Genomic DNA, 72,089 nt, shown 5'->3' with positions numbered 1-72,089 from the left:
TTTCTCAGTCAAAAGACATAATACGACTACTGTTAACGTTAGTGACCGAGGGGGTCTCTAGTTAGCTTTAGAGAAAGAGAGAGAGAGAGAGTGCGACACAAGCGAAGTATAGTGGTTCGTCTCCCGCCTTAGCGGGAGACTACGTCCACTTGAATGTTGTACTAGTGTGTTGAGCCTTGCGGCCCAAGCGGATTACATGAGTGTAATGGAGTGGTGTTTAAGTGGGAGGAGGCATTCCTTTTATAGGTGAAGGAATGCTTCTCCTTTACATGGTTTTCGATGTGGGACAAGCAAACAACTATTCTAGTATAGAAATGCATATTGTGGATGCAACTTGGCAAGGCCGGAAAGGTGGCTTCCCGGCGACGGATTTGCAACTTCCGGATACCGTAGCATAGCTTGAACATAGGGCTACAAGATGCAAGTAGCGGTTGGGCCTCCCCATGGCTTGTGGGTGTCCTAAAGAGGGTGTTAATTATGCTTGGTGAGATAGCAAACTAGCCTTGCTAGTAGAGGTATCTACAAGTCCCCGAAGTCCCCGAGTAAGAGGAGCTTCTTGGTTGGGGAGTTATAAGCATGAAGTCATCAAGCATAAGTGACTGGGCGGCACGGAGCCCCTACAAGTCCCCGAACTCCGTAAGCAAGAAGGGACTCGTTTAATCCTGCACAATGAGACAAAAAGAAACGCGCATATGTAGAATGCTTGTTGTATTGGTTACCGTCCGTATTAATGGAATGCGAAAAGAATTCGATTTGTAGTGAACAACAAATGGTAGAAGAATTCAATATTCCATTAATGTGTATGAACATGTAAAATATTGATAGTTGTATATGTGGATCTTATTGCCATATAACACGCACAATAGATAGTGGCAAGTGTAATGGGTGTCCAAAGTAATTTTGTGGGAGTAGTCCCGGTGACATAGAATGAAGCGTTTGTGAACTTGGGGCTTAAGTAAAACATGTTGGACATGAAGGAGCAAGTTGGGTTGTTCGAGCAAGTTGGGTGTAGTTGAGCGTGTAGGCGCGGTGCGAGCATGCGGGGCGTGGCCCAGGCGCAAGTCGTGGCCATACTCGATACCCAAGCGAGTCGTAACCCGAGCAAGTCGTTTATCCGAGCATGTTTAATTAAGTCGTAAGTGTCACAAGCTTCTAGATGCATGTCACATGAAAGTGCATTTAAGCATGTATGTGTGTAGCATGTACTTGTAGTAAAGTTGCTAATAACATTTTGTAGGCATGCTTAAGGTCATGGAGACATGTATAGTCATGGCAAAGGCTCTAATTGCAAGAGCGGAAGAGATAAGTCATAGTTACTTATCTTATGCCGATTTGGAGGCTAGCGGAGTTGGCCGAGCGTAACGGTTCATTGCTTGGGGCGGATAAAGTACTCCGATAATGCCCGTTAACTCGTAGTTGCGGTTGAATGCTCAATAGAAATAGTTGAATTTCCTTGAAACAAAATAGATGATTAATATGTAGGTTTGTAAAATCAACATAAATAATCTGCATATGTACTTTGATAAAATTCTAAGCAAAGTGTATAAGCAAGTGTAGTATTTGATGACAAATAACATGCACACACACATATATATATATATATATATATATTTTGTTTAATAGTCATGTGGTTTTGTGTGTAGCACATGTATGACATAGTGACTATGTTTAATAATTAAAAGTCATGCTCTTGACAATTGCTGTATATATGCCTGAAGACCTAGGCAAGCATGCCTATGTCTATGATAGTCATGTATTTAAGAAAAAAGATATATAAGCAACGGACATGGTAATGATGTATATTTCCAACATAAGTACAATTGCATATAATCTGTCATAGGGACAACAATTATTGGTGTACTATCATGATGACTTTATGCCGTATATATACATGCATGCATGTATAGGGATGCTTCATAAACTGATTTTAAACGGCTGGCGTGCGATACATAAATGGTTATGAGTATGTGTTTGCATGAGCATAGTAATTCTGCCACTCACTTAAGACATAGCATGTGTTGTGGTCAGATGGTTGTACCTAGTAATTTCAATAAGTATGGTCGCATGTGCCTAGATTCTCAAATGGTCAGTAGGTAGCATGTGCTACGTCTCTACCTCATATACAAATGGCCAATAACAATATTTAATAATTTAATCAAGCCTTGGCTTGATAAACTTGCTGACTATGTGGTGCAAACCATGGCCACGTGATACTTGAATTAAATAAGGAGTAAAGAGGTCAGACTTAGCTCATGAATTAGCGTATTTGACCGCTGTAGGAGCTCAAAGCCATGGTTGAAGACCAGTGCGAGAATGATCTGCGTTTTGGTGTTTTGACAGAGGCAGCTTGGAGGTTCGATTTGGATCGACTTCTCAACACCCAGAGTGAAGTGAGCTCCTCAACATCTGAGATGGTTGGGTCTGAGTAATGCCTAAGCTGATCATGGGTGTCCAGATCAGATTTGAATTGTGTCCGTCAATCGGGTTTGTCGCAGCTGGGGGTTGGCGGATGGTGTTTGGCGGTGGCGCCTAGCGGATGGCGCTGATCGATGTTGGGGACCGCTGCAATTGCAGATTGCAGGTGATGTGGTTAGTTGATGATCGGGCGATTCGATGATTGTGGATCGTGAGTGTGCCGAGCAGCAAGTGTAAGTTCACGCTAGCAAGTGTAAGTGTGGCGGAGCTCTGCTAGCGGGGGATGCCAGCGGTGATGCTGGTTGGCGGAGCTTTTGCCGGCGGAGGTGGCTAGCGGAAGAGGCTTGGGGTCAGCGGTGGTGGCCGGCGAAGGTTGGTCAGCGGCGCTCTGGCCATTGACATTGGTGCTACAGCCTGGCCATGCAGCAAGCAGAAGGATGTGGCGGAGTGTCCAGAGGATTTGGCGGAGCTGTTTAGTGGAGTAACGAACCGGGAGTTCGAAGCCTGGCGAAGGAAGCTTTTCAGCGGAGAATCCCGGCGGAGGAAGCTTGTCAGCGAAGAAGGCCGGCAGAACTTAGAGCTCAGCGGAGAGTCTGTGGACCTGGAGCTCGGCGGAGCTAGCAAGCGGGGATTGTCCGGCGGAGGTTGTCCAGCGGATGCAGGCTAGCGGGGGTGCTGAGAATTAAGAAGCTTGGCCCTGTCGGAGGCTTCTGGCACTGTTGGCGGATGGACTCGCTAGCGGACTGCCTCGCTGGCGGAAGACTTGGGTCAGCGGAGCCCTGGCAGCGATGGGTTTGGTGGAGAACTGTTGGTGTTGGCTCTTTGGCAGAGCTAAAGTTCAGCGGGGGCCTTAATCTCAGCGGATACTTGGAGTTTAGCGGAGCTTTGAGATCACCTGACAGATTGGCTCTTGATGGACCATCGAAACGCTTGTTGCTTGAGAGAGAGCTGCTGGCAGAGGCGTTGTTTGGCGGTATATTGGTTCGAAGGGTGAGCTGGATTGGCTAGCGGTGGCTCAGCGGAGCTTTTTACCGGCGGAAGGCTGGCGGAGCTTCTGCCGCTGATCATGCTTAACAGAGGAAGCAGTTGCCGCTGACGGTAAAGCTTGGTTTTTGTTGCTGTTGGTTGCCGTTTGGCGGTGGTAGCCTGGCGGAGGTTGCTGACGACAACAGCTAGCGGAGGAGCGGTACACAGTTCTGCGGGGACGCTGATGATGACGGAAATGCCTCCGGGTGTCCAGAGCAATTTTCTGGGTGTCCAGAGAAGATTTGCACCAATTTTTTTTTTTTTTTTGTAGGTCAGCGTTGACCTTTTTGAGTTGGGCGTTGCAGCCTTGACTGGCGTTGACCGAATGTTGATCGGCCCCAATGGGCGTTGACCAAATGTTGATCGGCCCCAATGGGCGTTGACCAAATGTTGATCGGCCCCAATGGGCGTTGACCAAGCATTGACCGGCCCAAATGGGTCAAAGTTCGTGGTAGGTGACGAAGCCTTTGGTGTCGGCTTCCCACAAACGGCGCCAATGTTAACGTTAGTGACCGAGGGGGTCTCTAGTTAGTTTTAGAGAGAGAGAGAGAGAGAGAGCGACACAAGCGAAGTATAGTGGTTCGTCTCCCGCCTTAGCGGGAGACTACGTCCACTTGAATGTTGTACTAGTGTGTTGAGCCTTGCGGCCCAAGCGGATTACATGAGTGTAATGGAGTGGTGTTTAAGTGGGAGGAGGCATTCCTTTTATAGGTGAAGGAATGCTTCTCCTTTACATGGTTTTCGATGTGGGACAAGCAAACAACTATTCTAGTATAGAAATGCATATTGTGGATGCAACTTGGCAAGGCCGGAAAGGTGGCTTCCCGGCGACGGATTTGCAACTTCCGGATATCGTAGCGTAGCTTGAACATAGGGCTACAAGATGCAAGTAGCGGTTGGGCCTCCCCATGGCTTGTGGGTGTCCCAAAGAGGGTGTTAATTATGCTTGGTGAGATAGCAAACTAGCCTTGCTAGTAGAGGTATCTACAACTACTCTCTCCGTTACTGAACCGGATCCTGAATTTTCCAATTACTTGTATCAAATCAGAATGGAAACTGATGTTTTCTGTCTGGAACCATATGTGCTTGACTGGGAAGAACAACTCCGCCCCCTTGGATCAAGTTCTCATCTGCTAATGGTTTTCTTTTTACCTAGTTTGATGTTTCCAAAGAGGTTGAATCAATCAACTGTGGTGGCGGCTAGATTTGAAACCAACAACCCATTCATGGTGCTCCAGAAATGTGGAATTCGTCTAGTCTATGAGCAAGATGACGGATGGTATTATACCAAATTATTTCCTGGGACTAGTACATTTAATCTGAATAAAGATGTGCACGACACCGTACTAGAGTCTGGCTGGCTTATTGAAGTGGATGGATGTTTCAAATGGTACAACAATTAAGTTTTCTGATCCATATGCAACTACTTTTAATGCTGCTTCTTTGCATTAAAACTAATTCATACCATTACTTTCCTGAATCTACTTTGATCAAATTGTTCTTTATGTGTGTGATTGCAGGGAGAAATTCATTTTGCACTTGCAGGGAGAAATTCATTTGTGCTGAGAAATAAGATTGAGTCTGTTCTTCCTAGATACCTTGAGGTCGGTCTGTTTGTCTCTCTAGCTAGTATCTTTGAAATAAAAGAGGTTACTAATTAATTTGCCCATTTTCAATTCCTCCCAGGCATTAAACCATTATTCTGCGACGTATAAATTTAACCTCAGAGGAGGCCCCGCGTGGTTTAAGCATTGGTTTCGTTTCCTTGATACAATGCCAGCTGAGTGCTGGGGTTCTTTGCCAACCGAGATACCTCAGAATCTATACAAGAGCAAGAAGTGGATGGGATTTGCAATATACGCATCAACTGCAGAGAAAGTGCGGCGACATCTACTAGAAGAAAACGAAGAGGTCAACTATCGTGTTTATCTTCAACTCGGAATCGGTAAATCTTTTAAGAGGGTGTCCCGAGAGCTTGAGCACTTCAAGTCATCATCAGAAGAACATCATCAACTTCTGATTTTTTACATACCGCGGGCAGAGATTCCCGAAGAGTTGTTCACTCAGACTTCATCAGCAACTGAAATGGTCATTTCCTTCAGAATCGACTCCCCTTATGTGAAGTTTCAAATAGGTGGGATGCGTGTTGTGTACCAGGAAGATATGCAAGAGTTTGCTCAGACAATTATCAAATGCATGGAAAGGGAAGATTCACTTGAATTTTATGATAAATTGGTGGTGAAAGATTTGATAGCGTTGATGCGATCACAAGGTTATCATTTAGAGCGGATTAGTGATCCAAAAGAACGGGATTCCGGAACCAGACAGGAGAAAAAGTTTGAATTGCTCTCTCAAAAATATAGAAATTGGGTTTTCTTTTTCTTTTTCCGTTTTCTTAACATTTGAACTTCTTTCACAGGACTGGTCTAACCCTCAACCTGTTCGTTGCGACTTTCGGGGAGCTGAAATTTCCAAGTGGAAACGGTTCATATATTTCAAGGAAGGCAACTCTACAGAAATCCAACTGCCTCCTAATTTGTTCGATGATGCTAATTGGTTGGGGATTGTTGTATGTGCTTTTAATTTGTTGTCCCCCGAAGATACAAGCATGAGGCCTAGCACTACTAATGATTCAGAGTATAAGGTGCTTACCTGTCGTCTAGATTCTGGTATTGCTTTGGATAGGTTACATAATCTCATATTTCAAGAACAATTCGAGCTGTTGGAAAATCTGGAATATGCATACAATACGACTTGGTTCTTATATCTACCCCGCGGTGGTAAATGTTATAATGAGTCCTGGATGCAGTACAAAGTGGCCAAGGCAACTTTTTCGTCATCCAGGCCATGCTTAGAAGTGCATAGTTGTGGCCTTCGTCTAGTATATAAGAAGGACGTTGAACTTCTTGTACAGACACTGACCTCCTGCAATCTACCCTGAACGTTCCACCACTGGCCTGCTTCTCATGGAGGGTGTGCTGTTACCTGTGAGTGTCCTTTCATTTTGATTACTTTATCATCAATTCATTTTGTTACTTGCAATAACTTTCTGATAAATACTTCTCATTTAGCTTGGCAGAAGTACAGATATTTGCATTTAAAGGAGGCAAGGTCTGCAAGCAAGAGTTTCCTGCTAATTCCTTCGCTATAAGTTCCTAATTAAATAAGACCAAAGTTGTTGAAGGATGTCGACATAATGTGTGCCTCTACAAACTAGGGTTTAGAGTTGTAATAGGAATGTGTTCTAGGTATTCAATTGTAATCGGATTCTATTACCTTTTTGGTACCTTGTAACTCCCTATTTAAAGGGCTCCTATTATCAATAATAAACAAAATTCCATTCTCCTGCAACACGTTATCAGCACGAGTTCTAACCCTAGCCCAAAAGAAAAAAGGAAAACCAAAAACCCTAGCTTTGAAAAAAAAAACTTATCTCCCTGCCGTCAACTCCACCAGCCTCCAGCCCGTGCAACACATCTGCCAGCCCACCGCAGCAGCACACCGCAACCTCCCTAACTGCACACCGAAACCTTCCTGCGCACCAGCCCGCACACGTCCCCGTACCAGCGCGCACACGTCCCTGCACCAGCCGCGCAGCCTCCTGCAGCTCAGCCTCCAGCCGGCCTCCCTGCAGCCTGCAACCCGCGCACTACTGCTGCCCCTGCAACACCTGCTGCCCCCGTAGCTCCTGCACACCTCTTGCAAGCCCGCCCGCGCCCTGTCTGCCTGCGCACCAGCTCGCCTGCAGCCCTGCGCACCAGCCCGCCTGCACACCTGCGCGCCCCACTGCAGCCCACGCTGCCACCTGCCTGTGCCGCTGCAACCCACTGCAGCCCACGCTGCCCACGAAAGAAAGAAGAAAAAAAAAACAGAAAACGAAAGGAAGAAACGCACAGAAGAAGAAGGGGAAGGCGTGGGCCCAGAAAAAAAAAAGAAAAAAATAGGAAAAAGAAAGGGGGGGGGGGGAAGCAGGCTTGGGCCCGAAAGAAAAAAAAAGAAAAAAAAGAAAAGAAAGAAAAGAAAAGAAGGGAGAAGGGCAGCCCACCAACTACCAATTTCCGACCAGATTCCGGCATCAACACGCGCGTGTTCTCAAGCCCAAAATCATCACGTAAGTTTTTGTAATTAAAGTTGCTACTTTCATGTATTTTAAATTCTTTTATTTTATGCAGAATCACTACGCCAATAATATGATCAGACGACAGTTTTTCACTGTCGTCTGATACCCCTCTTTGCTGTTGACTGAGTGAGAGCCGTCTGATGGAGGTATCAGACAACAGCGAGATTCTGTCGTCTGAAGAAAATTTGGACAACAGCAAGAACTAACAAGGCTGTTGTATGAACACCAGAAAAGACAACAGACCTCCTAAATAGCTGTTGTCCAAAGTGAATAAAGTCATCAGAATGTAAACAAAATGAACTTCTGAGGTCATTTAGGACAACATTTTTCTCATAGTAAAATGTTGTTTGTAGTCGACTCAAACAACATCTTTCTAGATTTTGCAGTTATTGAAGTTTATTTTCAACCATGGTTTTGCTACTATGATGTACTGCTTATTGAAGTGAGACAATGTTTAATTTGTACTCTCTGTTGTTTTGCTTTTGGTCAAACAACAGCATATTTTTAGTTTGGGCACTATGATGTAGTGGTTAATGAAGTGAGACAACAGAATATGTACCTTTAACATTGTGTTTTACAATGTTGGGCAATAGAACCAATGTAAAAGATGTTGTTGTTATGTTGTACAGACAACAGTTTTTTCAGTTGAATTTTTTGTGCTCAATTGTCAGACAATGGTTTTCTGGTGAAATTGAATTGTCTGAGATTGGATAAGAAGACATACATTCTGGATATTGCATCTAACAAAAACCTATCAATCAACGCATTTACGAACACATCCAATATTGATACCAAAAACTTTCCATTGATTCCAACAAGATCTACAATATTCCATTAGTTCGATTCATCCCAACATCGATCAACATAGTAATCGATCAACACCCTGATGCCTACACATATACATTAAAACCAAAAACATGTGCTTGTATAAATCTGTCCAATGCACATTCACCATAATATGCCTATACGTAAAGGCCAAAAATGGCAACTAGCTAGGGTGATCAAAATACCAAAAACATTATCCCATGCATTTACCAGCTATGTGTGATACTTCATGACAAACTTAGCCCACTCTGTCCTCACAGCATCAAGATCCTTTTGGGTGTAAACCAGTTCCTTGGATGATCGCCGCTGCCACTGAAACAAATATAGTACTATCTCAACATCACAAATCACATGCAACAAGAAAATGAAGTTACAAAGCAGTTTAGGCCTAAATTTGAGGCTTTACCTTTGATGCAAATTCCAGATTCCTATCCTCAACTATTTCTTTCATGAACCGCATGATAAATATGGCACAATCCTTGTCAGTTTGCTGCACCGGAATACCCTAAAAACAGTACATTACAAGAGCTCAGCAGTGCACTAACCATCATATGTACCAACCAAAGTAGAAAGTGTAAACCTACAAATGAATACTAGCTAGACATACCGCCATGTTTTGCCACAATATTGATTTGCGGCTAGATCTATTCCTGTGAGCATTGTAAATTTTGATACCACTAACAAATAAACATAAGAAAGCAATAAGTTAAAATCGATCCCTTCAACAAAGAAACAAACACAGAAATCATCAGTCCATCATTTAATCAAAATGAAAGACGCTCCAAACTTACTTCTCCACAACCGTCTCCCATTCGTCACCTATTAGTCGACGCCTCAAAGGATCCATGAAGTAGATTGTTTCTTCATCCGGATTGACAACAGTCAACATCCAGTGCTTGCTTATAATTTGAAACCAAAAATTATGTCAACTCCAGTTTTTGTATTATACATATACACATACATATTACTTACTAAATGACTACTTCAAGCAATTAGATAAACTTAAAAATATGTTACTCACCCTGCATTATATGGCAACATAAAAATCTGCCCTTTCTTTGCATTTTGGAACCTATTTGCTAGATGGCGTGATCTTTCTGTTGGATTTCCACATCCAACTGTGCCAAGCTGTGAAGGGTCCACAAAGCCAACCATCTCTGACATCTTTGCTCTCTTCAAGACTTCATGCAAGTAGCTGCAAAATAGGTAGATCATTAATATATTTGCAATCTAGGAGAGTATAATTATTGAAACACAATTATATGGCATTAATAATACATTATGAATGACTTATTGGAGCAACTTACAGCATGTACATGCAGATCACTCCACCTGACAATTCACCCATGGTACACAAGGCATGAATATCTGCCTTAAACACATATTGCTTTTTGTTGATGCCAAAAACTTTGTCTTCCATCTGAAAGGAGATTGTCTTCCCATTTGCCAAATTGTCTTTCGCCCACAACCACAAGCACTTGCACGCTGCAGGGTAATCTTTCGGCAGCTTCTTGAAGTCGATAAATAACTCCTCTTCATCAACGGCTACTACCCTTTTCCTCTTCTTCAAACCCTTACCAGCCTTCACAGGTTGTTTCTACATGAAAACAGTTTTGAGTGCTTAATTAACAAATACATAACATGTAACATATATAATCTCATTAAATTCCAATTCTTGTTACTTTACCTTCTTAACATCGGGAGGGGATTGAACTATAAGATCCCTCGGCCAAGCAACAAAAGACCCCACAGCATCTTTGACAGTAACCATCTCATCTCCGACTGGGAATGGAAGCTTAGCTTTAGGGTCAAGTGGACGCAAAATCGACACTCGCACATTCTCTTCTCCCAAATGTACACCATGAATTGTCTGGTTGGCGGAGTCAGCGTCGACTTCAACAAGCCTCGCAATGGCAACAATATTGCCAATGTCACCTAAAGCCAATTTGCACTCTGCCTCCTTGAGTTCCTGTTTTATGAAGAACCACATATTCCCATACAAATAACTATATCAATGACTGATCAACTATTTATATATATATATATATATATATATATATATATATATATATATATATATATATATATATATTCCTGATCCCATATGCATGAAAATAGACAAAGTAATGTACATCTACATTGATCATATAGGGTTTAGGGAATATATACCTGTTGTGTGACTTCAACCAACTCAATAGCCCTCTCCTGAACCTCTACGGCAGCTGGTTCCTCCACCGGCAGCTCTATAACCCTTTCTTTTTCTAGTTCCTTCACAATGTCATCCACCAAATCCAATCGCTTCTTTGCAGCAGCAACAACCTCATCAGCCTTCTGCTTTACACACTTCTCCCTCAAATTGGAGCAGCTACCTTGTCCAGAACCAACATCCTTGCTAATGTGCCCTCCAAGAGGCGACTCAATGGGAGTGGATCTCACTTCCTGTAATTTAGCTTCCAACCTCATTATCCTTTCGGAAAAATGAGCTCTCTCTCGTGCCACAATCTTCTCTGTCTCCTCTTCTATAAATTTCTTACAGCCTTCTTGAATCCTCTCTTCAACACTCTTTCTGTGGTGCCTAGGTAGGTTGAAATAAGTAGCAGGCTTGACATGACCTCCCACACCACGGACTCTACCATGGTGCTCTGGGTTACCTAGAGCCAATGTCAACACATCATCGGTACCACAGGTTGTCACCGATCCTTCACTCACTTCCTTCCTCACCTTGTCCTAAAACAAAAAATGGCACTCTCATAAATCAGTTTAGGATTTACAAATGCCAATATCATAATACATATGGTTGTAAAAATGGCTTCAATTAATTGGAAAGACTATACTGGTTTACTTACTATTTCTGCGACCTTCTGCTCTACCTCATCATCTTTGAAGTTACCATGTTTATCTTGCCGTGCCTTGATCCACATTGTTGCACGGTCGAGTTCTGACTCAGGGATAGATTCCGACTACAACATGCATGACAAAAATATAAGGAATCATTTAACCTTAAAACAACAATGTATGAAAGAATTTGAGGATCAGTCTATATACGCTCACCAGTTCAGCCTCCAGATTTGCATATCCCTTGCGCGACATGCGATGAGGGTATTTGTTCTTAGCCCTCTTTCCCTTTTGCACCTTCTGAAGTGCCTATAAACAGTACAAGTAAAAACATGGTTGAATTCAAAAGTATGGACATGATTACAGTAAACTAACTATCAAAATCATCAAAACATTAAAATACTCATAAACTGTACCAAAAAGTCCTCAGATAACCGATCAGCTACAAATATGTCCCAATGAGACTTCTCGATGAAGCTGTAATCAGCTGGGGGATACTCTAGCAGTTCTGGTTCATCCTTAAAAGGTATGATGTAGTGTGTAGTCAACTTGCTCTTGAATTCTCTCCACTTTTGACAAGCTGAAGATAGGACCAGTTTCCTTGCCTCCGGTGGTACCTCAAATGCCATCTAAACAGATGATAATTGTTCAAATTAAAACCAAGTCTATGAAGGTAAAGTACTTGTTGTTTACATTAATGAAATAAACAAAGGGGTCATTTGCATACCTCAACACATTGCCATATCTTATTTTTACGATCTCTTGGCACCTGCTTCCAAGTAGGTCTCCAAATAGGTGCCTTGGTACGTGCAAGTACCCCAATGTATGACTGCATTTCCTTCGCTGCAGCACCATAAGGCGAACCCTTCGTGTTAAACAAGACTTTAAGCTTTACACCAAGGATTTTTTGACGCACAATCCTATGCATAGTTACACAGCCTCGCTTCAACAATTGTAAGCCATGTTTTTCGGGGCTGGTTGCCTTTGATGACTTGCCCTTCTTCTTCTTGGTCAATGACTTTTTGACATTCAGCGATATGATTGCTTTCTTTGGGGAAGGCATATTTTCAGAAGCATTCGAGTGAGCCAGTTTTGCTGGTTCTGGTGCAGACTTCGCTCTTGTCACTGTCAATGCCTTCAGAATATTTGCCCTTGCTCTAGAGGCAGCCCGACTCTTTGTTGGAGCCATAACCTAAACCAATAACACATAGATTAGTTTAACATATAATCAGGTAGGAAAGCAAAATAAAACAAAGATTCACAATGAACATTTGATTACAGTAAATGGATCTTACACAAAACGATAACAGATTAAAGCAATCAAAGAATGCAAAAGTGTACTTAAAAGGCAACGATTCACATCATGGTAGAATCAAATATATATATATATATATATAGACCAACCATTCAGTAAGCAAAGATTCATACAAAGGTTCAATTACAATGATCAAATTAACAACATCAACCCTAAACCATGATAACACACAATTCATCATTCCACCCATATGCCTTCGTCACCATCCCGCATATAATTGCTGGTTTGGTCACTAGTGCCTTCAGTACTATCTATGGGTGGCATGGTTGCAACAAATGGCTCCTGCTCTAATTCAATGACGTCAACCTCCTCCTCATCCCCAACATGGTAATCCCTATCCGGACATCGTAAAACCACTGACCAATTAGCATTAAGAGGGTCATCTATGTAGCAGACTTGCTTCACATGTCTACCTAACACAAAAGGATCATTGAAATGTCCTAACTTGTTCAAATTTACTAAAGTGTATCCTAGGTCATCCATCTTAATGCCCTTATCAATATCAACCCAATCACAATAGAATATAGGTATCCTAAAACTATGATAGTCTAACTCCCAGATATCCCTAATGACTCCATAGAAAGTGGTATCATCATTCACAGGATTTTTATCCTTCGCACTAGACACTAGCATTGCATTGGCGAATAACGAAACACCACTGCATTGAACTTGTCGGACATCATCACGATCCTTGGTGCTGAAGTTAACCCCATTGATCATGTAACCACAGAATGAGGGTACTTCTGGATTAGGACCATCAGCGATCCATCGTAACTTTTCTGATACATTGTTACCGTCATCAAGAAGTTCAGCTGCAACCTACATTTCCACATAAAACACTATTATAATCTAAACATGTCGAAATAAATAAGAGGTTGAAATAAGCAGATCACTACCTTGTCTTGTATCCATTTAACAAATGTTTTATTCTGCTTCTCCTTTAGCCATTTCTCATTTTTTTCAAAGTTTGGAAAAACACGCTTCAAGATTTCCAAGTGTTCACTGCAAAAAAGAATAGAAATGATAACATTTAGTAAACTAACTTCCAAGATACTTGTACATCAACAAAATAGAAGTGGAAAAACAGTTGGGCTCACTTACTCAAAATAGGGCCTTGCTTCATCTGTATTCTGCAATACACATAGATGCGCTAGTTGGAACTGCTTCTTATCGGGCTTCATGATTGTGGCACCTGATAAAGGTCTACATGTATTGCCATCTGAAAAGGTGGCACTTTCTCCAACAACAGCTTCATCTAGATCACGATCCGCCAAAAACTCCACTGCTTCTTCAGCGATGTATGACTCAGCAATGCAACCTTCTGGAAATGTACGGTTTCTAACATAGCCCTTTAAAGTCTTCATGTATCTTTCAAATGGATACATCCATCTAAAGAAAATGGGGCCGCAGAGCTCAACTTCTCTAACAAGATGGACTGAAAGATGAATCATGACATCGAAGAAGGAAGGTGGGAAGAATTTCTCAAGCTCACAAATGGTTACGACAAGGTCAGCTTGCATTTTTTTCAGCAACCCCACATCTATGACTTTACTGCAGATCCCCTTGAAGAAAAGACAGAATCGAATGATGGCATACCTAACAGGTTTATCTAAAACAGAACGAATTGCAATGGGAAGCAAGTCATGGAGCACTATATGGCAATCATGTGATTTCATGCCAACAAGCCGAAGATCTTCCATTGACACTAAACTCCTCACATTAGAACAGAAATGATCAGCTAACTTCATACCGAAAAAAGAAGTGCAAACTGTTCTCTTCTCTTCTAACATCAAATTCCAGCTTGCCAACGGTAACTTCTGCTTTTTTCCCGAAGTATCGGGCTTCAGACCAGTCCTTATACCCATAGCCACCATATCAAATCGAGCAGCTACCCCATCTTTTGTTTTCCCAGGAATGTTCAGCAATGTTCCAATGAGTGCATCACACACATTCTTCTCGATGTGCATGACATCCAGATTGTGGCGAACCGGTAAAAACTTCCAGTACTCCAATTCGAAGAAAACTGATTTCTTCTTCCAACACGGTCTGTTCACATCTTCAACACTCTTATATGAAGGATGACGGTGCTTTTTACCAAAACGCATGTTCAACCCTTCCACTCTTTCCAACACTTCCTGTCCACTTAATGGAACAGGAGCAAGGTCAGCTTCTTCAGTATTATCAAAAGCTGCTGCCTGTCTTCGATAAGGATGGTGACGTGGTAAGAATCTTCGATGCCGCTGATACGACATCTTTTGACCATGACTGAGCCTAAGAGGTTTGGTGTTCTCTAGACAAATAGGACACGCATTGTATCCTTTCACAATGCTGCCTGATAAGTTCCCATATGCAGGGAAGTCGTTGATTGTCCAAAAGAGGACTGCTTTTAATGTGAAGTACTGATTCCTATAAGCATCATAGACCCCTTCAACCCCATCCCACAAAATCTTCAAATCATCTATCAACGGTTGGAGGTAGACATCAATGTCATTTCCAGGTTGTTTAGGTCCCGAGATTAACAAAGTGAGCATCATGTACTTCCTCTTCATGCATAGCCATGGAGGAAGATTGTAGCTCACTAATATGACAGGCCAACAAGAATATCTACTAGATAGGGAACTGTGGGGATTGAACCCGTCGGAGGAAAGCGCAAGCCTTAGATTCCTAGGGTCTGAACTAAAAGCAGGCCACTTATCGTCCACTAACTTCCAAGTAGGGGAATCAGCCGGATGCCTCAATTTGTCATCCTTGACTCGCTCATCAGCATGCCAAGTCAAGGTTTTAGCTGTATGCTTTGATTGAAACATTTTTTGGAACCTAGGTATAGGTGGAAAATACCACAAAACTTTACCTGGAACCCCTTCTTTCTCTACATTATTCTTTCCCAACTTCCACCTAGATATGCCACAAGTAGGGCAGCTAGTGGCATCAACATGATTGTCCCTATATAAGATACAATCATTAGGGCATGCATGTATTTTTTTGTAGCCCATTCCTAATGCACACAACGTCTTTTTAGCCTCGTAGAAAGATGCAGGTATCTCATTACCTTTTGGAAGCAATATTCCGATCAGTATTAACATATCAGAATAGCATGCATCACTTAACCCATGCTTTGCTTTCAGATTATACGTTTTAACAAGTCCACCCAACTTTGTAAAACGGGTACAACCAGGGTAAAGAGGTTTATCACCATCATCAACAAACCTCAAAAACTCATCAGAGTCTTCTGAAAACTCCTCATCATCGTGCCCCCCTATACCTATGTGATTAGGTTCCATCTCTACAGTTTCTGAATACCCTTCAGTCTCTGAATTTTCCCCATGGTTATTCCATTTTGTGTATGTTCTATCTATGCCAAACTCGACTAAATGATCTTTGACAACCCTAGCCTTATGATAGTTAACGTGCGCACAATTCAAACAAGGGCAACATATTCTATTAACATCACAACCATTCTCTAGTGCAAACTGAATCATCTCTTCAACCCCTAACCGAAAATTCCGCGATCTTCTATCAGCATGCATCCATGATTTATCCATCTTACAATGGAAAAAAAAACACACAACTTAGAAAGCATTCCCACAAGTAACATCATACTCATCAAACATTTTTATCGCAACCACGGCAAATTGTATACAATATGCATGTCATCACAACTAGGCAGTTCAACAAACACATACTTTAAAACTATAAACCTATATATATGCTTCACTAGCTAGTACAGATCGAATAAGAGAATATTTGCAAAGACATACTCACTTCAGTTTATAGTACTCCTCCACCAGCAATAAGCTTATATATATATATACTCCTCCAACAGCAATAAGATCAAAGCTCAGTTCACCTGCCCATATTGCAAACCAAAAGTTACATTTTCACAACCATGCATGCATGCATTGTCATATAAATCAACAGCAAACAACTTCAAAGTCACACAAACCAATAAGCTCAATTCATCTACCCATATTGCAAACCAAAAGTTACATTTTGACCACCATGCATTGTCATTGAAATCACAGCAAACAAGTTCAAAATCATACAAAGCAATATGCTAGTATGTAGTCTAGTACTCCATGCTTCAGTATATATGATTCTGCTTTTTATGGAGATGATCAGTTGAGTACAGCAGATACATAACACAAACAATAGACACCGTACCAGAAAACCAGATAATTGAGACCCACAAAATCGTGATTCCAATTGTTCAAAGAAAATATTGTATGAGGTACTTCAATCCAAAGGTACGAATACTAGCTATAGATCTTACAAAATCAGGAGATTCTGAAAAAAGGGGAAAGAATGGTTACTCGAAACAGATTGTTGTAAGAACCTGTTACCACTCCAACTACAACACTTAATTTTATCAAAGATAAAACACTTTTCATACAAATCACACAGCTTATTATGTGGCCACGAAAGAAACACAGGTCATTCTACCTATACCAATCATAAATTTAAAAAGAAACAAGAAAATTGAAACCCAGAAGCTATTAAAAGCAAAACCCAGTACAACGAAATTTCACAGAAAACAAAATTTCACAACCCCAAAATTGAAATTAACAAAAAAAAAACCCAAATTTAAGAGGCAGTTTCCCCAAATTTGACAACCCCCAAATCGAAATTAACAACAAACCATAAACCCAATTCGAGTTCTACCCCAATCCCCAAATCCATGTTATCCAGAAAATCCTCAACTCAAAAATCAATTTGAATTCGAAACCCTACTCCCAAATTCAAATCCAAATCAACCCCGAAACCCTAACAAACTTGTAAAGTACAGTTCGTACCTAGCTCGAAAGAGGGAGCAGTCTACAATCAAGAACCTCCAAAGCTGACTTCGATTGAGGGAGACGACTACAAAGCTTCGATTGAGAGAGACAGTGAGAGCTAAGGGATGAGTGAGAGAGATGGCTGAGAATGTGATGGCTGAGGGTTCAGTGAGAGAGAGGTGAGGGCTTCGGAGAGGTCGAGCTGAGGGTTGAGACAGAGAGAGGTGAGATCGTAGGGGAAAGCGATTTTGGGAGAGAGATCGAGGTCGAGCTGAGGGCCGGCTCGAATGTTTTGGCATGGGAGCGCAAAAGTAGAGGGAAGTTTTAATTTTTAATTTTGTCTAAGTGTTGAGAGGCGCGCATGTATAGTCAGCGAGCTAGGGCAGAATAAATTTTAACCCTAAAAACAGACAACATAAATTAAGGACTAATTGTATGTAACAATGTCACACAACAGACAACAAAAGATGTTGTCTGAACTGAAAATATCAGACAACATAAAAATATGGTGATTGTCTGATTATTATTTGCACAATAGCAATGTAAAAAGAGTTGTCTGATTGAATTTATTCAGACGACAGACAATATTCAATCATTGTCTGAATAACTATGACACAAGATCATCATTTATTATGTTGTCTGAAACTAGATATTTGGACAACAGCAATCTAAAAATCTGTTGTCTCTTAAAGAAATGCGGACAACATCACACCTATTCTACAATAACTGTTGTATGATTGAATCATACACAATAGAATAATTCTTGCTGTAGTCTGATTTTTTCAGACGACAGAAAAAATGTGCGCAGTTGTCTGATGCGTGTTGTCTGATTCAAATATTGGCGTAGTGAATATTGGAATATATGTCGCCAAATGATTTTGAGTATTTAACAAAGCGGAATTGTGGGGATTCGCGCTTAACGAACTAAGAGTGTTCGTATGAACTAAAAGTGTTCATAATTAAACAAACTAAGAGCGTTCGTATGAACTAAGAGTGTTCATAATGCTTGGACTAAGAGCGTCCATAAAGCATCAAATTGTGACCATATTAAAAACATCATTGTTTGGTCTAATCCAAAAGAGATTCTTGGAAATCGATTTCTTGGTAGCATAGCTCGGAAATCTTATTATTGTTAGTTTTTGTGGAAGTTTAGCTCCGAAACTAATTCGTTCTTGTTTCACCCCTTTTTCAGGATGTCAAAAACTCGAACATACTCGATTTTGTTCCATTGGATTATGCAGGCAAAAGATACCTAACGTGGGCTCATGATGTTGAGCTCCACCTTATTGCCCGTGACTTATTGCATACAATCCAAGAGCTTTGTCCTATAGAAACAGCTCCAGACCCTCAAACTGAGAAAGATATTTCCAGGGCACTTGCCTTCATGAAACGTCACATGGATAGTGACCTCCAGTTTGAGTTCATAAATGAGGATAGCGCTATAAATCTTTGGCAAGCGCTTCGCGAACGATATGGCAATGTTCGTGACTCCATCCTTCCGAATACAGAAGCAGAATGGAAAGATCTTCGCTTCTCTGAATTTGACACAGTCATGCAATTTTATTCGGAAGCCCTCTGCATGAGAGCAATGATGCACTTCTGTGGCAAGACGATCACAGAAGAACAATTGATTGAGAAAACCCTCAATACCTTCCCTGTCTATGCTATGAGGTCCTGTGATTTATTTTGGACTCATATAAATGCAAGACGGATCACAAGCTTTCAAAAGCTTATTGAAGCTATGGAAATTGCTGAAAGGCAAGACAACGAGCTTGTGAGAAGAGAAATTGATAGGCTTCGAGATAGCTATCCAGAGCATAGTCCCATGGCTAGAGAAATTCGCCATAGACGTCATGATCCATATGATCGAAATGCTCATGAAGGTAGTCGCCAAAGGAGACAATCACGCCACCGTAGGAGCAGTGATTTTGAGGGACTAAGGGTTGGAAACCATAGAGACAACGTTGGCCATGGTCATAATCTTCCAACGCCTCAGGTCCTAGGGACCATGCACATTGCGCCAATGCGCCTCAATCAAGGGAGAATCCTCTTCATGGTATCTATTTCTGATATGGAACGTCTGATCAATGGGCCTGAGTTTGCAATGTACCTAAGAAGGTAGCTGCCTCACAGTGATCAAGACATCGAGTTCAAGAAGACTTTAAATCTGGCGATGAAGACAAAATGCCGCATATTTTTAGAGTAGTCTTTTATTTCCAAGAATTTTGTAATGGCAATATGCCTTAGTCAATAAATGACAATTGTATTAACTCTTTCTCATGTGGCGCACCCAATGAAATATGATGTCTAGAAAAGTCATTGAGATTAGTGGTACTTAAGAGAGCCTCGCTCCACCAACATCTCTCTCTACTTTCCTGGTCATATTTGATTGGAGTTACCAAACGGATAGAGTGACTACAATGTGTCTTACTTTAATTTTATTTTGGATTAGATTTTGGAAACTTTGATGTAATCATTGGCTATTAATAAAGTGTCAATTCTTTTACTTAATGTCTTGGACATACCTTAATTCGAACTTTATTATATAAGAGACAATGGTTTTCATGTGGAAACACATTATGAGAATGGACAGAGTTCCTTTGCATCACCTCTAATGACTACGGACATAAACGAGTATTAGAGAAACTTATGTGTCACTCTAGTGGGTTGTATGCAACCACTATTTGAGTTATTGAATCCAACCATGTCATGAGAGACGACTTATGGGATTTTGACACATATAGGCTTTGACATGATGATCCGTGTATTAAAGACTTTACACGGACATCCATTTTCAGAACGAAGAAAAGTAAGAACCAAGAATTGGTTCGAGGAGCTGCACATGCGCCTCATGGCGCCATGATTGTGCAAAGACTGGCCATACATGGCCGGCGCCGCCTACCCCCTGCAGAAAATACATGGCATTGATGCCATAAACTCCTCTCTCTACTTCTCAAGTCTATTGTGACATTATGGCTTAACCAAAAGCCTCATTGGTTGATTTTAAAGCCCATGTTTCGTTCTGTAAAGCCTGTTATTTAGGATTGAAACCATCCTATGCAAAGGAGATTGAGGAAATAATTCCATTCTTACAAAGAATCTAAGGGAATTCTATGGATTTGATCAACCAACTTGCGGACCGTATAGATGTTTTATGGTGTTGGTTGATACGCAAACACACTGGTCACGTGTTGTGCCATTATCCACTCGTAATGCTGCTTATACTACACTCCTAGCACATAACATATGGTTACGGGCTCACTACCCAATCATCCCATTCAGTCAATTTGACTTGATAATGCTAGAGAGTTTACATCGACAATTTTCGATGACTATTGCATATCATTGGGTATTGATATCAAGTATCATATTCCTATGTACACACCCAATTGGTCTCGCGGAAAAACCACCATTAAACGACTACGATGGTAGCCCGAACATTGGTAATGTGCACCAATATTTCTGCTTGGGTTATGCAATATAGCATGCAGCTATGCTAATTCGTCTACGACTCATAGCAGCCACTCAACTTTTATTTGCGTTACAGCTAGTGACTGGGTTCGAGTCTAATATCTCGTATTTATGCATATTTGAGTGTGCGGTTCATATGCCAATTGCGCCGCCACAGCGCATCAACATAAGTCATCGCAACGAATGCATATATATATCTATATATATATATATATATATATATATATATATATATATATATATATATATATATATATATATATATTTGTGTTGGACATAGGCCTCCAACTATAAGTCCGCTACGTAGAACCCTTGACAGGCGATTTCTATTTCGCTGGACTTGCGAATTGTCACTTTGATGAGACAGTCTTCCCATCGTTAGGGGGAGATTAGAACGTCAATGTTCAACAGGAACGACAGGAATTGTCGTGGTCTGTCCCCACTATGTCTCATCTTGATCCCCTAAAAGTGACGAGATCACATATACCTGCTGCAAACATGCCTGGAAGAATTGATGTCCCCATAAGAGGACATGGTGCCCCCCAGAGAAGATGGGTATGGCACCACCACCATGGATGGTGAGATGGTGACGCCACAAGGTGGCATAATGGCGTCATAGGCCATGGGTTCCGCTAGAGAGCGTAGGAGACCCATAGGTTCGATGGATTCTCGCCCTAAGAAGAGAGCGAGTTTGGCACAACTTGATCCATTGATCATTGATACTCAAAATCCGTCTCATGAGAATATTTTGGATTGTGGTTATGTCCAAGAGACATCGTTGGGGGACGCCTCAATGTTAGAACCAATTCCTGAGAATATAGAGATCTCTACGAACTACACTAGTGGACATGAGGACGTGGAATTATTGAGACCAATGACATCGAACCTTACTCCGTTGAAGAATGCCAACGTAGAGAAAATTAGCCTAAATGGAAAGATGTGATCCAGGTTGAATTGGATTCACTAACGAAGAGGAAGGATTTCGGGCCTGAGATGCCAACACCTCCTAACATAAAACCTATTGACATTAATAGGTCTTCGTTAGATAGCGTGATGAGAAAAAAAGAGATGGTAATCTCGCCTTATGGCGCAAGGTTCTCACAACGCCCTGGAATCGACTACGAGAAGACATATTCTCTCGTAATGGATGTCATTGCACTCCACTACCTTGTTAGTTTGGTAGTTTCCAAATAACTGAACATGCAGCTTACGAATGTGGTCGCTAAGTATCTCTATGGGGATCTAGATACGGAATATAATGAAGGTTCTTATGGACTTCATTTACCCAAGTCAAGTGGCTCTAGACCACGAAGCGTATTTGCAACAAGGTTGAAATGCTCACTAAAATGACTACTTGATTGGGAAGGGATATGATGAACTATGCCCACGCGTTTCCATGACAAGTTCCGGATTTGTAATTGTCGCGGTTTATATTGATAAACATAATTGGAACCCTTGAGAGTTAAGGGAAACCGTTGAACACCTGAAATCCGAGTTTGAGAGGAAGGACCTTGGGAGAACACGGTTTTGTCTAGATTCAGAACTTGTGTACCATGTCAATAGATGCTTAGGCATTTTGATAATGTCAAAAATGTACTCCCATGGTCGTCTGTAGTCTTGGCCCTAAAAGGGATCCGTTTCGTCCCAGGGATGATGACGAAGACGTGTTAATAGCAGAAGTGCTTACTTATGTACAATAGGCGCATTATTGTACTTAGCACAATACAAGACCGTACACCTCAATTATTATGAACTTGTTGGCTAGATATAGCCCCGCGCCAACGCAACGCCATTAGATTGGTATAAAGACAATCTTTCGATATTGAGAGGTACGATTGATATGGGCTTGTTCTATCCCTACAGAGAGAAAAGAAATGACGGAAGTGTGGGATCAGACCCCACAAGGCAAAATGCCACCTTCCGTGCTCCTCCTCCCCTCCATCAAAATGACAACAAGCACTTCTAAATATTGAAGTGAACCAAATCCGATCAGAGGATAATGTAGCGGACTTATTTACTAAGTGGTTACCAAAATCCACCTTCAAGAAACATGTGAAGAGCATCGGATTGAGAAAGTTATCTGAACCCCCATGATTGTAGCAATCAGGGGGAGATATTGACATCAGGGGGAGGCATGATGTCTACATGTTCGATCTCGAAGAGTGAAGGACGTGTTGTGCTCTTTTTGTCCTTCAACCAGGGTTATTTTTGTCCCACAGGGTTTTTGTTACCTGGCAAGGTTTTTAACGAGGCAACAATCAAAGCGTCATCACCAAGTTTGAGCGGCACAAGGGGGAGTTGAAGGATGTCGACATAATGTGTGCCTCTACAAACTAGGGTTTAGAGTTGTAATAGGAATGTGTTCTAGGTATTCAATTGTAATCGGATTCTATTACCTTGTTGGTACCTTGTAACTCCCTATTTAAAGGGCTCCTATTATCAATAATAAACACAATTCCATTCTCCTACAACAAAAGTTTCATTTTTAGTAGTTTTTATTTTCTTACAATGTTCTTGTTTTTGAGTGTGAGGTTTTTGGCTTCGTCCCTTTTGTACTTTCATTCCTGAATAAGCAAATGAAACGTAGGTCTCGAAAAGTTTCACTTTTAGTAACTTGTTCTTTCTTATCATGTTTTTTTTTTCGATTGCGAGGTTTTCGGCTTCGTCCCCCCTCTCTTTGTATTTCCATTCTTGAATAAGCTAATGATAACTTAGGTCTCCCGACGTTTCATTTTCAGTATTTTTTTATTTTAAGGAAACATGTCTACTATTTTTTTTTTTTTTAGCGAATGAAATTTATTAAAGAAAAGAAGGTTACAAAGAGAAATGAGGTAGGACAGGCATAAGAAGCGCCGCTAACCTCCTATCAAAAGAATACAAATTAACTAAATCGAAAATTAGGAAGACCTAAATGGTCCCTATTACAATGACTCATCATAAAATCTGGAGTTGAATCCCACCAAGTAAAGCCATCTGATGAAGCACCATAGTTGGCAAGGGCATCAGCAACTTGATTGCCTTCACGAAAGATATGGCTAGATTTGAAATGCATTGAGAGATATGATGCAAGCAATTGCTCCATTGCACACGAAGCCTCCAAGGCACCAGATGAGGAAAACGGAGGAAAATAAGTATAAGGGAAGAATCCACCTCTAACCATACATACTTCCAATCTCTAACCCAAGCTAGTTCAATAGCCTTAATGACCGCCATGACCTCTGCAGCCACAGAACTAGGGATATCAAGAGTAGAAGAGAAAGCACCTATAACCAAGCCTTTATAGTCTCTATAAACACCACCATAGCCAGCCTGGTTGGAGTCCACTTTCCATGCACCATCAGTATTAACTTTGATCCAACCAAAAGGAGGGGTTAACCAGTTTACTTCAATAATTCGAGGCGCCCAACGAGGTTTGCATATAGCACCCATTATTTTAATGACACAAAGCTCCTGCACATTATTGAACATGCAACCCGAAGACAACCGACTTAAGGCGGCAACATTACTACAAATTAACCGGCAAGCTTGTGACACACTAACTTCAATACCCTCATATCGAGCCTGGTTTCGGCAATGCCAAATGAACCAAAGAGTCGATGAAAAACAAGCAATCCAAAGATCCCGAAATTGAGGACTGCGTCCCGCTTACAACCCCATATTCAAAAGAGCAAGAATAGAGATTGGAAAAGGCCAAGGATTTATTGATTAGTGGATTTACATAACGATTTATACCAGGGGGTCATCAGAAAAGGCCAAGGAACATAGAATCCATGCAACTTGTAATACCAGAAGGATTTCCCGTTTGAATTCTTGAAAAGAAGAAGAATGAAAAGAACAAGATTCGGTTGGAATGGTTTATGTTGTATTATTGATGTCAATCTTATACAGCATATATATACAAGTCTGATAAAACAACACTCCTACATCTAAGGCCTTAAAGCCGTGATTCCCTCCATAAATTCCTCCATGTTCTAAGGGACATGTAGTAGTGGGAAATGATACAAAGGTGGTACCTACCCTACATGCTAAACTACTTTTCTAACACTCCCCCTCAAGTTGGAGAGTGGATGTCTTGCACTCCCAACTTGTGAACCATAGGAGTAAAGACTTCTTTTCCCAAAGCTTTAGTCAAGACATCTGCCAATTGGTGTGCTGAACCCACGAACCTTGTAGCAACGGAACCATCTTGAATCTTATCTCGGATGTAATGACAATCCATTTCAATGTGTCTGGTCCGCTCATGAAAGACTGGGTTTGCTGCAATATGTAACCCAGCTTTGTTGTCACAGTATAACAATGATGGTTCTCGATGCAATACTCCCAAATCTCTAAAAAGATATCTCAGCCAAGTCAACTCACAACAAGTGCCTGTCATGGCATGATATTCTGCTTCAGCTGAAGAAAGCGATACTGTTTTCTGACGCTTTGATCTCCATGAGATCAATGAAGGGCCAAGGAAGATGCAGTAACCTGTGGTAGACCTTTGAGTGAGTGGACAACCTGCCCAATCTGAGTCACAATACGCTCGCAACCTGAAATCATTATTTGAGGAGAAGAACAATCCTTGGCCAGGTGCGTTCTTAAGATAACGCACAATACGGAGTGCTGCCTCCATATGAAGCTTACGAGGCTGATGCATAAACCTGCTTAGTACATGCATAGGATATGTAATATCCGGCCTTGAAACAGTAAGATATATCAACCTACCAACCAACCTCCTATAACGAGATGGATCCTTGAGTAAATAACTTTTATCAGACAATTTCAAACCTCGCTCCATAGGAGTATCAATGGGTGTTGCTCCTAACAATCCCGCATCCTCAATGATTTCTAAAGCATATTTACGTTGGGAAATAAAAATCCCATTCTTAGAAGAAGATACCTCAATGCCAAGGAAATATTTCAAATCACCAAGATCCTTAAGATGAAAATGGCTATGCAGGAATTTCTTAATTGAAGCAATACTCACAGCGTCATTTCCAGTAATCAAAATATCATCAACATATATCAAGAGGGCAGTGAAGGACTTGCCTTGTGTTCTGGTAAATAAAGAGTAATCAGCTCGAGATTGAACATACCCTGCAACTCGAATAGCTTTTGAGAATTTTGAGAACCACTGCCGAGATGCTTGCTTCAAACCATACAGTGATTTATGTAATCGACGCACCAGATTTTCGTCCCCCTGTCTCCGAAGCCCTGGCGGCGGTGACATGTAAATCTCTTCATAAAGATCGCCGTGAAGGAAGGCGTTATTGACATCCAACTGGTGAAGGGACCACCCGTGAGCAGCGGCCAAGGCAAGGAGACAACGGACTATGATGATCTTGGCAGTTGGGAAAAAGGTATCCTGATAATCAACACCTTCCAATTGAGTGAATCCCTTCGCTACTAATCGGGCTTTGTACCTCTCGATGGAACCATCAGAACGGTGCTTAATCTTATACACCCATCGACATCCAATCGGTGTCTTACCGTCCGGAAGAGAGGTAAGAGTCCAAGTGCCATTAGCTTGGAGAGCCTGCAATTCGGAACGCATTGCCTCTTGCCATTCAGGATAATCAGCGGCCTCTGAATAAGATCTGGGTTCTGTGACATTACTGATTTGAGCAATAAAAGAACGATGTGCAGGCTTATATCTGTGATAGGAAACATAATTGGCCAGTGGATAGCGTGTACCTTTGGTCGGACCTGGAAGTAAGGAAGTCGATTGATCGGAGCAAGCGTGCGTGACGTGAGAGCAGACATAATCCTGGAGTTTCACCGGTGGGTTATGAGGACGGTCGGAACGATGAAGAGGCTCAGGTTGGAATGCTGGTGGATCGGGCAATGGTAGGTATGGTTCAGGTGACGGTGGAGAGTCCGGTGATGATGACGCCGGAGAAGACATTGCCGGTTGTTCTGATGGAAGTTTGTGGGTGTGAGATTTGATGGGAGAGTGTGGGTCGGAACGTTCTGGTGGTGCTGGAGTTTTGGAAAGACAGACGTAGGTTCGATGAGTGGTGGGTCTTGGAGAGGAAGGAGGCGCGAGTTCTGGATTGGGGAATGGGGAGGACGTGGTGGGATCTGGTGCGACAAATTGGGTTGGCGGAGAAGAGGAATGAGGAATGGGACTATGTGCGAATGATTTTGTGGTGGAAGAGAGAGGATAAGAAAAATCAGCTGGGTCATGGATTGGATTGGGAATTGGACCTGAAGAGTAGCCCAATGTAGAGGCATTATGGGCAGATTCGATGGAAGCAAAAGGGAAGACATATTCATGAAAGATCACATCCCGGCTGATGAGGACCTTTTTGGTTGAAAGATTGTATAATTTGTAGGCCTTTTGCCCTAGGGGATAACCAACAAAAATGCAAGCCATAGCACGATAATCGAATTTGTACGAAGTGTGGACATTGGTAGCATAAGCCAGACAACCAAACACACGAAGATGATGATAAGGAGGTGGTTTCGAGTAAAGGAGCTCGAACGGAGTTTTGAAGGAAAGAAGAGGTGTAGGTAATCGATTGATGATGTGAACGGCATGAAGTGCACACTCTCCCCAAAAGTGGGTAGGGAGTTGAGCATGAAATTTCAAGGCTTGGGCTACTTGTAAAATGTGACGATGTTGATACGCTAAAAGCAAGCACGCAATTTAACCCTGCAAAATGTAGTTGTTAGTATAGAATAAGTAGGGATCGTTCTAGCCGGGGATTGAGGGTACACCTGTAATTACAAAAACAAATAAAGAATTAAAATAACAAAGTATTATTTACAAAAATAATATAAAGAATAGAAATATATACAAGTGAACACAAATAAGGGGGTTTTGGGATTATAGAATTGGAATTAAAATTAAATGAAATAAATAAAATGTAAAAACATATTTACAAGGGTGGAACGCAAGGAACAAAGATCAAAACCACAATTTATATGAATGAAATCCAATTACAATTCCTATAGTTGATTATCTATGTCATGAGAAATAAGTTGACCATGTGAAACGTTAGTAAGCAAACGATTTCTCATATTTTACTTTCCTTGAATAATTAATCTAAGTGAAAGCACCTAAATCAATCCTATTGAACATGCAATCATAGTCTAGAAAGCTAGTTAATCAAGTACACATTCAATGCATGAAGAACAAAGAAATGATGTCAACCAAAGTGCACAATCTAGTATGAAAAAGTTCATCTATTTGCAATCCTCCTTAATTGATTTCGACTTTTGTCCAAAACCTTTACTACTTAAATCTAGCACCAATTACATGCATATATCCTAAGTTGGCCACCAAAGAACACATACATATAAAAGTTTTCTATAATCCAAAATCAATTAAGCAATCTCACATAAGCAACATAAAAATCAATATAAAGAAATCACAATTTTTATTCAAACATAAGAATAGGCTTAAACTTTGCCCTAAACATTATTTGTTAACTAAAATTCATAGTTCTACAAATCCAAACAAAGAAAACTAAAAGAAGTTACAAGGAAAAAGATAGAATTACACCGTGAAGGGAGTGGATGATGAAGAGCTTGAGACGTTGATCTTGAATCTTGAAAGCAAGGCTTCACTATCACGGCACAAGGTGGATGATGACGGCTAGGAGGCTTCATGGCTTCTTCTTCTTCTCCTCTTTGCTTGAAAATGCAGAAACTTGAAGGCTAGAGAATGAAAGGAAATGAAACTAAGAACTAGAAAATGGAGAGAAAAATGGAAAGGAAATGGAGAGACAAAGAGGATGAAATGGATGAAGGAATGTGTCTAGGAAAATGGAAAGGAAATGGAGAGACAAAGAAGATGAAATGGATGAAGGAATATGTCTAGGAAAATGGAAAGGAAATGGAGAGACAAAGAAGATGAAATGGATGAAGGAATGTGTTTTTCTTCTTTGTTGTAGCCTCTATTTATAGGCTACCAAGCAAAACTATTTGGCCTTAAACAAATGATGATGGGTTAGGTTTGAGCATTTAAACATTAATGGAATTTGTTAGGTTTGAATATTTAAACACTAATGGAATTTGTTAGGTTTGAATATTTAAACACTAATGGAATTTGTTAGGTTTGAATACTTAAACACTTAATGGAATTTGTTAGGTTAGAGTCACTTTTTGCTCATTTTTCCTTCAATTAATTCTCCACCAAGACTTCCGATTTTTCCCATGACTTCTTCATATGAAATGATCCACCATGAGTGTAGATCATGCTGTCAAATTTTCAGAACTTTTTTCCATTCCTATGGGCCGGAATCACTGCTGGACTCCTTACAGGTCCAGTTTTCCAATTTTGCTTCTGCAGAAAATTGGGCTGACTGTTTGAAGGCCTTCCACTTCTATTCGGCTCTTGCACTCTTCATAAGAAATGTTTCTTAGGATGTCTAGAATGGATCTAGAAGGTTTCAGCTCATTTGAAGTTCATTTGGTCAGGTGGTCGCTCCTTCTTCCTTGCTTGGCTTGGTTTCTCCTAACCGGAGTAGGAAAATGTGTAAAATTGACCTTTTTAGTGCATTTCCATTTTTCTCCATCATTTTATGGACCTAACACTTATTTCATCATCATCTACTCCAATGTACCTAAAAATTAGAAATTGAGTTAAAAAAACGATTCGTTAAGGAATTAACTAAGCAAAATATTAGGAATTAACTATTAAAATACCACATTAAAATGCTTCTATCAGATGTTTGCGTTCCACAACCCCATTTTGTTGAGGCGTGTAAACGCAGGAATGTTGAAAAATTACACCATTGTCATCGAAGAAAGATCGAAGTGAAAGGAACTCGCTACCATTGTCACTACTAAAAGCTTTTATGCGAGATGTGAATTGAGTGAAAACATGGCTGAAAAATCGCTTTAAAATCGATTGTACTTCATCTTTGTGTCTCATCAAAAAAATCCAAGTGAATCTTGTGTAATCATCAACGATAGTGAGAAAGTAATGAGCACCAGAAAGAGAAGAATGTTTATAACGACCCCAGATATCACAATGAATTAAATCAAATGGTTTTTCAGATGAAATAGAACTAACACCAAATGGTAAGCGATGTTGCTTAGCCAAAGGAAAAATAGGGCAAGCATCAATAGGCTGAACTGAAAGATTTAAGAAGTTCTCAGCAATGAATTTTAAAGGGGAATGAGAAACATGACCTAAACGGCTATGCCAGAGATCGGTAGATGAGGTTGTGAGGTTGCAGGCTGGTCGAGGGTTTGGTGATGAATGAGAATTGGTCAAGGTTTTCTTCGTTGTCAATGCTTCCAAGTAGTATAATCCATCACGCTGCTTACCCAAACCAATCATCTTCCTCGTAGCCAGATCCTGCAAAACACACCAATATGGAAAAAATGTTACTGAACAATTCAAGCCCCTTGTCAGACGACTGACCGATAACAGATCTACTTTGAATGTAGGCACACACAATGCATCTTGCAGATAATACACAGAATTCAGAGGCAATGATCATTTTGCAACAATATTAGCCTTCTCTCCACTAGGGAATAACACAGGAGGCAATGAACAATTTTTACTCTTATGCGAAAATAATTTAGGAGATGAAGAGATGTGATCCGTCGCCCCGCTGTTAATGATCCAGCTGCGGGAAGCGATCTTAGATAAACCTAATTTAGTTACAGCAGCATTGGCTTGTGAATTAGAGCATTGTGTTCGGCCTTGGAATGAGCCTACTCGGTGCTTATCTTGATCAAAAGTTCGTGCATCAGAAAAACTGTTGTAGACACGATCTGAAGAATAGGACTGATTGGGCTTGCTGCTCCTAACGGCCATGGCAGCTGAATGTGATTGAGGACTAGACGAATCATCAGATCCTTTATGATTTAAAATAGCCAAAATTTGTTGAAATTGTTGCTCGGAGAGAGGACTATATTGATTTGGTCGATTATGCTGATCGAACACTATCACCAAGGTCGGATGATCAGAATAATCAATGAAAAATGATTTGAAATTTTGATTTGCCATGGAGACAAAATTGATGATTGTTGTACGAGATTGACTTGGATACACATTTACGCAAGCGTACGTATCATTGTCAAGATAGGGAAATATTATGCCCAAAGTTTATCGTACCACGGGGATTAGTGGATAACCCACAATCCTTGGGTAATCGGAAATAAAGACACTTAGCAAACAAAAGAAAAAGAAAAAGAAAATAAATAAAAATGCTACTCTAAGGCACCAAGCCTTAGCAATGCTCGGCTTTGGTTTGCACCGAAGCCTAATCAAAACTAAGACCTAGTGATGACTATTTACAATGAAGTAAGAAATGTCACCGAAAATGTAATTTGCATTTCTAACAACTAAAGTGCAAGAATTTAAATGGAGACTTTAATTAACAACTAAATTAAATAAAGCAAAGAAAAGTAAGAAATGATATAGATATGGGATTGGTAGTTAGGGATGATTCCTAACCCTAATTCAATGCTCTAGATGTTAATTTGATTTACGTGCAATTTATTAAAGATGGTAGAAGCCGTACCCAAGGCTTTTCAAGGCTCAAGGGCCGAAATTCCCTTTCATGGTATTCCTACTCCGGTTCAAGGGCCGTAGGAACTCACTTGACATGAATTAGAGCCGGTTCAAGGGTCACTAATTCACATCAAGAGGCTTAGAGTTCGAGGAATTAGGCAACTAAGCTCACCATAACCGCGATCAAGCTAATCATGTAGTGAACCATGCTTGTATTTCCCACAATTATTAAATCGGGGTTCTAGCTCTAAAATCTAAGGATGTCATCTCCTAAATTTTAATCTAGACTTATTAAAACACATACCCAAGAGTTGACAATTCCTAAGCATGCATTCTAATCGATTATCACAAAACACAAGCATCCAATAATTAACAAATTCCATATATAAATTAAATTAAGCATCCATTACATCAAATTTGGGCTAGGGCACACAACCCTAACCCCCAACAACAAAACTACTCACTACCCATCACCAAACTAATATCAAAATACATAATTTAAAGAGGAACAAAGTGAAGAGAAGTAGGAGTAACAAGAACAAGCCACAAATTGCTACAAAAGCAATTATGACTAGCCTTGATTTATGGCTCCCCACTTTTACCCAAACTTAATAATGATGAAGCTTTTGATGCTTGGGCTTCCCCTTTGAATCTTGTGAAATTGATGAGAAGATGGAATTTTAGTGAGGTAGATCTTGGTGAGGTGAATTTTGGTGAGGTAGATCTTGGTGAGGAGAATGAATTTTGGTGAGGAGATCTTAGTGAGGAGAAGAAAAGATAAGAAGGAGGGATTTTGGTGAAGTAGATATTGGTGAGGAGGTGTGAATCTTAGTGAGGTGAAGAAAAGAGGGAGAAGGAAGGGAAAGAGAGCAGCCCAAAGGGCTGCCTCTGTTTTGGTGCGGCTGCTGTCTGTTCGTGGGTTCTGCGTGTGATCCCCTGGTTGCAAAGAGAAAAGGGTATATATATGGCCTAGGTTAATTAACGTGTGTGTCTGTGGCTGTTCGTGTACAAGAAGAAAGAAAATGAGAGATAGGACACGTGGCAGCGGCTGAGAGGAAGGAAGAAAATGAAAACTTGAAAAGGAAAGGAAATGGCTGCACATGGGAAGAAGAAGGGATCAGCCATGCTGACGTCATCATGACATCAGCAAACATCAAAATTTTTTTTTCTTTCTTTTCCTCAATTTTTCAATGCACTTCCACAACATATCATCGAAGGTGATTGAATTCCGCTCTATTGATGGCGTTGACCACGGTTGACCCGCATTGACTATTTCTTCATTTTGTCGGAAACTCCAATTATCTTCATTTTAGCACCATTTTCTCTTATTTCCGCAATTCCGCTTATTTTCTACAAAATAAATAAAAATGTATTAATTACATATTAATTGACATGGGGATTGGCTTATTTATAGTGTTTTAGATATAATTACATGCATATAAATGCGTGTAATCAGAGATATAATGTACAACGGAATGGGAAGAAAATTCGTTGCACGAGAGATAAGGTGCAGCGGCTATGGAGTCAAGAATTTTGGCCCTGGAGAAAAAAATCTGCAGCAAGATGGAGACAAGCTGCACACTTGAGAGGACCAAAAAAATGGTGGAGGGTCGGTGGCTTGCTACAACTTTCAAGTAGGAAAAAGGAAATAATGGCAGACAAGTTGGAATGGTGTGAGGAAGAGATAATGACTTTTCTTTAATTAAAAAAATGCAGCAACTTTTCAGTGTGTAGGGAGGTGAGCAGGCGTGAGGAAAGTATCGGCAGACAAGTTGGAATGGTGTGAGGAAGAGATAGTGGCTTTTCTTTAATTAAAAACATGCAGCAACTTTTCAGTGTGTAGGGAGGTGAGCAGGCGTGCTCTAGTGCAGCAGGCGAGAGTGGTGGCCGAGGAGATATAGCAAATACCAAGGAGGTGTAGGGAGGTGCAGCAGCAGGCGTGCAAATACCAAGGAGAAGGAGTGGTAGTAAACTAAAATGTTGTACGAGATATAGAGTACAACGGAATGAGAAGAAGATCTGCAGCACGAGAGGCTAGAATGCGGCAGTGATAGGAGAGGGTTGGGAGTTGGCTACTATACGAGAACACAAAGCACAGCGTGAGCATAAGCAGATTTTCGTCCTGCTCTGGTACCATGAAAAGAAGAAGAATGAAAAGAAGAAGATTCGGTTGGAATGGTTTCTGTTGTATTATTGATGTCAATCTTATACAACATATATATATATACAAGTCTGATAAAACAACACTCCTACATCTAAGGCCTTAAAGCCGTGATTCCCTCCATAAATTCCTCCATGTTCTAAGGGACATGTAGTAGTGGGAAATGATACAAAGGTGGTACCTACCCTACATGCTAAACTACTTTTCTAACAATTATAGCAACACCACTTTGTATATAGTTTAGGGAGGAAAAACTAGTTTATTGAGGCCGACTTTTATAGCTCCCCAACTACTGCATGCTGCTTATGGACAAGGCTTGTGAGTTGGCACCCAAACTTTCTTAGGTATATGAAGCAAACAAACATGGATGAATGAATGGAAATACCAACTTGTAACACCTTGCCAAGTAGACTCTTAGGACCCTTGGCGTCTTACTACATTTTCTAAACACAAACTTTACTAAAGACTGGTGGAGGCATTTGTTTTTTGCAGTAGACAAATGCATAGTGCTGGCATGCAAAGTAAAAGGCCTTTCTGAGTGACATCTACAGTAGGATTTTCATGTCTACGCTATTTAATTGCATAAGAAAATGATACTCAAAACTGGAAAGGAATGAGAACCCTGAAGTATGTCAATTGGTTTTGAATGAAATGAATGGTATTAACATGTAGTCATGCACTAAGAAGGTCAACAAATCAAACTTCTTTTACATTGATACCCATTCACTTTTAGTTATAGAATATTCTTAGCAATGGTAGTCTATATATACAATAAGTCCAAACATCCCACCTCTGACTCTCTTGATCTTGTAGTTCTGAGACTCCAAGTTGATAACGAGTAGCATGAAATTTTGGTTATTGTTGAAGGAAAATCAGTTTTGCGTGTGCCTAATCAAACTAGGAGTAGTAATAGGAGAGAAGGTTCTAGAATTCCTAGTTCTACTCGGATTAGTTTTCCTTATAACCTTAGAACATGTACTTTGTAATCCCTATATATAGGGCTCCTATTCTCAATAATGAAATAAGAATTCTCTCTTCAATCTCTCTCGAATTCTCTTTTACTTAAACACATTATCAGCACGAGTTCTAACCACAAATCAAAACCAAAAATCTGAAATCTCCATTCATTAAACAGCCCTGCTGCCCCTAGTCCGAGCTAGCCAAGCCAATACCGCAACCTGCCCAGCGTGCGCCCCTGCGCTCACTGCTGCCCGTGCTCCTGCAGCCCCACGTCGCTGTCTTGCTGTCCCTGCAGCCTTGCTGCGCACCTGCTACCCTTGCAGCATCTCCTCCAGGCACCTTTCGGCCAGCTGCACTTGCAGCCTTCTCTGCCGACCAACCAGCTCACCGGCCACACCTCTAAAGCCATCTCTGGCCTTCCTACCTTCGGCAACACAAGCAAACAACCATATTCGCAGCCGTTATACATCACTGAACCCATCTTGCCCTCCCAATTCGACCTACACCAACTACAAGTACAAGACTTCAAGGTTTCAAGCTTCAATTAACCAAGTAAATATTTACATTAAAGTTCCCGCTTTTGAAATTGATTTTTCCTCTTCTTTTTCTTCGGGGACTTGCAACCTCCCTTCTTCTACATCCCACCTTTCTGATAACATGAGTTCGATTCTTGAAAGCGGAATCGTGGGGATTCACACAATTAACGAACTAAGAGCGTTCGTAAGACTTTGGACTAAGAGCGTCCGTAAGCACCGACTTATGACCATATAAACATCATTGTTTCGGTCTAATCCAATCATTCTTGGAAATCGATTTCTTGGTAGCATAGCTCGAAAATCTTATTATTTAGTTGTCGTGGAAGTTTTAACTCTGAAACTAATATATTTCTTCTTCTTATTTCAGGATGTCGAAGCCGAAGCTTGACTTTCCTATACTTGACTCAACTGGCTCGGAATATCGTAGTTCGGTCACGGATGTTGAGAACCACCTCACTTCAAAATGGATCCTACCCGTAATTCAGGCACCAAATCCTGAGCTCATATTTGAGCGTACGGCTACAAATAATGCCACCGCTCTCATCTTGATGAGACGCCACATGGATAAATCACTCCAATTGGAGTACATAGCAATCAAGGATGCTAGGGAATTATGGGTTGCGCTAGAAGAGCATTTTGGTAATGTCAAGGATACCCTTCTCCCCGACTTGAAAGTTCAATGGAGCAATCTACGATTCGCCGACTTCAAGTCCATAGCTTAATATAATTCAGAAGTTCTACGCCTCAAAACCATGTTGGGGTTCTGTGGACAACCCGTCACAGAGCAAGAACTAATTGAGAAAACTCTCTCCACCTTCCCCGTCTCAGCAATTTTGCTATCAAAGCAATATCGAACCGAAAACAATACTGGACGGATCACGAGGTTTCATCAGCTAATTAATGTTATGTCTGTAGCTAAAAAATATGATAATATCCTCGTGAAGAATTATAATTCAAGGCCTATCGGAACTAAGAACGTTCAAGAGGCGAATTATAATCATCCTCCCAAAGGAGGGCGCAAGGAGCGGAACCTTAAAAATAAGGGACAAAACGGACGTATGGGTCAATATAACCGCCCTACAAAGGAAGGAAACCGCCAAAATGGAGCGGGAGCACATGGCAACAATGGCCAACGAGGGAGGAAATCTCGTCCAATAGGGGTGGCGCCATTGTCCAACAAGGACGTCAATCTCGTCCTCATGCACAAGATGCATCTCAATTCAAGGGAGGAAATCGTAATGATGCATGCCATAGATGTGGATCTATTGAACATTGGTTCAAGCAATGCAATGCAAGCAATCAACTAGTTGCACGTTACAAGGCATATAGAGACTTTAAAGAGCATGAATCCTATCTTGCTGAAGAAGAAGATGATGGTGATGATGCCAACGTCAATCTCACCATAGCGGACTTCAAATCTGACAAAGAATTGCACAAGGATGCTGCAGATTTTGATTAGTATAGTCATTAGTTTTATTTTCCAAGAATTATGTAATGGCAATATGCCTTAGTCAATAAATGACATTTTGTATTAACTCTTTCTTATTTGGCGCATCCAATGAAGTATGATGTCTAGGAAAATAATTGAGATTAGTGGTATTTAAGAGAGTCTCGCTCCACCGACATCTCTCTCTACTTCCCTGGTCATATTTGATTGGAGTTACCAAACGGATAGAGTGACTACGATTTGTCTAAATTTGATTTTTATTTTGGATTAGATAAATGGTCACGAAACTTTGATGTAATCATTGACTATTATTAATAAAGTATCAATTTATTTTATTCAATGTCTTGGACATATTTTAATTTCGAACTTTATTATTTTTCAGTATGTTTCCCGGAGAGCTAGAATGCCTCGTGGATAGTGCAACTACACATACCATCATTCGAAATAGGCAACTATTTCTATGGATGACGCCTTCTCTATCTTCCGTGACTACGCTGGCTGGATCATCTCAATTGATTCATGGTAGAGGACCAGCCCAATATATGTTGCCAAATGGCACAACTTTAAATGTCACCGAAGCTCTTTATGCTCCTAGGGCAGGAAGAACCCTATTGAGCTTCAAAGATATAAGAGCCAATGATTTTCATGTGGAAACACATTGTGAGAATGGATAAGAGTTCCTTTGCATCACCTCTAATGACTACAGACATAAAAGAGTCTTAGAGAAACTTATGTGTTGATCTAGTGGGTTGTATGCAACCACTATTCGAATCATTGAATCCAATCATGTTATGAGAGATGATTTATGGGATTCCGACACATATAGGCTTTGGCATGACCATTTGAGACATCCGGCCAGGTCGTGATATGATCATCCGTATATTAAAGACTTCACACGGAAATCCATTTTTCAGAACGAAAAGAAGTAAAAATCAGATTTTAGACCTCGAAAGAGCCCCTGCGCCCCATGGCGCAGTTCACCCCCAAAACCGGCCATCCTTGGCCGGCACTGCTGTCCCCCTGCGGCCTCAGGGTGGCATTGACTCCACCAATGCTCTTTCAACTCCACATTTTACTTCTAAAGTCAATTGTGACTTCGTGGCTCAACCAAAATCCTCATTGGTTGTTTCCACTACTACAAAAAGGTCATCAGACGACGGTGATTTTCTGTTGTGTGATGACCAAACTAACCGTGGTCTAAACGAGTGTTGTGTGATTGAAAAATCAGACAACGGTGATTTCACCGTTGTGTGACAATACTTTGCTCAACAGAATATCTGTTTCCGTTGTGTGAATTCTGCGCAAGCATGTGCCTGGCATGGCATGCACGGGGATGTGTCGGTACATTCAGACAACAGAAGAAAGAATTCACTTTTGTGTGAGATTCATAACACACAACAGATATAACTCATTCTTTGTTGTCTGAGATATGTAACACACAACAGATATTACTCATTCTTTGTTGTCTGAGATTAATAACACACAACTGAAGTGAAATTATATCCCTTGTCTGTTGATTACTCAGACAACGGAGATGATTTCATTTCTGTTGTGTGTTATGAATCTCACACAACAGAACTTTGTTTTCTTTTGTTGTTGGTTGTTAGTTCACACAACTACTCTATTTGGTTTCTGTTGTGTGTTATGAATCTCACACAACAGAACTTGTTTCTTTTTTTGTTGGTTGTTAGTTCACACAACTACTCTATTTGGTTAGCTGTGGTGTGAATATTGTAATCAAATTGGGTAACAAACCAGTGACTGTTGTAGGAAAAGCCTCAATTTTGAACTCTTTTACAGTCAGACAACACATTGATTTGCATTGTGTTGTAAGACTAAATATTGGACAGTAATTACCACATAAAAAGTACTCAAATCCATATCATTCCATTACCATTTTTCAAACATCCATACATTCAAGTGACTAGGTAATGTACCAAACAAGAAAGCATTCCTAGCTAGCTACACATGAATCAAAAGCTGATATAATATCTTTTCGCTTCAACAAAACCTTCTTGTGCCATTTTATCAAGCATCCTGTGCACTATATATACTCTCATTTGCATCACCTCCAAGCTTATTGTGAAGCTTCACGAGTTAGCACATATTGCAGCAGAAGAGCATGATACAGTACCAAAGGGGTTGGTTTTCCAGAGGAATGAAGAACAAGAGCATGTAACCCAAGTTCAAGTGCCTTTTTCCCACTCACTAGCACCAATGAAGCTGCACCATCACTGCTCAAGAGAAAAGCACAACCCATTATGCACTGTTAAAAATGAGAGACCATTATGATTTATGAGAAGTACCTAAACACAGACACATATATAGATAATCTTATGATAAAAGCATTGCCAGCAGTAACTGTACCCCCATAATATAAAGTTTCGGATAGATGTAGATGGGGTGTGGGTAATTATTTTCTCTGTAAAAAAGGTAATGTACTTCATACTCAATGAACTTGACAAGCACAACCAAAATTTTCAGGTTCGACAGTTTTATGTAGAGAAGTCATGATTTAGAGATTCTTTTCCTAATGGACAGATTGCTATCAGCCTAAGCTATTACCACTTCTTTATGTTGCTGATTACATATACACAAACTCAGTCTGAAACAACAAAGATCCCAAAACCAACCCACCCAGCTGGAAAGGAAAGCCATATTCACCATAAAATTGATCTAGACGAATGTTACTATATGAAGACTGATCGATCAGTAACAAAAACAAACTATGATAGAAGTAAACAATGCAGAACTTGTATTTGTCACAATTCACAAGCCTAATATATAGCATTCTACAGTCAATTACCTCTTATAACAAGATTGATAAAAAGAAATCAAACAAATAGAGTAGCAGAGTGCTTATCCTAATCGATCTATATGAGGATAGCATAGTTTAAAGTTCCGCTGCATTCATTTAGTTTAATGTGCCTAATGAGGTAGTAAATCAGTTTTGCTCTCATGTGCAAGTGACCAAAATATCACGGGGAAGATGGTATATACACCATCATATGCAGGATTCCAAATCACAAAAGAGCATAGGATGTTGACAAATAAAAACTAAAATAATAGAAACCAAGCATAGGGAGACAGATGGTAATATTAAAGCAATATTATTGCAGTGCTATCATTCTTCAGACAGAATTTGATTCTGTATTCTCTAGTAGATATAACATGTTTGTGCAATCCAAAATATAATGTATAGATAAAAAGTAGTATATGCACTGGTGCAAATTGAAGACAGTTCTCGAGTAAAGAAGAGAAAGAATTAAATACCAGTGATACACCACCAGAACCGAGTTTAGACATGGTATTTACATTAACTTCGGCTATTAGCAGACCTGTTACAACCTGCAGTAGTTACAGACAAGAAAGGAAAAGATAAGAAAACAAGTGAATAACAGAATAACAGCAGATTCCACATATTCCACACAGTGACATAGATCCTTCTTGACGTAAAATTATGACAAGTCTGTACAGGCTTGTAGGGGCATGTGATAATAAATGCCCTAAAATTACTTGCAATGCAATTAAAGAGGTAAGTAGCTGATTAACTTGTTCAAGCTGCAAATTAACTCAGAAACATAATCCAAACTCAGCGGAGGTGATGCCTGCAAGACCAATAAGAAAGTTACAAAGTCTTCCAGGATAAACCAGGTAAAGCTAAACAAGAATCATTAAGACTAGGCAAAAGTACCGAAGAGTTTCTTTTGTCCCACGTCGAATTTTGCAACGTATTGTTGGGAGCCCAAGACACTGGTGAGCTTCATAGCGATGACATCCAGAGAAACCTACCAAAACATGATAGAATGCTCAGCCACTATCCTAAATACTTACTTGCAGGCAGCTACGATATTCTCATACTGACAAATTCGGTCTTGAATAAAGTTTCTTTTCTGTAATCTTTGTGTCTCACTTCAAAATTTAAAAATTGAGCACTCCAATGGTTTGTAAGGGAGCAATATAAAGAATAATGATAAGTACATACCATAATAATCTCCATCGACCTCAAGCACATCAATCTACATTGATTAGATAATTAGTCATACAAAAAGTGATTTTGGAATATGCATGCATTTAGCTCAAACTATCTGCTCGGAAAGCAAAACCTCGATCTTAACTATTAACAGATCCTGGCATGCTATTAAAGTTAAAAGCTCCACTAGCGAGAGATCCTATCTTTTGTTTTTGGTCTGGCATCCTAGTATGCACACCAGATTTTACTAGCATGGACCAAATTCTTTCAGTTTCAGACAACAACGTTCACCCTCTATGGAACTATGATTCAAAACCAGCTTGAGAGGAGTAATAACCCAACTTATTCATGAAAAATCAAGTAAAGCATTGATTATCTGAAATCAACAAAACCCAAAAGTGCTCAATCAGTCCTATATGAGAAGGATGATCAAACTGAAAATACATAACCCAATAAAGCAAACTACTAATTGGGTTTGTTACCAATACTTACAGGTACTTGGAGGCCAATTTCACTTATGCTATCCATCAGTTCTTGAACCTTGACCGGATCATTAGTTCTGGTTCTCATCAAAGGCCTCCTTATCTTATCAACAGGAAGCTCCAATATCACAGGACCGCCACCCCCACCACTACTACCACTAGAACTCAAAGGAGGAGACCTTGAGACACAAAATTCTGATCAAAGATCACATCTTTATCACAAAAAACTAACAAATAAAGCTGACCCATCAAATTTGTTTCACCATTAGATGAAGCAGAAGCTGAAATGGTGAAGCTCCTCAGGAAGTTTCCCCCATCAACTTCATTATACTTGTCAGCATCGAATCATATGCAGTCTTAGTGATCCATGTTAAATGTCATTAATTCACATCAAATACAAAGTCACTGAATCTTGAAACCCAACCACAACAATAAACACCAATAGTATAAGTTTGTACTATTTTATACTGAAAACAGAATCGCATGACCGGCACGAAAACATCAACAAAGTTCAAAATTTCTAAATCGCCTAAGCCATGATCCAATCCCTGATGCTTAGATATACAGGCCCCATATCACTACTTATACAAAATTACCAGGATGAAAACGTAGGTTAGAAAGATCTTTTGATCACAAATTATCACATTCATTATACAATCAGATTCAGATTCTGATGTTAGATTAAAAGATTTGCACTATTCAGGCCTTCCATTCTCCCAATTATATCACTAAACCAAAACAAGCCCAACGCTAACGGCTGTAAGAGAGAAAAAGAGTGTACCATGGTTACGGTAGCGTTGAAGAAAGAAGACTGAGACGATGATCGAAGACTAAGCGAAGCAGAAACGCAGACTCAGGTTTTATATATATATATATATATATATATATATATATATATATATTGTTGTAAATAATTATGGCTAATATCATGTAAATAGATGGAGAGTCATATATGTCTTTCACTGAATTAGTGATTGATAGGATTGTGAATAGGAGTAAAAACGTTGCCTATTTGTATACATCATGTACTCCTATATAAACCTCCTCATGGTGAGATGAATAACACACAAATTCTATTCTCTACGTCTATACTCTCTCTCTCTCAAATTCGTTTACTATAGTTTTACAACACGTTATCAGCACGAATAGTTCTACCATTGAGACAAGATAGAGGATCATCAACCAAAGCCCTAGCCAGGAAAAAAAACCCCCTGCCGCAGCCTCCCTGCAGTCCCTGCTGCCCCTGCCGCAGCCTTCCTGCAGCCCCCACTGCCCCTGCAGCATCGTCGCATGCCTGCTGCCCCTGCAGCACAGCAGCACGCTAGTTCCTGTGCAGATCAGCCTGTTTGCAAGCCCCGAAACCTCTTGATCGGGACATCAGATCAAAATATTTCCTTCATCAAAGTTGTTCGTCTCTGCCTCTTCTATCTGACCTCCAAATTTTAGCCCTATTGGAGTCGTTTTGAGACCTGTACACCATTATAAGTGGGAGCTGTTTAGAAGAGGCGAATAGCTCTTGGATTGGCTGAGAAGACAACCTTCTCAGTTCTGCACACATAAGCTGAAGATTCATCCGTCCTTCATCAAGTAATGTTTTCCAAAACCTAATTTTATATTCATGATTATTGAGCCTATTGATTGAATATGAAAAATCACCATAATGCATGAACCCTACCACGTCCTACATGATTTATTTACTTGGTATACGTATTTGTATATACAGGGCTGCTCACCTGCGGGACACATTTTAAGGGACAAAACGGGACGAATCAGTCTCAGTCGTTGGATCTTAAATGAATAAATCCTACGGATCTAATGGCAGCAGCATTTCATCCCATTTCTTATCCAACTCCTGCGGATCTGTTCTTCTTCTCCTCTCACCTCTCACCTCTCACCTTTCTAAGCCATACCCAAATATGTTCATCGATATTCTTCTCCTCTCATATCTATCTAAACCCAAATCTGTTCATCTTCTTCTCCTCTCAAACATATCTCTCTAAACCATGCTATCTGCTCTTAAAACACATCTATGCTCTGCTCTTTTATTTTCATGGGATTTGTCTATCTTCAAATTAATTTCTCATACTTTCCTAATCGATTTCAGCGGATATAAAAAGCATCCCCATGCTTGTTTGTAGGAGAGGTTCTTCTTTTTCTTATATTGTGATTGATTTTCTCTTAAGATCAGATATTTTATTTTTCTATTTTTGTTGGATTTAGTTTACATGTTGCTGAATTCAAATTACACCAGTCCTATGGAAGATGAGGAAAGAATAGCATGTGAGGTTCTTAAAAAAATTGGATGATGAGATGAGGAAAGAAGAAGATGAATAGAGCTGGGTTGCAGAGTCTATGAAATGGTGGGATGAGGGAAGAAGATGAACATATGAGAATTGGAATGAAATCGTGCTGCCATTAGATCCATAGGATTTATTCACTTAAAATCCAACGGCCCAAATTGATTCGTCCCGTTTTGTCCCTTAAATTGAGTCCCGCAGGTGAGCAGCCCTGTTTGTATATATTTGTTCATGTATTTGGGATTGTTTGATTAGGAAAGAAAAAGAGAAAAATTTATGGACTGCAACTATATATCTGTGGTACTTGGTCCAGTAGTACCAAATCAATATCAGTAACATCAATTCAACAAGAAACAGAAAAAAAAAACATATTGTGCAGTTGCTGGGATTCGAACCCAGCTAAAATAGGTACCAACTCAACATGTTGTCCGCTGTACCACTATGGCAAGTTAGTATGTGTTAACACTATTTAGTATTAATTCTACCAGAAGCAGATTTGAGACCAATTAATTGGTGATTGATCAACCCGTGATTTGATTTTGATTGATTTTATCCAAAGCAATTACCATAGTAATTTATGCTCATTACCACAATCACTTCATTATCACATTGAGACAATTCTGAATTATTGCGTGAATTATGATAGAAGAATTATGGGCTTAATTTTTGGTTTTACAAATTTGAATTATGCCATTACAATTCCTTATGCTAGAAGCATTATGGGCTAAATTATTACCCGATTATTACATAAACATTATGCCAGAAGCATTTGCCCAATTTATTTATATGAAATGCCAGAAGCATTAATGAGATTTGAACCCAATTCCTCAGGTACTTAATGAACCAGAAGTTCATACATAAATATTGAACCAGAAGTTCACACGTATCGAACCCGTAGTTTCGATAACATTGAAAGGTTATGAATCTTTCCAAGTAGGCGCACCCAATTCGATACGATGTCTAGGCAAGATACAATGAGGCTGTGTACTTAAGAGAGCCTCGCTCCACCCAAACCTCATACTCTTACCTGGTCGTATTTAATTGGAGTTACCAAAAGGGTTGAGCAATAACTTTTCATTCCTTGGCAGACCAGCTTGAGCCCAGCAGGCCCACTCTCCCTCTGCGGGACCTAGCAGCCCAGCAGGCCTCACACACCATTTGACTTACGCATGAAAGCCCGGGTCACAAGCCCACAGACTAAGCCCTGGTCACTAGCCCGCAGACTAAGCCCGATAGGCTTCACTATCAAGCCCACTCCTTCTTTGGTCCAGCAGAATCAAAATAAAAGGAAAAATGATTTGATATTGTAAATAGATTCACCATATCTAATATGTGTAATTAATTGCCAGAAGCATTTATTCACATAATTGTGTGATAGTTAATATGTTAAATTAGTAGCATGCAATTAATATCTCAATTGATTTGTGATTTTTTGTGAGATTATTTCAATTTGCCCAATTCAATATTATTGTGTTACTTGTCTAAATTTTCGCACTAGAATATATGTGTAGAAAATGCAGGTACCTAATGAACTAGAAGTTCCAAATGAACCAGTAGTTCATACATATATCGAACTTGTAGTTTCGATAATGCCGTTTAAGAAACTTGAAGATATATCGAACTTGTAGTTTCGATAATGCCGTTTAAGAAACTTGAAGTTTCCTTTATAAATTCACCACACACGATAAAACCAGTAGATTTTACATGTCTAATCCGATTTTTCATACCATGTTATAGAACCTGAAGTTCTCATTACTTGCTTATGGATGATATTACCCAAAACACTAATATTATTTGTTCCTTTCCTGTAAGAAATGTCAAATCTCAACATGTTTTGACCTTGTTGCTTTGGAGGTTTCCAGAAGAAACTATCTAAAGTGGACTCAAGATGTGAAAATTCATCTGACTGCAAAGAAGATGAGATCAACAATCAATGCTAACAATGTCGTCATTGAGACTTTTAATATGAGTGCCATAATTTTCAAAAAGGAAACATATGGAGAAAACACTCCAAGTTGAGTATCCGATGAAGAGGATACACAGACTCTTTGGGTTGCTCTGGAAGAGCACTTTCACCATCAGATGACCATTTTCTTGCTTGAAGCAAGACATGATTGGCAAAACAAAATTAGCCCATATGACTGTCTGCCACTTGGCCAAAGCCCAAGAGGCCATGTAATCAGGCTCCACGTGGCCAAGGCCCACGTGGTAGGAACCATGATGCCATAACTTAGCAAGCTCGAGTTGAAAGGAACACTGGTCCGACCCGCTGCCACCAGAATTAGCATGATCTTTGTTATCGATGTGGAGGAATTGACTGCTGGTCCCGCACCTGTTGTGCGATAGCCGAAGCAGTAGATGAGTATTACGCCGGTCGCGGAACTCGAAATACCAACTTTATTGAAGGGTCATTTTTTATCGATTCCACACTAGAGATCATGGATTTTCAGGCAGTTACTGAACATACCGAGGATTAGAAGTAGAAGACATTGGTATAATTGGCCTTTATGTTTCAATTATTTTGGATTATAGAAATGTGGTTATGTTCGAATATATTTAATTCAATAAACTTATTCATACATGTGATCCATTGAATTAAATAAATGAATAGGCATATTATGTGGGGAAGTTTGTTGTCTGGTTAAAAGTGGTATTACGCACACCATACTCCCAGATCGGAGATATTTTTCAAACTTATTGTCTATTCATACCTCTGTGACAACCGTATCAGGCCAATCCAACCTGATAGAGGGTTATGGCAAAACCCACTATATGTTGTCCAATGGTACTGAACCTACCATTAATGAGGCCTTATATTCTCCACGTTCCAGAAGAGCGTTATTGAGTATTAAGGATATTCGAACCAACGGTTACCACGTTGAAACCACTGAGAAAATGAGTGGAATATCTTTGCATAACTTCCAAGTGTGTGGCCAGAAGCGTACATTGGAGAAATTGAAATCTGTTAGCTAGAAGCTAACTAATTCAATCAACTACTTGCTATGGCATGACCGTTTGGGACACCCAGGTCAAAGTATGATGCACCGTATCCTCAATTCATCGCAGGTGCATCCCCTTCTGAATAAGGGTCTTGTATATAATGACACGCGATGCCATACTAGACCATCATATGCAAAGACTAGTACATACACCACCATTTTTCTACACAGAATGCAAGGGAAATTTGTGGACATATATATCCAACCACCATGTGGACCAGTTAAATATTAATGGTTTTGGTTGATGTATCGACAAAGTGATCACATGTTACACTATTGTCCACAAGAAAACGCTGTTTTTGCTAAACTCTCACCCAGATCATGAAATTGAGGGTTCACCACTCGGATTATCCCATAAAGTCTATAAGACTTGATAATACCCGAGAGTTTACATCGAAGTCTTTCGATGATAATTGCATATCCCTTGGGATTGATGCTGAACATATAGTTCCCTATGTTCACACCCAAGATGGTCTCGCAAATAGAATCTTGGTAATGCGCACCAAGCTTCTAGTTTTTGCGTGGGGCTATGCAATCTTGCATGCAGCTATGATGGTCCCGTTGAGGCCCACTGCTACCCAACCTTACTCCGCGATACAGTTGGTGACTGGGTACTAACCTGATGTTTCGCACTTATGCGCATTTGGGTATGCAGTCCGCGTGCCAATTGTGCCGTCACAACGTACAAAATTGGGTCCTCAACAAAGGATGGGCGTGTATGTCGATTATGAATCCCATCCATTATGTGCTCTTTAGAGCCCTTGACAGGCGATCTCTTTACTGCTAGATTTGCGGATTGTCACTTTGATGAGACAGTCTTCCCGCCGTTAGGGGGAGATAAGAACGTCACTGTTCCTGATGAACGGCGTGAACTAACATGAAATGTCCCCACTATGTTTCATCATGATCCCCGAACCGCACGAAAGTACTGAAGTGCGGACAATTCTAGATCTATATAGTATAGAATACAATATGCCAGACACTTTCTCTGATCTAGCTAAAGTGACGAGATCACATATACCTGCTGCAAATGTGCCTGCAAGGATAGATGTCCTTGCAGGACACGTCGCCCCAGATGGACGAGGTACGACCATGGCGGCTAACCAGTCACATGTCCCTGCCCAGAAGCGAGGTAGACCACTAGGTTCGAAGGATTCTTATCCCCGGAAGAGGGTAAAACTGGCACCAACGAATCCACTAGACATTGCGATCTCAACTGATCCATCTCACGAGACAATTCCGGATTATGGGTCCGTCCTAGAAGAGACGACGTTGGGGGACGCTCCAACGTTTGAACCCACTCCCAAGAATAGAGAAATCTCGGTAAATTATGCATGCTTAAGTGAGATCTGGAATCGGAATGAGATTATCATCGATGATATATTTGTATTCGCAGTAGCTACTGAAATTATAAATAGCGATGACATCGAACCTCGCTCCGTTGATGAATGTCAACGTAGAGACGACTGGCCAAAATGGAAAGAAGCAATCCAGGTCGAATTAGATTCCTTGACAAAGAGAAAGGTGTTTGGCCCTGTAGTTCCCACACCTCCCCATGTTAAACTTGTAGGATTTAAATGGGTATTTGTAAGGAAGCGTAATGAGAAAAACGAGATTGTGATACACAAGGCTCGTCTAGTGGCGCAAGAATTTTCTCAACGCCCTGTGATTGATTACGAGGAGGCGTATTCTCCCGTAATGGATGTCATAACGTTCTGCTACCTTATCAGTTTGGTAGTTTTCCGAAAAACTGAATATGCAGCTTATGAATGTGGTCACAGCTTATCTCTATGGGGATCACGATACAGAGATATACATAAAAGTTCCTAAAGGACTTAATATACCCGATGCAAATAGTTCTAGACCACGGAACACGCTCTTAATTAGTTTTGAGGCGTTCACTTTATGGATTGAAACAATCCAGACGGAGGTGGTATAACCGTCTAAGTGAATATTTAATCGGGATGGGATATGTGAATAATAAACTATGCCCATGCGTGTTTATTAAGGAAACAAGTTCCTAGTTTGGAATTGTGGAGGTCTATGTCAATGACATGAATTTGATCGATACTCCTGAAGAGATCAAGGAAACCGCAAAGCACCTGAAGTTGGAATTTGAGATGAAAGGCCTTGGGAGAACAAATTATTGTCTCGACTTGGAGCCCGAGCACAGTGCAGATGAAATTTTGGTCCATCAACCAAATTACATCCAGAAGATGTTAAGATGCTTTAATGAGGATAAAAGCAAGCACACCCATGGTCGTCTGAAGTCTAGAGAGAACCGTATCGTCCTGCAGATGATAACGAAGAGATATTGGTGCCAGAAGTCTCATATCTAAGTGCAATAGGCGCATTATTGTACTTGGCTCAATGCCCTAGATAGGACATCTCATTCGATGTGAACTTGTTAGCTAGATATAGCTTTGCGCCAACACGCCGCCACTGGAATGGCATAAAAGACATTTTTCGCTACCTTAGAGGTACAACGGATATGGGCTTATTCTATCCCTACGCGTCAAGGAATGGATCAAATCCCCTTGATCCTCAGAATGATGCTTGCCTTGTTGGATATGTTGATATAGACTATCTATCAGACCCGCACAAGGCACGTTCCCAAACTGGTTATGTCTTTACCATTGGGAATACTGCAATTTCTTGGAGGTCTACGAAATAGACACTTGTTGTTACCTCTTCGAATCATGCTGAGATACTAGCTCTTCAAGAAGCAGTATGTGAATGTACATGGCTAAGAGCCGTTACAAAGCATGTTCGAAGCACATGTGGACTGCATTCCACCACTGATGAACCAACCATTATCTACGAGGATAATGCTGCTTACATAGAGCAGATAAAGATGAGTTTCATCAAAGGAGACAACACCAAACATATTGTACCGAAGTTCTCCTTCAATTAGCAACAACAGGAGCATAAGAAGATTGAAGTTAAGCATATTTGATTTGAAGACAATCATGCAGACCTCTTTACCAAGTCACTACCAAAGTCTACATTCCAGAAGCATGTTCAAGGTATTGGTCTACGTAAACTATCTGAATTACCTAACATGTTATTTTCAGGGGGAGTCGAAATCAGGGGGAGTATCCTGAAGCATACCCACTTGACCATCGTGTACTCTTTTCGTCCTTCGTCCAGGATTATTTTGTCCCACTGGGTTTTGTTACCTGGCAAGGTTTTAACGAGGCACATCTTTAGAATGGTCACCCCACTTATACTACATCCTGAAGATGCTTTGATTTGACGTATATGCATTTGCTCATCTTTTCCCTTCGACCACGGGTTTCTCCCACTGGGTTTACCGGGCAAGGTTTTGGTGTAGCAACTCTAATGCATCCCTCTAGTAGACATACTATCTACTTATGATGCTGATAAGAAGACTTCACCTATCTCTGTTGTGATACGACTACTCCACATTCACGCGCGTTGTGCTCTTTTTCTCCTTCGACCAAGGTTGTTTTTCTCCCACAGGGTTTTTATTACTTGGCAAGGTTTTTGACGAGGCAACTTAGAAGCGCTCAGCCTAGGCAACACTATTGACATGAAATATCCAAGGGGGAGTGTTGTAAATAATTATGGCTAATATCATGTAAATAGATGGAGAGTCATATATGTCTTTCACTTCAGATTAGTGATTGATAGGATTGTGAATAGGAGTAATTGACGTTGCTATTAAACGTTGCCTATTTGTATACATCATGTACTCCTATATAAACCCCCTCATGGTGAGATGAATAACACACACATTCTATTCTCTACGTCTATACTCTCTCTCTCTCAAATTCGTTTACTATAGTTTTACAACATATATATATATAGAGAGAGAGAGAGAGAGGGAGCTGGGCTTGGGATTATTAGTCGGTTTATTTTGGGGCTAGTTACAAGATGGAATCGGAATCAGAATCAACCCAAAACAATACCTGACATGAGAGCTTCCTCGAGAGTCCGAGCCTCGAACTGCTTGGGGAAGACGTACTTGGCCAAATCGAGTAAAACTGCAACAAGAAGAAGAAAACACCAAATGTTAAAACCAAATCGGAACCAATTAAACCTGAAAATCAAGGAAAATTTTAGATTGTGTGAAAGGGATTTGAACATTTATGTTCCTGGGAGACGGAGGAGGCTTGGGTGGCGAGAGAGGCGACGAGGGAGCTTCGGGCTTTGAGAGCAGACATGGTCCTCCTTCGCTGCAGTGGAGAAGATACGGCAGCGCAGTTGGCGGCCGTATCCTTCATCCCTATCCTTCGTACTCCGTCCCCCCAAATCCACGTGCTTCCGATTCGACAAATCGTCGGAGAAGAACATTCTCGTGAAATTTGAATCTCTGGAGCTAGGTTAACGTCCACGCAACTCGTTCCAGGCTTCGGCGAGTGCTTGATCGGCCGAACAGAGAAGCTAGACCTAGAATCGGAGAAACTGAAGAGTCTTCTGCATCTCTTCAATTGCAGAAGAGGATTTGGATTTGGAGGCGAGGAGGAGAGAGAAAGTGGATCTAGGGCACTCTATCTCTTCCATTGCTGAAGAGGATTTGGATTTTAGGGGATGAAGAATAGAAACAAGGAGATCGAGAGACTGAGAGAGGGGGGATTTCGTGGGGGGGGGGGGGTGTTTCACGATTGGGAGAGTCGTGGGGAGGGGGGGTGGAGAGACGGGGGTTTCACGACTGAGAGAGCTCGAGAGAATTTGTTTCATTTTTCTTTCGACACGATGTGGCTTGGGCTGGGTGGGAGGCACAATTAAACTTCCAACAAATTCTAAAGTTGCTCACACAACAGAAACCTAACAAACTGTTGTAAGAGTATCAAAATGTCAAAACATGGAGGGAAATCTGCCGCATACAGCAATTTGGCTCAAAATGTTGCCGCCTATATGTTCCCACTTTCACACAACAGAAAAGTATAACTTATGTTGTCTAATTTCTACAGTTTGCACTAGGTTTACCTTGTGGAAGACATTCAATCAAGCTTCCTCAAAATTTGGCATCCAGTTTTCAATCACACAACGGAAATATAGAGCACTGTTGTATCAAGTAGCACAAATTTCAGATTTCAAGAGGCAACCAAGGCTCCAAAGTGGAGGGAAATCTGCCGCTAATTTTTTTAAGACTCAGATGACAGACATTACTTAATTCCGTTGTGCAATGTAGTTCTGATAAAAAAGTTATCCCTTTGTTGGCATTCACACAACAGAATATAACAAGTACCGTTGTGCAATAAAGCTTACTTAAACACACAACGGATGATTTCTGTTCCGTTGTGTGATTAACTTTTTGTAGTAGTGTTCTAAAGCCCATCATTCATTCTGCAAAGCCTGCTCTTTAGCAAAATTAGGATCGAGACCATCCTATGCAAAGGACACTAAAGAAAATATACCATTCTTACAAAGAATCCAATGTGATATTTGTGGACCTATTCAACCACCATGCGGACCATTTCGATATTTTATGGTGTTGGTTGATGCATCGACACGCTGGTCACATGTCATGCTTTTGTCCACCAGGAACGCTGCATTTTCTAAACTCCTAGCCCAAATTATTAAGTTAAAGGATCACCACCCTGATCATCCTATTAAGTCTATAAGATTAGACAATGCTGGGGAGTTTACATCAAAAACTTTTGATGATTATTGCATGTCCATTGGGATTGAAGTTGAACATCCAGTTCCTCATGTTCACACCCAAAATGGTCTCGCAGAAGCCGCCATTAAACGACTACAAATGGTCGCTAGAGAGTAGAGCATTGGTAATGCGCACCAATCTCCCTATTTCTGCTTAGGGCTATGCAATATTACATGCAGCTGTGCTTATTCATCTGAGGCCTACTGCCACTCAACCCTTTTCTGCGTCCCAGATGGTGACTGGGTATGAGCCTGATGTCTCACACTTACACATATTTGGGTGTGCAGTTTATGTGCCAATTGCGTCGCCACAGCGCATCAAAATAGGTCCTCAACGACAATTAGGCGTTTACGTTGGATATGATTCTCCAATAATTGTCCGCTACGTAGAACCCTTGACAGGCGATCTCTTTACAGCTAGATTTGCGGATTGTCACTTCGATGAGACAGTATTCCCGTCGTTAGGGGGAGATAAGTACATAAATGTTCAACAGGAATGACAGGAATTGTCGTGGTCTGTCCCAACTCTGTCTCATCTTGATCCCCGAACCGCACAGTCCGAAATTGAAGTGCGGAGAATTCTCGATCTTTAGAACGTAGCAGAATCGATGCCTGATGCGTTTTCTGATATCGCTAGAGTGACGAGATCACATATACCTGCTGCAAACGTGCCTGCAAGGATTGTGATATGCTAAAAGCAAGCGCGCAATTTAACCCTGCAAAATGTAGTTGTTAGTATAGAATAAGTAGGGATCGTTCTAGCCGGGGATTGAGGGTACACCTGTAATTGCAAAAATAAATAAAGAATTAAAATAATAAAGTATTATTTACAAAAATAAAACAAATAATAGAAATATATACAAGTTAATGTAAAAAGAGGGGATTAGGATTTTTTAAATAAAAAATTAAAATAAATAAAATAAAGAAAATGTAAAAACACATAACAAGGGTGGAACGCAAGGAACAAAGATCAAAACCACAATCATATGAATGAAATCCAATTACAATTCCTATAGTTGATTATCTATGTCATGAGAAATAAGTTGACCATGTAAAACGTTAGTAAGCAAACGATTTCCCATATTTTACTTTCCTTCAATATTTAATCTAAATCTATTGAACATGCAATCATAGTCTAGAAAGCTAGCTACTCAAGAACACATTCAATGCATGAAGAACAAAGAAAGGATGTCAACCAAAGTGCACAACCTAGTATGAAAAAGTTCATCTATTTGCAATCCTCCTTAATTGATTTCGACTTTTGTCCAAAGCTTTTACTACTTAAATCTAGCATCAATTACATGCATATATCCTAAGTTGGCCACCAAAAAACACATACATATAAAAGTTTTCTCTAATCCAAAATCAATTAAGCAATCTCACATAAGCAACATAAAAATCAACATAAAGAAATCGCAATTTTTATTCAAACATAAGAATGGGCTTAAACTTTGCCCTAAACGTTTATGTTAACTACAATTCATAGTTCTACAAATCCAAACAAAGAAAACCAAAAGAAGTTACAAGAAAAAAAGATAGAATTACACCATGAAGGGAGTGGATGATGAAGAGCTTGAGACGTTGATCTTGAATCTTGAAAGCAAGACTTCACTATCACGGCACAAGGTGAATGATGACGGCTAGGAGGCTTCATGGCTTCTTCTTCTCTTCTTTTCTTTGCTTGAAAATGCAGAAACTTGAAACTAGAGGATGGAGAGGAAAATGGAAAGGAAATGGAGAGACAAAGAAGATGAAATGGATGAAGGAATGTGTTTAGGAAAATGGAAAGGAAATGGAGAGACAAAGAAGATGGAATGGATGAAGGAATGTGTTTTTTGGGTGGTAAATGTGATGGTTTATATAGAGAAGAAAAAGACAGAAGTAATGATGAATGAAAACAAAGCATGAAGGTGGAGTATGATGATCTATTAAAGAATGGAAAGGAAAATGGATCCAAGAAAAAAGAGAAGAGCATCTAGCTTTCTTTATGTGGGTGGAAAACATGAACATGATGAATTTAGGTCACTTTCTTCCCCTTTATTCCTTTAATTATTTCTCCACCGAAAGTTCAGATTTTGCCCTTGACTTCTTCATAACAAATGTTCCTTTATGAATGTAGATCACTCTGTCAAATTTTCAGAATTTATTTCCATGCCTTTAGGCCAGAATCTCTGCTGGACTCCTTACATGTCCAGTTTTCCAGTTTTGCTTCTGCAGAAAATTGGGCTGACCGTTTGAAGGCCTTCCACTTCTATCTGGCTCTTACACTCTTCATAAGAAATGTTTCTTAGGATGTCTAGAATGGATCTGAAAGGTTTCAGCTCATTTGGAGTTCATTTGGTCAGTTGGTCGCTCCTTCTTCCTTGCTTGGCTTGGTTTCTCCTAGCCGGAGTAGGAAAATGTGTAAAGTTGACCTTTTAAGTGCATTTCCATTTTTCTCCATCATTTCTAGGTAATTATGAACCTAACACTTATTTCATCATCATCTACTCCAATGTACCTAAAAATAAAAATTGAGTTAAAAATCGATTCGTTAAGGAATTAACTAAGCAAAATGTTAGGAATTAATTATTAAAATACCACATTAAAATGCTCCTATCAGATTGATGTCCCTAAAATTAGAGGACATGACGCCACCTCAAGGACAACTGAGTATGGCGCCAACGTCCCCTCTCACTGTGATGGTGACGTTGTGGCTAGGCCCACTGCTCCTGCCAGGAAGCGCGGGAGGCCCACAGGTTCGATGGATTCACGCCCAAGAAAGAAAGCGAGTTTGGCACAAAATAATCCATTAATCATCGATGTAAATAATCCATCTCATGAGAATATTCCGGATTATGGTTATGTCCAAGAGACATCATTGGGGGACGCTCCAATGTTAGAACCAATTCCAGAGAATAGACAGATCTCCATGAATTACACTAGTGTACATGAGATGATGGATAGAAATTCTATGGCTATTGATGACGCATTTGCATATCATGTTGCAAAAGGAATTATAGAATATGATGATATCGAACCTCGCTCTGTCGAAGAATGTCAACGAAGAGCAGATTGGCCTAAATGGAAAGATGCGATCCAGACTGAATTAGATTCGCTAGCAAAGAGACAGGTATTTGGGCCTATAACACAAACACCCCAGATGTAAAACCTGTTGGCCATAAATGGGTCTTTGTTAGAAAGCGTAATGAGAAAAAATGAGGTGGTTAGATATAAGGCCTGCCTCGTGGCTCAAGGTTTCTCACAACGCCCTGGAATCGACTACGAGGAGACATATTCTCCCATAATGGACGTTATAACGTTCCGCTACCTTGTCAGTTTGATAGTTTCCGAAAAACTTGACATGCAGCTTATGGATGTGGTTACAACATATCTCTATAGGGATCTAGATTCAGAGATATATATGAATGTTCTAGATGGACTTCAATTACCCAAATCAAGTGGCTCTAAACCACGGAGCACTTTTTCAATAAGATTAAAACGCTCACTATATGGATTAAAACAATCCGGACGGATGTGGTATAACCGTCTAAGTGACTACTTGATTGGGAAGGGATATATTAACAATGAAATATGCCCATGCGTGTTCATTAAAAGAACAAGTTCAGGATTTGCAACCGTAGCAGTTTATGTCGATGACATGAACCTAATTGGAACTCTAGATGAGTTAAAGGAAACTACTAAATACTTGAAATCCGAATTTGAGATGAAAGATCTTGGAAAAACACGGTTTTGTCTCGGTTTAGAACTAGAGCACCGTAGTGATGGGATTTTGATCCATCAGTCTGCATATACTCAGAAAATCCTAAGGCGCTTTAATGAAGATAAAGCAAAGCTTGTGAGTACTCTCATGATTGGCCGTAGTCTTGAGCCAGGAAAAATCCGTTTTGTCCAAAGGATGATGACGAATAATCATTAGAGGCTGAAGTGCCCTATTTAAGTGCAATAGGCGCATTATTGTACTTAGCTCAATGCACAAGATCAGACATCTCCTTCGCAGTGAACTTGTTAGCTCGACATATCTCTGCGCCAACATGCCGCCATTGGATTGGTGTAAACACAATCTTTCGATACCTAAGAAGTACGATTGATATGGGTCTATTCTATCTCTACAGAGAGAAAAGGAATGACGGAAATTTGGGATCGGACCCCAAAAGGAAAAGTGCCACAGTCCAAGAGGTTGCCGCCGGCCATGTTGCCGCTGCCGTCCATGATGGCTGACATCCTCCTACTCCCCTCCATCAAAATGACAATGATATTTTGATGGGTTTTGCTGATGCAGGGTACCTCTCTGACCCTCATAAAGGTCGCTTCCAAACGGGTTATGTCTTTACCATGGGGAGCACTGCGATATCTTGGAGGTCTACAAAACAAACCCTTGTTGCTACTTCCTCAAATAATGCAAAGATTATTGCTCTACATGAAGCCGTACGTGAATGTATATGGCTAAGGTCTGTAATTAGACACATTTAAGGAAGTTGTGGTTTAAAGTCTACCACGGATGAACCTACATGCATTTATGAGGATAATGTAGCTTGTATTGAGCAAATGAAGTTAGGTTTCATCAAAGGTGACAACACCAAGCACATATCACCTAAGTTCTTTTATAATCAGCAACAACAATCACTTCTAAAGATTGAAGTGAATCAAATCCGATCAGAGGATAATGTAGCGGACTTATTCACTAAGTCGTTACCTAAATCCACATTCGAGAAACATGTGAAGAGCATCAGATTAAGAAAGCTATCCGAACTCCCATGATTGTAGCAATCAGGGGGAGATATCGACATCAGGGGGAGTTATGATGTCTACATGTTCGATCTCGAAGAGTAGAGGACGTGTTATACTCTTTTTCTCCTCCTCGAGCGTGTTTTTGTCCCACAGGGTTTTTCACTCGAGCAAGGTTTTTAACGAGTCAACGGATGAAGCGTCACCACCAAGTTTGAGCGGCACAAGGGGGAGTACTGTTGAAAGAAAATCAATTTTGTGTGTGCCTAATCAAACTAGGAGTAGTAATAGGAGAGAAGGTTCTAGAATTCCTAGTTCTACTCGGATTAGTTTTCCTTGTAACATTAGAACATGTACTTTGTAATCCCTATATATAGAGCTCCTATTCTCAATAATGAAATAAGAATTCTCCTTCAATGTCTCTCGAATTCTCTTTTACTTAAACAGTTATGTATATTTCTAGTTTTGCTTTTCTTACGGGGCAAGGAAGCTCTTGTCCCTGGCTTGTTCTCAAACAAGGGCAGTCGTAAAACAATGGAGAGTGCCAGACAAATTCTGAAGGCTAGTATCGAAAGACAGAGCGGAAGATATATTGAGTCCAAGCGACTGAGTCCCGGTGGACCTGATCCACGCCATCACTAGTACCTGATCATAAACCTCAGAGCCATTGATAAATGTGAGCCGTGGCCAATGAGGCATAAATAAGTATTTGGTTAAGCCTACAAATAGTGCTTGGTCATTAGACTTGATGTAGATAGTTCCCAGCAGCTCAACCTGCAAATAGGGGATGTAACTTTTGTTTGGTGAGTAATAAACACTACTACAAAAAGTTAATCACACAACACTAATCACACAACGGAACAGAAATCATCTGTTGTGTGTTTAAGTAAGCTTTATTGCACAACGGTACTTGTTATATTCTGTTGTGTGAATGCCAACAAAATGAAAACTTTTTTATCAGAACTACATTGCACAACGGAAATGAAGTAATGTCTGTCGTCTGAGTCTTACAAAATTTAGCGGCAGATTTTCCCTCCCAGAACGAGCTCACCAAAATGAAATTTGAACCATCACACAACAGCTTTTTGTTATCTGTTGTATAACGAAGTGTTGTATGAACTTTGAGAAATCCTACTAGGTACACCTAGTGCAAGATGCACAAATTTGTACAACAGATTGTCATGGTTCTGTTGTCTGAGCATGAAAGCAATTTGCACAGAGCGGCAAAGTTTGAATTTGATGAAACCTATGTAGGTACAGGCGGCAAATTTTCCCTCCCAGCGTGCTTTGTCATCGTACACTCACACAACGGTGCTTTATTTATCTGTTGTTGGAGAAACATGACACAAATTGAAATCTCCCACCAATTAATTGAAACCTTTACTCCCACCAAACCCGATAAGCGCTCTTACTCCTTGCAAATTAAACAGCCCCGTTTACTCCCTCCAACCAGCAACCCATATACTCGAAATCAAACCCTAGCCCCTCTCTCTCGCTGTGCCCCCCTCTCTCTCTCGCTGTGCCCTCGCTCTCTGCGATTCTTTAAGTCGCCGAGCTCTCTCAGTCGTGAAACCACCCCCTTCTCTCTCCTTCCCCCTCTCTCCTCCGTGAAATCCCTCTCTCTCGTGAAAGCTCTCTCAGTCTCTCGATTTGAAACCATGACCTTCGTCTCAATCCATCGCATAAAACCATGGCCTTCGTCGTTTCAGCCGTCAGGCAAGAAATCCCCGAACTCTCCCGTCGTTTCATCCTAATTCTTCGACTTATTCGACGGATGCAGGATGGCGATGGAGACGGTATCGACTTTAGGAGAGTTCGCGCCGGAGTCGAGGTCAGTGATGAATTTTGTTCAAATTGCAGACTAAGAAATGGTTTCTAAGAAAAGTTGTCCTCTCAGTCCTCCTTCTCTCAATTCTCTCTCACAAACCCTAAAGCGGCCGATTTGGACCTCTCTCTCGCCGACAAAAGGTTTGTTTACAGAAATTGAAAGGTTCTGGTTTCTGGGTTTGTCATTGGGTTTAGGGTTCTGGGTTTATCATTGGGTTCTGCACCTGCATCTCTATGATTGGGGGGTACCAGGGTTGTCTCGACTTAAGATTTAGGATTTGTCTCTAGATTTAGCGTTTGGATTGATTTTTTTTTTAGATGGTTATAGGATTGATTTTTTTTTAGATGGTTATATATTGTTTGGATTGCTATTGAATTGTGTGTTGTCAATTTCAGAACGCTGGGCAAAGCAATCAATGGCCGCCTTGCTTGTGTGGGTGGATTGTATTGCTTGGTAAATGCTTTATCATTTCTGCTTCTAAGAGAATGTTAATGCTCAAAGTCTGGCGGTAGCCAAACCTTCGTTTAACGCGGGTCCGGTGGGCGGACCGCTACTCTGTATACTTGGTGATCCTTGCTGGCTGCCAAATGAAAGACACAGCGTCAGAGGGAGACCGCGTTGGGCGGTCTTCACTTCTCCGATGCCTAAGTCAGTTGATACATATAGGCAGCACAATAATAAATGAGTAGTTAATGCGTAATAATGAAGAGAGAAGAGAGGACCTTTTATAGGTGAGGAAAGGTCTGATCTTCTCTTTGTTTTCGATGTGGGACTGATGTGCTTCAGTTCCCAGTTTCAGTAGCTTCTGATGCCGTCTTGGCAGAGTGCGTGGCGGCGCGTCAGCGGTGCTCCCGGGGAACTCTTGTGCTCAGGCCGTGGCCCGCCTGGCTGCCTATCCGTGGGTCACTCCTTTGACGGTAGTTGGTACCTCTGGCGGTACGATGAGCGTGGCTGATTATAGCTAATTATGCTTTGCAAACGTACATGTAGGTACAAGTCCCCCAAGTCCCCAGTCAAGGAGGGCAATCTTGGTTGGGGAGTTGATCGGCGGTTTGAAGCGTTTTCTTCCGCTAGACTTTGCAAAAGCATAATTAGCGTCAGTGCGTTGTCAGCCATGGATATTACTGAGCAAACGCTTTATACCCTTTCGGGTGGGCCCCTGCTAGGCCCCCCAGGGAGTCCCCCACTCCCCGGCTAAGATGGACCTCCGGATGGTCGCAAAATTTGTTTGGTGAGGGGGAGCTGCACGGAGCAGAGGGTGTTGGGTAGCGAACCCAATCTTTAGTACCCGAGTGACAGGGGTCAACGTACCTGATCAGGGCCGTCGTAGACTGTTGACTAGTCCCCGTGTCTCGTAGGGACGATCTGACTGTAACGCCGCGTGGCGGGCATTTGTCAGAATGAGGCGTGGCCTCGGGATCCGCCGCTGGCGGGTGTCCCCCCGCTGGTTTATAGCAGTAAACAGCGTCCAGTGGACGTGCTTGGCGTTACTTTATTGAGCGGTACCGCGCTGAATAAAAGTACGCGACTTGCCAGATAAAAGAGGCTTCCGATAGAGGTGTGTAGCGGAAGGCGCCCCGTTTGTATGATGACAAGGGAGAAGTTCCGCTACTGGGAGACTTCGTGAATAACAGCGAGTGAAAAGTTCCGCTGGCGGGGTTTCGCTCAGCGGAGACAGTCACTTGGAGAAGACAAGTGAGAAGTTCCGCTGGCGGGGTTTCGCTCAGCGGAGACCGTCACTTGGAGAAGACAAGTGAGAAGTTCCGCTGGCGGGGTTTCGCTCAGCGGAGACCGTCACTTGGAGAAGACAAGTGAGAAGTTCCGCTGGCGGGGTTTCGCTCAGCGGAGACCGTCACTTGGAGAAGGGCGTACTTGTGATTGCTTCCGTGAGACGCCTCGTCTGACGGTGGTTGACACGTGGCAAATAACTAGAGGGTTAGCGTGCGGAGACGCGTCTCCTCAGTCCGGCCGTCTTCTCGTCATTAATGCGAGTAATGATGGATTTCGTAACCGAGGCGACGCCTTGGTTAACCCGGAGGGTTAGTGCGAGCAGGGGACACGTGTACGGCTGGGGTGTGATGTCGTTTTCTAGCGGACGGCCCAAAAGCGTCTGATGTTGACATAAAAGGGGGGGAACGCATCGAGAAGGGACATCACAAAATTCATTCGAACCTTAGTCGTCTTCAAGCTCTGCCCATCCCAGATTGCAGAGAGTGCTGCGCGTTGGTGGAGTTCTCGTGGTCGGAGAGACGAAAACGGCCATGAGGTTAGTGTTCTGGTTATCCTTCTGTTCGGTTTCGTGTTTTTGTCGAGTTATGGGTTTGGTGGTTGTTTCTGGGTTTCTTGATGTTCGTCGGGGGTGTAAGATGAGATTTGGGGGTAGGTTATGGTGTTTGATAGAGAGTTGTCAGTTAGGGTTTTGCTAGATGGTTGAATCTGGGTTGGGGGGGGGGTTTGTTCATATTTTGGTATTTTCTGGGTAGCTGTTCGTGGTATTCTTTGCTATACCTGATATAGGGATAGGTTAGATCCTTCTGTGGGCTAACTGATTTGGGTTTTAGGGTTTTGGGATGGCCAACGTCATAGAGATCTCGAGCAGTGAGGACTCCGGGTCTGACGTGTCAATCAGTGCGGCGGATAGGGTTTTTATTGACTCGTTGCGTCCGTCTGCCCGTGCAAGAACCTCACTGCCAGAGCCGCTAGACATCGAGCCGCTACAAACCATACCCTGGGAAGTAGTCATGGGCCGTACGTCGCGTCCGGAGAGTTCTAGGGCGGGTGAGGATGCTGCTGCGCGGGATAGGAATGAGGAGCGGCTAGCAAGTAACAGCGCCGCCAGTGGTTCCGCCGACGGGGGAAACGTGACGGGGGAGGAAACAGAGTCGGCGTGGGTTCTCCAGGATGGGACCCCCGTTGACGAGGCGGGAGGGCGGATGACTGCCGCCGCTGTCAATCGGATGAAGCGGATATACCGGCTGCCGGGAGTGGTGAAACTTCGTCAACCGACGGCGGACGAGAAGGCCTCAATTCTTCCAGCGGGGTTCGCCGCTGTTCACGAGGCAATATTCCGCCAAGGAGTGACATTGCCGCTTGTACCCAACCTTCAGATCTTGGTGTGCGAGTTCGGCGTCGCCTTTGGGCAGATCTGTCCCAACATGTGGCGGTTGATGCTCGCGATGAACTCTTTGTGGCGGTTATCCGGGTGCGAGGGGCCGACTGTGGCGGAGGTTTTGCACTTCTACGAACTGGTGTACGTGAATCGCCAAGGTTGCAGAGGGCAAGTAAATTTGAGCCGCCGGCAGGGAGCGCCCAAGCTGATAGAGAATTTGAGGGATTCGATGTCCTACTGGCGGGGGACGTTTTGCGTGGCAACGACGGGGTGGGAGTATCAAGCGGAGTCCAACCAGGGGGAGCCGACGTTTAGGATTAAGTCGGAGTTTCAGCCAATCCGAGGTTGTCCGTCGATCTCCGCTGAACACAGTTGGCGGTTTATTGTATATTTATTGCAATCGTTTGACTGACGCCTTGTCTCTTGTTTTGCAGCGGGACTGCGCTATAACCTGACGCATGAGGAAGAGTGCTGTGTTGCGCGTATCAAAGGCTGTTGGAAGAACCGCAATTTGCTGGACTTCCGTCTTCTCACCGGCTGGGAGTTGTTGGTTGATCTACAACTAACGCGCGCTATTGGTAAGAGATCTCCGCCACATTGTATCCCTCGATAACCTGGTTAATGCTGACGGGTGTTTGCATGTTCTCAGAAACTCCGCCAGGCAACAAAGCGAGCCGCGACGCCTTTGACAAAGCCATGGATCGTGCGGAGATAGACAACTTCTTGGAGGCGATGTACGCGTCAGGGGAGGCGGCCCAAAGGACAGTTGTGAACCCGGAGACTCTGGAGATGAGTGCATCCGAGGTTCCGGTGGTGCTGCCCATGCCGCATCACTCCCACCTAGGGGCCGACGGTCTGCCCAGCGTGCAGGCGGATGGGACTGCGGGCGGGGGAAAAAAGGGGTCCTCTACCGTGCCGCAGAAGGAAAGAGTGGTTGCCACTCGACGTGGGCCACAGAAAGAAAGAGTTGTGGCGCCAGCGGGGGCTGCCGCTACTGCGGTGGGGAGACAACCGCAGAAGGGGTCCAGGGCTGCGCCCACTAGAGATGCATGGGGGATCCTGCGGAAGCGGCGTCAGTGTGACTCGGTCGGGGAGGAGGATGATGACGAGACCCTCGAGGTCCACAGGCAGAAGAAGGGCCGACAAGACCCGTCGAAGGCCCCTGTGACGGCCGAGAGAGAGATGCCCGTGAGCGATCTGGACTCTTTCGCCGCCTTCACCGAGTTCATGACCGACAGTGAGCAGGAGTTTCTCTATCATCTGTGCGAGCGGTTGGGGTTCGGCGGGCTGGCAGGGATGACGCGGCCAACGGCGATCGAGCAGTCGCCCTTTAGCTCAGCCTTTGGGCACCTGGCGGTTGGGCTGAACGAAATGTTCTTGGCGGCCTCCAAGCAACCCCGAATTGAGGGACAGCTCCGGGAGGAGGTTAAGAGGTGATAGGAGCATAAATGCGACAAAAATAATGTGCAATCCTTTATACTTTTCTTAGCTATTTCTTTTAAAAAGTCAGTTTTAACTTTGTTTTCTTTTTAGGTTGTTCGTGAAGTGATTCAAGAGAAATAAGAGCTTAAAGGGAGCAAAGAAGCCATGGATAATGAAGTACTGATGTAGAGGACTAAGTTTGATCAACCATTTGGCCGTAAATTACAAGGGAAGTCCACGGAATTCATTGTGCAAAACAGTTGCTGCAAAGCAGAAACTGCAGTTTCAGAATCAGCTTTCTGGGAACGGTTTTGAGGAGCAATTCTTGCATCATTCCAGCTTCACATTTGAAGAAAGGACCAGCGATCCTTGAATACATGATGTTATACTTCAAGTAAAGCTAAAGAACTGGTCATAATCGTCAACGAGGCAGTAGGAAACCAAGCACAAACTAGGCTTCCCGATAAGGCAGAAACTGTCAGCTTTTCACGAAGCTTTTTGGGAGATCTTTTCCGGCGATTTAGTTGGAGTTTTTCCAGAAGGTTGTTGATCAATCTCGAAGATATGATGTCATAGAACACGTAGCAGTCAAGAACCATCCAGAAAATTGTCAAGACGAAGTCGTTCCTTGTCCAAGAAGGAAGCTTCAGAGTCAGAAATTGAATCCTAGTCAAAACAGGACAGTTTGGCCGAAATCTTCTATGGACGGATTTCTTGGGCATTTTTGGAAGGTTATTGCTGCTGCAAATATGAAGGAGAGTCCTAGAATGATTCATCAAGAATTTGGGAAGATTATTAAGCCTTGAAAATCATTTAATTGTGCACCAATCAGAGTAATCCTCAAGCAACTTGGGGAGGCTTTCAAAGCAGAATTGGAAAAGGAAACTTGGGCTGTGTGTTCCACATATATAGAGGCTCTGAACACGTTGAAAATCATCATCCTACAGCGCCATCTTCTGCTCCCAAACCCTAGCACACAAAGTCTAAAATTCCCAAGTCTTCAAGAAGAAAAACCGTGCAATCCATCTTCCATCCTCCACCAAGCTTCTGCCGTGACTTATCTTGAAGGAGTACTTGCATCTAAGGCTGCCTAAAAGTTAATTCGTGGCTCTCATACTCTCCCTTTTACGGTTTTTATCATCTTGTAATCTAATACTCATGCTTTTATTTGTTGAATTTAAGACGATGTGTGGCTAGTTAATTTTTGTTAGGGGCAAGGTTTGAAGCCCCAATTATGTAGAACATATGTTTGTTTAAATTTAGTTTCTGAATCTTTGGTGTGGATTGGTTGTTTATCTCTATTTGATTGAAAACTTTTGCATGTGTTTGTTTTATGGTCGCGAACATAGGATTTATGCATGTAATTAGAGCTAGGTTTAGAAAATAATTCACCTAATCGTCTTGTTTTCTAATCCACAAGTATGCAAGGCTTTGGACAAAAGCTGATGTCTTAAACAATTGGAAGAGCATGCTAGGTAGGCGTTCCACACTAGACTGCAACTCTATAATCAATCGTTTCCATGAGATCTTAATGCTTCAAATATGTTGACACTATATGTGTTGTTGATAGGATAGCGTTCTATACCTTGATTGCATGTTTGATAGGCTTAGCTATTGTGCGTTCACGTAGACTAAGTATTTAGGGAAACATTAATAAGGGACATGATCTGCTCCGACTTGTTTCTTGGTTGATTTCTGCTCACACCTTAGTAATTGAAACTAGGTTAACTTAACATTGTTCGAAAGTAATTGGTGGTGGATTTCCAAGTCTCTAACATATTCTCCATCTTATTTTCTAAAAACCTAAAATCAAAATTGTTTTTCTTTTATATTATCTTTTATTTTCGTTAAAAACCAAAAACCCCAAAATATTGTTCTTGTTTAGGATTGCAGAGCCCCTTTCTATCCCCTTCTGTTTCCTGCCATATTTTTCTCTCTTTTCTAGTATTTGACGTTTTTGTTTTGTTTAGTTTCAGATTTTATTTGTTTGATTTTTGTTTTAGTTAGTTTAAATTAGTTTGTTTTTATTTTGTGTGAATAATTTGTTACCCTCAATCCCCGGCTTGAACGATCCCTGCTTACTCTATATTGCTAACGACTACATCTTGCAGGGTTAAGTTGAGCGCTTAATTTTAGCGTATTAAGAGGCTTGAGAGTGAGCTGGTGGATGCCAAGGATAGGCTGGCGGATGTGGAGCGACGCTTGATGAAGGCGGACTGTGATGCTGCGGACGCTCGAGGCAAGCTAGACGTGGCCATCCAGCGGGACATAGAACGAAACGATCATGTCTCCAAGCTGGAGCAAGACATGGCCTTGCTGCAAGAGCGTGTGGCCGCCAAGGATAAGAAAATTGATATCCTGCAGCGGGAGTCTGCCGCCAGGCAAGGGGAGGTGAAGAGACTGGAGGGTGAGGTGACCCGGCTGAGGGACGATGGAAGCCGAGCCGCCGCCGCCGCTGTGGAGAAATTCAAGCAGTCGGCGGAATATAAAAACGCGATGAATGAATCGGCGAAGGCCGGTGCCCTAGCGAACGTCGAGATGCTGCAAGCGAAGGGTGCCATTGACTGGGCGAAGGCGTCCCTGCCCAAGGCGCCGCAAGCAAAAAATGTAGCGTCGACAAAGAAACTCCCGCCAGTACCCAGTCCCCCAGCAGGAGGCGGCAGCTCAGGCAGTGGGTATCAAACTCCGGCGGATGGAACCATAGAGACGCCAAGTCCCACCGCTCGAGGGACTGACCAAGGAAGCTGCGTACAGCCGCCGCAAGCCGAAGTAGGTGACGCCGGGGCCAACCCCTGAGATGCCGGACCTGCCTTGCTATGATTGTGTAGCCGCTGAGGCTGAAGATATATGTACTCTCTTTTTTTTTTTTTTTTGTTTGTTTTTTTTTTTTTTGAATGTAAGGAATATTTTTGGGTGGGGAGTCCCAGCCCTGAATATATGAAGTATGGAATTTTTGACGTTGTGTGATGACATGTCTATACCGCTAGAGTTTTGACTTAGGATTTTCTTTTGCAATCAATGGAATATTAAAGGAATTAAGATTGGTCCAAGTGCACAACGTAGCGGACGTGGTCCGCTGACGATTGCTGGCGTTGCCAGCTGCCCTCAGTGCTAGACTTGGTAACAATGGTTTGAATAATTCCTCGTTTCATTGATAACTGACTGGTCAGTGTTAACAAAAGTGGGGATGTACCCGTTGGGTAGCTTCCCTTAGCTAAATATTGAACAAAAATTTAGCTAAGTCAAGATGCTCCTGGGTAGCGACATGACTATTTGTAGTAATACCGAAGGTGTTCGGTATTCCAAGGGTGGGTCGTAGTGACACCATCCTTGTCCATTAAGTAGAAGGTGCCTGGGCTAACGACTTCTACTATTTTGTATGGACCTTCCCAAGTTGGGCAGAGTTTTGTTGGTGCTGGAATGACTTCCTTCATTACCCAGTCCCCCAGTTGGAGGTTCCGGGCCTTGACTCTGGCGTTGTAGAAACGCGATACTCGTTGCTTGTTTTGCAGGTTTTGCAAATGGGCCTTGTGTCGTTTTTCCTCTAGGAGGTCCAAGTCCAGGTTGATACCATCGCCGTTGGTCTCTGGGTGGTAGCACTCGACCCGAGCGGTGGGTTGAGTTACCTCGACAGGCAGAACGGCTTCAGTTCCGAACGTCATACAAAAAGGGGTTTCACCAGTGGCGGAGGATGGAGTCGTTCTGATGGCCCAAAGCACTTCTGGAAGCTTTTCTGCCCACAAGCCCTTGGCAGTGTCGAGTTTCTTTTTTAGCAGCTTCTTGATTATCTTGTTTGCCGCTTCGACCTGGCCGTTGGTTTGGGGGTGGGCGACAGATGCGAAGCTCATCTTGGTGCCCAGATTGGCGGTGAATGAAATGAGCTCCTCGTTGTTGAACTGTGTGCCGTTGTCTGTAATGATTGTATGTGGGACACCATAGCGGCAGTAAATGTTTTTCCAGAGGAAGTGAATGACTTTGGCGGTAGTGATGGCCGTCAGTGGCTCTGCCTCTATCCACTTGCTGTTGTAGTCGATAGCAACAATGATGTACTTGAACTGTCCTTTGGCGGTTGGGAATTTGCCCATCAAATCGAGGCCCCATGTAGAGTGAACCCATGGACCGATGATGATTGAAAGTGGTTCCGCCGGCGCATGTGGGAGATCGGCGAACTGCTGGCATTTGTGGCAAGATCTTGATACCTGCCGGGCGTCCTCACCAAGCGTAGGCCAAAAGTAGCCCTGTCGCATTGTGCGATTGGCCAGGGATCTGGCGCCCGAATGGTTTCCGCACTCCCCGCCGTGGATTCCTGCCAACACGACCTTTCCTTCCTCCGGGGTTAAACAGCGGAGGTTGGGGTGAGTGAACCCCTGGCGGTAAAGCTTGCCATTCTGGATATTGTAGCGGGTTGCTCTCCGCTGAATTTGGCGTGCCTTGACCTTATCTTCTGGTAATGTGCCGCTGCGCTTGTAGGCAGTGATCTCGTCCATCCAGCTGGGGTTGATTTCAATGTTGAAGATCTCTGCTAGGGTCTTTGTGATGCTTGGCTTGTCAAGGCATTCCACCTTTGTGTCCGCTGGACTTTGATGCGGCTGGGCGGTTGCCAGTCTCGCCAGTGAATCAGCCTTGGCGTTCTTTTCCCTGGGGATTTGTGTGATGGTGTGAAAGTCGAACTTTTTTAGCAATGTTTTGACGTATCCCAAGTATGCCGCTAACTGCTGGTCCTTGGCTTGGAAGCTGTCGTTGACCTGGTTAACGACTAACTGAGAGTCGCTGAATATGTTGACGCTGTCAGCCCCTGAGTCAATGGCGAGGAGCAGACCGGCGATAAGTGCCTCGTACTCCGCCACATTGTTTGAAGCTTTGAAGTTGAATTTCATCGCGTACTCCGCTTTCAGTCCCCCGGGTCCTGTTAAAATGACTCCGGCGCCGCTGGCCTTGGCGCTGGCGGACCCGTCCACATGTAGGTTCCATTCTGACTGGAGGGGACTCGCCTCCCCAACGGTTACCACTTTCGCTCCGGGCACTATCTCTGTACCGGGTTCAGGTTGACGTTCGGTGAGTTCAGCGATGAAGTCCGCCACTGCCTGGCCCTTCATGGCGGTTCTTGGTTTGTATTCTATGTCGAACTCGCTGAGCTCGATGGCCCACTTGCTGAGGCGCCCCGAGTGTTCAGGGTTCTGCATTACTTGCCTCAGCGGTTGATTGGTTAACACATGGATCGTGTGGGCCTAGAAGTATTGGCGGAGGCGCCTGGCGGCAACGATAAGTGCAAGGGCCAGTTGCTCCAAGGGAGGATACCTTGTTTCTGCTCCGTTCATGCCTCTGCCGGCGTAGAAAACTGGGAGCTCATCTTGGCCTTCCCTTCGGACAATTGCGCAACTTACCGCCGATGCGGATACCGCTAGGTATATGAATAGAGTTTCTCCTTGCACAGGGACAGAAAGGAGAGGGACTGCCGCCAGGTATTCCTTCAGGCCCTGGAACGCCGCCTAACATTCTGGATTCCAGTCGATGACCTTCTTGTGCGTTGTTTTGAGGAGTTTGAAGAATGGGGCACACTTATCAGTGAGTCGAGAGATGAATCGAGAAAGGGCGGTTAGCTTGCCCTGGAGGCACTGGACGTGTACCTTGTATTCAGGGTCCGCCAGGTCAAGGATTGCCTGGACCTTGTCTGGGTTAGCCTCGATGCCCCGCTCGCTGACAATGTATCCCAGGAATTTGCTAGCGGTGACCGCAAAGAAACATTTTTCCTGGTTGAGGTGCATACCATAGGCCAAGAGAATGGTTACTATGATCCTGAGGTTTGCCACATGTCCGCCGGCCTTTATGCTCTTAACTAGCATGTTGTCCACGTAGACTTCGATGATTTTTCCCAGATGCTCAGCGAACATGGCGTTCATCAACCGCTGGTAAGTGGCACCGGCGTTCTTCAGACCGAAAGGCATGACATTGTAGCAGTAGAGGCCTTTGTCGGTGGTGAAGGTGGTGCATTCCTGGTCGCTGGGGTGCATTTTGATCTGATTGTATCCGGAGAAAGCGTCCATCATGCTGAGGAGCTCATGTCCGGCGGTTGAATCGACCAACTGATCGATACGGGGTAGCGGGAAACTATCCTTTGGGCATGCCTTGTTGAAATTTTTGAAGTCAACACACATCCGCCACTTGCCGCTGGGCTTTTTGACCATTACCAAATTTGAGATCCACTGGGGATAGATGACTTGGCGGATGAATCCAATGTCCTGGAGTTTGGCGACCTCTTCTCCGATTGCCCGGTATTTTTCCTCATCGAAGGCCCTCCGCTTCTGCTTGATGGGATAAAAGGAGGGTTTGATGGTCAGTTTATGAGTGATAATCTCAGGGGAGATACCTGGCATGTCCGTGTAGGACCATGCAAAGACGGAGGCGTTATGACGTAGGAATTGAATGAGTTCTGCCTCTATTTCTGGGTCTAGTTGGGCGCCTATGCGGACTGTCCGCTCAGGGTGCTCGTCTGAGATGCAGACAACTTTCAAGGATGTGTCCGGGTTGACCGGCTCCTTCCTTACATACTTCTCCTCCTCATCCCTAGGGTCCTCGAAGATATTTGGTGGCGGTGCCTGGTTTCCCACTGTCAGGACATCATGGCGGTGTGTTGACCGTGCTATAGTTGTTGAATAACACTCGCGTGCCAACTGCTGGCTTCCCCTCACACTGCCCGTGCCGTTAGGTGTGGGGAACTTCATGAGAAGCATGTATCCGGCGATAATGCACTTCAGCTTGTTGAGCGCCGGTCTTCCGAGGATGGCATTATATGAGCTGAGACAATCAACGATTATGAATTCTGTATGTACCTCCGCCATACATGGACTAGCGCCAATAGTCAACCGCATGTAGTCAGAACCGAGCGGTTGTGTGACGTCACCAGAGAAGCTGAGCAGTGGCTCATGGTCCTGGAGCAACTTGTTATTCCGCTTGAGGTGGCTGTAGCAACCGTTAAAGATGACGTTGACAGCGGACCCGCTATCTACTAATATTCTCCCCACTGAGAATCTGCCAAGAATGGCGTCGACCAAGACGGGGTCATCATGGGGTAGGTGCACCCCGCGCTCCTCCTCCTCTGAGAATGTAATAGGTTCCCAACCCACCTTTGGGACTTTGGCGGATCTCTCGTAGCGGATATGGCAAACCTCCTTTGGGTGATTAATGCGTGCATAACGCTTCCTGGCTCTGTGAGACATGCCCGTGATTGGAGCACCGCCGTCGATTGTGTTAATGCGGCCCAACGTCTCTACGTTGGCGATCACGGGTGGCGGTTGGCTCACCTTGAACTGTTCCATCTTGCCTTCACGGTATAAGGTCTCAATTGCCATCTTCAGTGCGTTGCAGCTGTTGGTATTGTGGCCGCTGTCTTCATGGTACTTGCACCATCTGCCGGTGTTTTTAGGTTTGCCCGTCTTTGGGTATTTTGCTGGGGGAGGTGGCGGGATTTGATCCTTGCACTGATTGTATATTTCCTCGTACGAGGTTGTGAGGACCGTGAACACTGCATACCGTTGAGAAGACTCCGTTTGTCTGTTGCGGTTATCTTCCTGGGTTGGGCGGTTGCCCTTGTGGTATTGATCCTTCTGCCGCTTGCTCTGGTAGTGGCCCTGTGGCCATTCCCTTTTCTTGTCAGTTGGCGATGCGGCGGGTGCTTTATTAACGGTCTCATGACTGGAGGTGGGCTGTGTTGCCTTTGCTGGCGTTGCCGGTGGTGGTGGGGCTTCTCCATATGTAATGAATTCCGCCTGGGCGTGAATGACCGCCTCACTCATGATATGGTCGTATGCCGCGTTTGGATGATTGTAGTTGAGGTGATAGAGGAACGGCCCCTTGAGGAGTCCTTGCTTGAAGGCCGCCGATGCCATCGATTTGTCTAGATCGCGGCACTGAGATGCTGCCGCTCGCCACCTTGTGACGAATGCCTTTAGTGATTCGTTCTCTCCCTGCTTGACGCTGAACAGCTGACTCGTGTTATGATGTCCGGCGGACAATAAGATGAACCGGGAGAGGAAGGTATGTGATAGTGCGTTGAATGAGTCAATGGATCCTGGCGGACATTCGAAGAACCAATTCATTGCCTCTCCGTCCAGTGTTTCGCTGAACAAGTGGCACAGAGTGGGGTCGTCAAATCCCTTGTTGTTGGTGACCTTCTTGAAGGTGTCCATGTGGACGAAGGGGTCGGTTGTACCGCTGTAATGCGACATCTTTGGAGTTTTTGCGTACGCAGGCCTGATAGCTTGTAGAATTGCAGCGGTGAAGGGCCCTGGTCTGGACGTGAAAAGTGGACTTTGAGTTGGCGGCGTGGCGCCCGACTCCGCCCGGACCAACCTTTGTTCCAACTGCTGCATCCTTTCCAGAATTTGGGCCGTTGCGTCGCCGGCGGGTCCGGCGTATGTACTCCGCTGGGTCTGCCTACGCCTTGGCGCAGGCGGATCGCCCTCAGTTCTTGCCCTAATTTCCGAGTGGTTGATGCGTGGTACTGACCTGCCTCCTGCTCCAACATGAGTTGGGGAATGGGCGGTGGTCCCATCCCCAGTAGTTCAGGGGGTCCAGCGGGACCTGCATCTGCACGACTGGTTCTGGTCCCAATGTACCAGCGTTGGGATGACTACGCCTTGTGCTATGCGAATGCTCGCTCTGTGCCGGGTTGGCGGTTCTTTCCAACGTCCTTTTTAGGTCATCAAAACGTGACATCAGCGTAGCCACCTGCTTTTGGGCCTCAGTCTTCTCTCTGCGCTCCTCTTCACGCTCTCTGTTTGCCTTGTGAAGGTCTGCCAGTGCCAGCTCGTACATGGCGGCGAGGTCCTGGCCTGGTGGGCGGCTGCTGCTTGGATTCGTCTCACCGCCGGGGTTAGTTGGGGTGTTGAATAGTGCGCGGTTGACACCTACCGCTGGATTGGATGGTTGGGGGATGGCGGATTGGTCTGCCTGCTCGTCGGCATTTCCCCCGCTACCGCTAGTCATGGTAGTTGTGATGGGATGACCTCTTGTTCAAGGATTTCCCACAGACGGCGCCAATGTTAATGCTCAAAGTCTGGCGGTAGCCAAACCTTCGTTTAACGCGGGTCCGGTGGGCGGACCGCTACTCTGTATACTTGGTGATCCTTGCTGGCTGCCAAATGAAAGACACAGCGTCAGAGGGAGACCGCGTTGGGCGGTTTTCACTTCTCCGATGCCTAAGTCAGTTGATACATATAGGCAGCACAATAATAAATGAGTAGTTAATGCGTAATAATGAAGAGAGAAGAGAGGACCTTTTATAG

General features: G+C 42.5%; 2 protein-coding genes, 1 long non-coding RNA gene and 1 pseudogene across 3 annotated transcripts; 2 read left to right on the top strand and 2 right to left on the bottom strand.

Annotated features, from left to right (window-relative positions):
* The window catches only part of LOC133742713 (disease resistance-like protein DSC1), a 6,254-nt pseudogene extending 3,825 nt beyond the window's left edge, over nt 1–2,429 (top strand).
* Nucleotides 1,949–6,781, top strand: LOC133742335 (uncharacterized). Its single transcript, XM_062170002.1, has 5 exons — nt 1,949–4,831; nt 4,962–5,045; nt 5,128–5,777; nt 5,861–6,428; nt 6,513–6,781. The coding sequence occupies exons 1-4, from the start codon at nt 4,820–4,822 to the stop codon at nt 6,051–6,053; spliced, it is 939 nt and encodes a 312-aa protein (XP_062025986.1). The 5' UTR covers nt 1,949–4,819; the 3' UTR covers nt 6,054–6,428; nt 6,513–6,781.
* A 24,823-nt stretch (nt 6,782–31,604) lies between these two features.
* LOC133706789 (uncharacterized) lies at nt 31,605–33,825 on the bottom strand. The gene is made up of 2 exons (XR_009844722.1): nt 32,668–33,825; nt 31,605–32,585 (listed from the first exon to the last, which is right to left on the bottom strand). It is a non-coding gene; the product is annotated as an uncharacterized LOC133706789 (long non-coding RNA).
* Nucleotides 33,826–38,192: 4,367 nt separating this feature from the next.
* LOC133742705 (sulfiredoxin, chloroplastic/mitochondrial-like) lies at nt 38,193–40,993 on the bottom strand (the record flags this gene model as incomplete). Its single annotated transcript, XM_062170386.1, has 6 exons — nt 38,193–38,573; nt 39,613–39,687; nt 39,892–39,947; nt 40,034–40,127; nt 40,325–40,358; nt 40,805–40,993. Coding segments are annotated over 4 exons (333 nt in total), but the record flags the coding sequence as incomplete, so codon positions are not given.
* Nucleotides 40,994–72,089: the final 31,096 nt, after the last annotated feature.

The sequence above is a fragment of the Rosa rugosa genome, chromosome 4, assembly GCF_958449725.1.
Source record: "Rosa rugosa chromosome 4, drRosRugo1.1, whole genome shotgun sequence".
NCBI classification, from domain to species: domain Eukaryota; kingdom Viridiplantae; phylum Streptophyta; class Magnoliopsida; order Rosales; family Rosaceae; genus Rosa; species Rosa rugosa.
Note: the sequence above shows the minus strand (reverse complement) of the source record. Positions and strands in the feature narration are given on the sequence as shown.

Bases quoted from the DNA above. Each gene is read 5' to 3' on its own strand.
- LOC133742335 (XM_062170002.1), top strand. The intron at 5,046-5,127 runs GTCGGTCTGTTT...AATTCCTCCCAG, and splicing joins TTCTTCCTAGATACCTTGAG to GCATTAAACCATTATTCTGC. The intron at 5,778-5,860 runs GTTTGAATTGCT...CTTCTTTCACAG, and splicing joins GGAACCAGACAGGAGAAAAA to GACTGGTCTAACCCTCAACC.